Raw genomic sequence first — 72089 nt, 5'->3', positions numbered from 1 at the left:
GGATACTTAGACATAAATAGTGGCCTTTATTGGCCACCAAATCTAGGCTGGGTATATGCAGTGAGGGGAAAAAAGTATTTACTGACAAAGAAATGATAAGTCTAGTGTATTTTAACAGTGAGAGGCAGAATAACAACAACAACAACAACAAGAAATCCAGATAAACGCATGTAAAAAAAGTTATAAATTGAATTGCATGTCAATGAGTGAAATAAGTATTTGACCCCTTTTGACTTAGTACTTGGTGGCAAAACTATTGTTGGCAATCACTCAGGGCAGATGTTTCTTGTAGTTGGCCAGTAGGTTTGCACAGATCTCAGGAGGGATTGTGTCCCACTCCTCATTAAGGTTTTGAGGCTGACGTTTGGCAACTCAAACCTTCAGTTCCCTCCACAGATTTTCTATGGGATTAAGGTCTGGAGGCTGCTTTGGCCACTCCAGCACTCCAGCCACTCCTTTGTTGCCTTGGCTGTGTGTTTTGGGTCATTGTCATGCTGGAATACCCATCCACGACCCATTTTCAATGCATTGGCTGAGGAAAGGAGGTTCTCACCCACAATTTGACGGTACATGGCCCCATCCATTATCCCTGCCTTGAGATCCTTAACAAAATCCTCCCGTGTAGTTCTGGGCTGATTCCTCACCGTTCTCCTGATCATTGAAACTCCATGAGGTGAGATCTTGCAGTCTTGTAGCCCATTCCAGCCTTGTGTAGGTCTACAATCTTGTCGCTGACATCCTTGGACAGCACTTTGGTCTTGGCCATGGTGGAGAGTTTGGAATCTGATTGATTGCTTCTGTGGACAGGTGTCTTTTATACAGGTAACGAGCTGAGACTAGGAGCACTTCCTTTAAGAGACTGCTCCTAATCTCAGCTCGTTACCTGTATAAAAAACACCTGGGAGCCAGAAATCTTGCTGATCTGATTGATCAAATACTTATTTCACTCATTGACATGAAAATCAATTTAGAACTTTCTTGACATGCGTTTTTCTTCCTTTTTGTTTTGTTATTCTGTCTCTTACTGTTAAAATACAACTACCATTAAAATTTTTAGACTGATCATTTCTTTGTCAGTGGACAAATGTTCAAAATCAGCAGGGGATCAAATACTTTTTTCCCTCACTGTATAACTTCTAAACTTGGTCCATGGTCTTCAAACATAGTGTTTGTGGCTCACATTTAAATGTTGAGAATCTACAGCAAAATATTCACATAATAGTTCTGTACCTGATTCTGGAAATGATATATATATTTTTATTTTTATTTAATTAGCATTCCTGTTTTCTTTTAAGTCTTGATATTCCTATTTCATGTATTCAAATCTTCAAATTTGTCCTTAATACTAATGAAAAATACGTACCTAATAATTTTTTTTTGGCGTTACAACTTGGTTACACCAAAATTACTATTTAATCTGGCTTTGTAGAAAGAAGTATTTCTCTGATATATTTCCAACTGGTTCCTCCGCGTCTCTGCAAAAGATCTGCAAATTAGAGCACCAACCATTTTCCCACACTGTAAAGTAGTCCTTATAGGTCAAACATCATGGCTTCCTCACCAGCTGAAGAAAAGGAGGAAAGAGGGAGAACCCAGAGCATACTGAGTAAACTTGACCACTGGGCCTTCAATGATCGGGCTAAGCTTCTCATATAAGTAAAAGACAACACCAAGTACGGGTATGAAAAGACCACAGCCAATTTATTTAAAATCATTGTCCCGAAAAACCTGTAACTGAAATAGGTGCGTTAATACCGACAATGATCCAACACATATTAAAACCTGCTTTAACCAAAACCCCCTGGCTTGCCAAGGTATGAAGGTGCCCATCCATAGACCACGAGATCCTCCATAGATAGAGCTAATTTCTATGTCAATGGCTATGGCAGGGGGATTGAGACTTCTTGACATCAGTAGCTCCACACAGTGTCAAGAAGTGTTGAGCAAAAGACAGACACACTAACTGACAGTCACACAATCTCACTGATTTGAAACACAGTCACTGACAGACACACACATGCAAACTGATACACTTACTGTTAGATACACACATACAGACACACACATACACACTAACTGACAGACACAATGGCACACACTCTCAATGACGAACACACACTCTAATTTGAAACACTGATTTGAAACACACTTACTGACCCAGCAAGGAAACTGTTTTGGAAGGATGGGATATATGGTTTGTAATGTGGGGAGGATCGGAGCTTTAGTGTAAAGGGATGGGATCTGTATTGTAGGGCATGTTAAAGGGACACTATAGTCACCAGAACTACTACAGCTAATTGTATTTGTTCAGGCTTTTTGCTGTAAACACTGTCTTCTCAGAGAAAATGCAGTGTTTACATTACAGCCTGGTGATAACTTCACTGGCCACTCCTCAGATGGCTGTTAGAGATCCTTCCTGGGTCATGGCTGCCTAAAATGCATCCAAACATTCAGTATCTCCTCCCTCATAGAGATTAATTAATTCAATGTATCTCAGAGGAAGTTCACAGGCAGAGGCAGCACCTTCAGACTTGAATACAAATAAGATTGTACTATTTTTAGGGAGGCAAAGGGGGCCAAGGGGGCTAGATGGGGTTTTTAACACTATAGGGTCAGGAATACATGTTTGTGTTCCTGACCCTATAGTGCTTGTGACGGACCCGCTGGCACTCCGACCGAGTACCTCCATCAATCGATGCTCCTAGTGCTTACCGAGGACTCCAAGCACTCCAACCGACACCATCAGCACTGCAGACTTATCAGCACTGCAGACTTTTTTGAGCCAAGGCTTCAAAAAAGGGTCAAGCAGGTCTGTTTAATGAGCACACAAAGCAACAGCACTCATGCAGCAAAACAACTCCTCTTCAGAGGAAAACAAAATGACAGTCATAAGGGTCAGACAGAGTTTGACAATATGACAGTTATTAAAGGTTTAAACTGGTGTTCTAAGAAGGGGGGGGGGTGGGGAGAGAAACAGTCAAACTAAGTCCATAAAATAGGGGTTTTCTTCACACTCTGCATCCGAAGTGCATAGCAAAACTGCAGATCCTTTGTCAGAGCATTTAAAGGGCCAGAACCAGTCTAATAAAATCCACTATGCCCAAATAACGTATTTAAAGGGCAAAATCTTCCAGGGGCCATAGTCGCAGGGAAGGAGGCTGGCAATTAGTCCTCTCCAGGCACAAGTGGTGAAGGGCACTTCGTCACACATCTTCCCTCTGGGCGAGAGACTAACCAGGTACCTGACCTTCTGTCAGTCAGTACCTGAGTTAGTCGAGTGGCCCACCCACAACAAACAGTTAACATAGTAGCCCACCCACAATACACCATTACTGCCCCTGGTTATTCCTGGTGTCCGGCTCTGACCTGTATGTCCTAGGTTGCTGAGGGGAACTAGTGGGCAGAGGCCAGCGGTGCTCTGCCCGGATGCCAGCGCTTCTGCTGGGTTGGCTGGTGGGTATTCAGGTTCTGAACAAGAGGGCAAGGGAGGGCAGAGGCTGAACACGCTCTGCCCGGATGCCAGCTCTTCTTCTGGAAGGGGGTCAGTGTAGGCTAACATCTTCTCCACTAAACCCAGTACCGGGTTAGGGGTTGGCTGTGGAGGGGAGGCGTCGCCTACCTCCTCCTCCTGGTACTCCTGCTGCCGCTGGGGAGCGAGACCGGTTGTCTCCTCTCCCTGAAGCTCACACTGCCATTGGGGAGAGAGCCCGGTTGCCTCCTCTCCCTGGGGTTCCAACTGCAGTTGGGGATCTGGGCCGGCTGCCCAGCATCCTTGTAGGGCCGATGGAGAGACCTCGGTCCCATCTCCACCTGCCATCTGTGGGTCTTCCCAGGACCAGTCTATGAGGTCCCTCAACATTTGAGAATAAGGACCACCTGCATCCGCACCCGGTAATTCCGGCCGCTACTGGGGATCTGGGCCGGCTGCCCAGCATACCCGTGGGCCCGGTGGAGAGACCTCTGTCCCATCTCCACCTGCCTGTTGGGGTTCCTCACAGGACCAGTCTATGAGGACCCCTACTTCGGGTACCTTTTGTGGCTGCTGGGGAAGGAGACCGGTTGTCTCTTCCCTCTGCACGGTGCACTGCCGCTGGGGAGGGATGTTGCTGCTCTCCTCTCCCTGTGACTCTGTCTGCTGCTGGGGAGAGAGACTGGTTGTCCCGAGCCCCAGTCTCCACAATCTGAACTCACATTCCCGTGCTGCTTGGTTCTCCTCATCCAACTCTTCCATGAAACAGACGATCACCTCTTCCGAAGGGTCTGGGCCATACTCGACTAGCCACCTCTTTACCTCCGTGATGTAAGTGTCGCCCTCATAGCAATAAGTCATGTTTGCTTGGCCCCACTCTGGGCCACTAGCGCTCCGATCCACGCCTTGGATTCCGCTGTAGACAGGGGTGCTGCACTGCACGAGTGCTAGCGTTGCCCTCAATTATAGCTCCGTAACGCTACCGGTGTTTCTGAGCTGCTTCTCCTCACACTAGGACGCCATCCCACCGCTGCCACCAACAGTCAAACTACTGTCCATAAAGCAGGGGTTTTATTCACACTCTGCATCTGAAGTGCATAGCAAAACTGCAGATCCTTTGTCAGAGCATTTAAAGGGTCAGAATCAGTCTCATAAAATCCAATATGCCCAAATAACGTATTTAAAGGGCAAAATCTTCCAGGGGTCATAGTCGCAGGGCAGGAGGCTGGCAATTAGTCCTCTCCAGGCACAAGTGGTGAAGGGCACTTCGTCACAGTGCTCCTTTAAACAGTGCTTTAGCGTGGTTGATAAGGGCAGTATTATGTGGGTTATGAGCTTTAGCAGAAGGAGGATAGGGGCAGTATTGTAGGGCATTTGGGCTTTATTGTGATGGGGTCAGGGGTTGTATTGTGGAAAATTGATTCTTTAGTGTGGGGGGAAAGGGTCAGTATTGTGGGGGATTGGGGCTTTAGTGGGGGAGGGGGAGGGGGGGGGGGGCATAGGATTAATATTGTTGTGGTGGGACCTGCCCAGGATTGGCTGTGGGTTTACCAAATGTTTACATGCTAACTATGCATTACATCTTTCAAACTTCTTTGCAGTTTTCTTTTTAGGAACATTGTTCATAAAAGAATAGGTTACTGTAAGATAAACACTTTAAAAGTAAGGTAAGGTGTAACCGATCATGTTTTTTTCAGTAAACAAAATGACCTTTAGATGCTGACTTAATCTATTTTGCCCTAGGAATCTGTTCAGATGAGGCCTTAGATCTCTGGAGCCCCAGGTAAAGCTTTGGGTGTTTATAAATAAATTGCACGCTTTACTTTAGATTCTTGTTTCTTTGTTTTACAGTTAATTTCATGTAGACCAGATATCTATAATACCTTTGTTTTGTTTGATAGCACAATCTTTCTTTCAGAAGTGTGGTGTGAAAACATTTTAATTTGTTTGTATCAATGTGACAGAATTCCAAATAGCAATATAACTCCCAATGAACTGCACTGTGTATGAGTGGATCTACATTCTACAGAGCTATGTGAATGAGTGTATTACAGCACATTAATGATATTTTAATGGTGTTTTGAGCAAATCTTTTCTTTAGTCTCCAACACATCAGGTTGACATTGTAAAGGATCCTATTAACTCTGTAGTACCGATCCTTGCAGCTTCTCCCGAATTCCCAGCAGAATAATAACGAAGTAGTGATTATAGCTCCCAATTCCCCAAACATGAGTCGAGACTTCATGAAGGGGGTAAAACGTTCTGGTTTATTGATGGCCAAACTCAGCCCTTTTATGATGGTCTCCCAGCAAGGGAACTCCCACAGGGGACCTTGTGGAAGACTGTGACAAAATATACAGAACCAATCAGTTTACAGTACAATTATTAAACACACCCATAGTAACAGTGCAACCCCTCCTCTCTGTCCTGGACATAATTAACTTAGGTGGTTGAAGAGAACCTAATTATCTCCAGGTAGAGAAAAACATGTCCTTTTTATATTTTAACAAAACTGTATTAAAATCCATAACTTATATTTCGCCGAACATAGTCTCCATGTTCCACATACCCCCAGATAGCTTGGATCTGAGCGCACAATATACACAAATAGCGCTCAGATCCCACGAACACAGTTCTCAATATCGTAGAGTAAAGTTTTTAGTTCACGGTTGTTCGGGAAATTGAATCCGAAAAGAGTTCCATAACTGCAGCTACCTGGGGTCGGTCTATCTTGTATAGTAGGAAAGTCCCGAACGGTAAAGTGTTCGGGAGTTATTAGCCGTATGAACGGGAACTTGGTACGCGTCAGCGGTGTGCGGCTGAATAAGTGTCCGAAAATAGTTCCAGAGGATCGACGCCCATCTACCGCTGAGCGTTCGACGACTTTAAAATGGCGACCGCCACCTGTTCGGCAAACGAACGCGGACCAGCAAGCCTTTCATCAATTACCTTACGGTTAACCGCAAGGTCTGGGTGATAAATGAGCTGCACACGACCTCAGTGGGAGGTCGGGTGGTTCGGTAGTTTGTTCGGTTCTTTGAAACTGCACGAAATAGCCATACACACAAATAATTAGACGAAATGCTGTTTCTCTGAGTCTGTTCAAACAGGGATTTCGTTACAGACATAAACTATCTATTGCCAGTTTTCTATGTTCCCACCTCAGTCTCACTTTATGTCTTTTACCACTCCCTTTAGATTTTAATAGACTTGTACATGGCAGAAAATGATTTTTGGTAAAATTACTTCTGTTAAATATAAAGCATTTTTTTCAGGACAGTCACATTTCAACCATATGGCAGTTTGACTAAACTAAACTAAGCTGAAATGATATGAGAAAACAAACCAGATGAACTACAAACTTCAACATTGGGCCAATCAATGTATTGCAAAATGTATACTTTATGTTTGACTCACAGATCAAGTGAGAAAATAGGGGGAAAAAGGGGGACCAGTTGAAAAATATATAATCCATCACCTTTACTACATCCCTTTTCTATGAAAAGGCAGTGTTCACAGTAAAATGCCTGCAGGGACATGCTACAGACACCCGAACAACAACATTAAACTGTAGTTGTTCTGGTGACTATAGTGTCCCTTTAAAGCTTAACACTCATTAATACTCTAGGAGTAATTACCATCGTCTAGAGCAGGGGTAGGCAACCTACGGCACTAGTGCCATGCACGGCACTCGAGGTGTCTTTGCACGGCACTGAGTCAAACAGGCTCTGGCCTATCAGGAGTCCCAGTAAAACTTCAGATATCTGCTAATCCGAAAAGGTGGTGAAGGACAATCCTCAATTAATGCATTGCAGCACATAGAGGTAGTGATCTCAGATCACTTCCTCCCAGCACTTGTGAATAGGAATCCACACTGTAGTAGAGCAGCTCGCAGTTGCTGTTGCAGCTCCTGTCCTTGACATGCACCTGGCCGGCTGGGTCCCTACTGGAAGCCACCCACACTGCTCGATATACACAGAAATGCAGAATAACCCTCCCCTAATACAAATAATACGGACAGCCCACACACAAACATGCACACAATCCGCACAAATGAAACACCACTAACAATCCACATACATGCACACAACCCCACATGCAATACCCCAAATAGCCCCATACACTTCCAAACACACACTGTGACATATCCATCCACACACACAATTCCACAAGCAGCCCCCATACACAGCCCACATTCATATGTATCATACACAATACATAAACTACTCATGAACATATACAATATAATAGCTCATATACGCAGGGCCGTCTTTAAGGCGGGGAAACTGGCCAGCTGCACCGTGAGCCCTGCTAGCCTCAACTATTTCTAACCCTCTGGCTGGTAATCCGCACACTAAGGAGGCCCACCGGGTGGCCCATGCACAAAGGACCACCCGGTGGGCTTCTGTCAGCAGGGACCCGGTCGCACGCTGAGGCGCTTTAACAGCACGAGCGGGCCCCTTGCTTTTCGGCAGCAGGCTGGGAGGAAGTGACGGCCGCGCATCACTTCCTCCCACAAAGAGAGGAGCGCGCGGGTAAGAAGAGTAGGCAGATTGGAGGGGGGCTGGTCGAGAGCGCTAGACCCCAACTTTCAACACCTTTAGGCCACCAGCAGGAAAGATAGGAAACTGGAGGGTAGGTTTTAAAGTGTATGTCTGTCAGTCTGTGTGTGTCAGTCTGTGTTTGTCAGTATGTTTGTGTGTCAGTATGTCTTTGTGGGTCAGTATGTCTTTGTGGGTCAGTATATCTGTGTGTGTCAGCATGTTTGTATTTCAGTATGTGTCAATATGTCTTTGTGTACATCGGTATGTGTGTCAGTATGTCTGTGTGTGTGTGTCAGTATGTTTGTATGTCAGCATGTCTGTGTGTGTGTCAGTATATCTGTGTGTGTGCGTCAGTATGTCTGTGTGTGTGTGTGTATATATATGTGCATACATCTCAGCATTCACACACTAACACTACACACAAATACACCCCTGCATTCAAATTTCAACACTACGTACAAACACATGTCTGTGTTACACACCAAAATTATATGTAAATACACCCCTGCATTCAAAAACCAACACTACACAAATACATGCTTGCAATCACGCCAACACCACATACAAACATATTCCATACAAAAACCTGTTTACATTTAAACACACAAAAACTGCTTAGTGCTAAATACAGACCTGCAAACGTGGGTAAATGGTATAGCCCCAGCTGTCAATGCATTCTGGAGTTGCACGACAGATCCCCACCTTTTAATCACCCGTGCAACAGGGAGACCCCCAAAAATTCTTGCACCTCTCTACTTTAGGTCCGACACTGCGTTGAGGTGGAGGACGTGATTGCATGCCTGGGGAGGGGGGACAGGTTCCAGGGGGCCCCAAGCAAATGCTTTGCCCAGGGTCCAGTCACTATTAAAGACGGCGCTGCATATACGCACAAATACAACGATACAAAGCAATTACAGTAAAAATAACACAAGCAGAATACGGCAGCATACACACCTCGATTAAAAAAAAAAAAATAGTACCAGCACGCTACAGGACATCACAATCCTATATCGGCACAGTGCTGCTAAAAGGTTGCCTACCCCTGGTCTAGAGGAATAGATTTCTCTGCCAGAAGTCGCTATTTACTAATTTAATGCCTGCAAGTGTCCTGGAAATATCAGATCACCCCCTGGATTTAATAAGTAAAGGAAGTTTCAAACAGTGGCGGATCCAGAGCCTGATCTCGGGAGGGGCACTTGTAGATTATTTAAAGAAATAATCCAGACACAATAACCACTACAGCTCAGTGTAGTGGTTATGGTGTCTATAGTGCCGGGACCCCCTCCCAGAGTAAGTAGTCAAACCGTTTAAGAACAGTTTGACAACTTACCTGAAGTCTGCTGGGAAATGGGGCTGTAGTAGTGCATTGGAGCAGTAGTGTGTGTGAGTGGTGCAATGTGTAAGGGGTGCAGTGTGTGTGTGAGGGGGACAGTGTGTGAGCGTGTGTGAGAGCGGCAGTGTATGTCAGGGATGCAGTGTATGTGTGGGACAGTATGTGTGTGTAACAGTTGCAGTGTGTGTGTGTGAGTATTGCAGTGTATGTGTGAGTGTGGGCAATGTGTGTATATGGGGCGGCAGTGTGTGTGTATGAGGGGGCAGTATGGGGGGCAGTACAGGTCTATGGGGGTCAGTGTGTGTGTATGAGGGGGCAGTATGGGGGCAGTACAGGTCTATGTGGGTCAGTGTGTGTGTATGGGGGCCAGTGTGTGTGTATGGGGGCAGTATGGGGGGCAGTGTGTGTATGGGGGGCAGTATGGGTGTATGGGGGGCAGTATGGGTGTATGGGGGCAGTGTGGGTGTATGGGGCAGTGTGGGTGTATGGGGGGCAGTGTGGGTGTATGGGGGGCAGTGTGGGTGTATGGGGGCAGTGTGGGTGTATGGGGGCAGTGTGGGTGTATGGGGGCAGTATGGGGGGCAGTGTGTGTGTATGGGGGGCAGTATGGGTGTATGGGGGGCAGTGTGGGTGTATGGGGGCAGTGTGGGTGTATGGGGGGCAGTGTGGGTGTATGGGGGGCAGTATGGGGGGCAGTGTGTGTGTATGGGGGGCAGTATGGGGGGCAGTATGGGTGTATGGGGGCAGTGTGGGTGTATGGGGCAGTGTGGGTGTATGGGGGGCAGTGTGGGTGTATGGGGGCAGTGTGGGTGTATGGGGGCAGTGTGGGTGTATGGGGGCAGTGTGGGTGTATGGGGGCAGTATGGGGGGCAGTGTGTGTGTGTATGGGGGGCAGTATGGGTGTATGGGGGGCAGTGTGGGTGTATGGGGGCAGTGTGGGTGTATGGGGGGCAGTGTGGGTGTATGGGGGGCAGTGTGGGTGTATGGGGGCAGTGTGGGTGTATGGGGGCAGTATGGGGGGCAGTGTGTGTGTATGGGGGTCTGTATGGGGGCAGTGTGTGTGTATGGGGGGCAGTGTGTGTGTATGGGGGCAGTGTGGGTGTATGGGGGGCAGTATGGGTGTATGGGGGCAGTATGGGGGTCAGTGTGTGTGTATGTGGGTCAGTGTGTGTGTATGGGGGGCAGTGTGTGTGTATGGGGGGCAGTGTGGGTGTATGGGGGGCAGTATGTGTGTAATGGGGGGCAGTGTGTGTGTAATGGGGGGCAGTGTGTGTGTGTAATGGGGGGCAGTGTGTGTGATATAAGGGTATGGGGTCTTTTTTTTTTATATTTATTTATTTTTTTATTTAGATAAATATTCTATGTCCCCCCTCCCTTCTTACCTTTACTGGGGGAGGGGGGACATTTCCCTGGTGGTCCGGTGGGCGATTCATTGGTGGTCCCAGTGGGGAGAGTGAACTCTAGCCCACGCTCCCGGGCTAGAGTTCACTCTCGCGAGATTTGGAGCGTTGCCGTGGTAACCGCGGCAACGCTCCAAATCTCGCGAGAGGAGGACCCGGAGGAGCTGCAGCCTGACCTCCGGGTCCTCCCTCTAACTCCCTCCCTCCCCCGCCGGCCGCCAGCACAGTGCCTGCGGACCGGGGAGGGAGATCTGTGATCTCCGGTCCGCACGCACATTTAAGGGCTGGCAGGGGAGGGAGAGGGAGAGGGAGACCGTCGGTATTCTCGGGGGGGGCAATTGCCCCGTTGCCCCCCCCCTGGATCCGCCACTGGTTTCAAAGGGCCCTTCCATTCCTACTGTCAGGGAGGGGGAGGACTGAGTGAACTCTACCTATTTTAAATCCCTTTATTTGAGAAAAACATGATCAAATTGTATTTTTTTTTGTACGTGGGTATTATGCTCAAATCCAGACATTACTTTTACATTCTGTTGCCATTTTTTTTTGTGTGCATATGGGTGGTACAGTCAGGCTTGAGGTACCCCAACGGCAATCCTCTCGCTTAGAATTTCGCAATACAGTTGGAGTAGTATATTAGGCATGCACAATTTTATAATGTGAACACGATATAACAGGATAGGAAGAATGCTAGTCAGGTCTATTTAGTGAATAATCATGATACAGGCTGGGTGCAAACAGTTAATGCTGAGTTATATGGCTAGGAGATGAGCTAGGTTAGGTAGTATAATTAAAATGCTGAGCTACAAACTTGCAAGGTACTGCTAGCTATAGGTATATTATGATTGTGACTTGTAGTTTAGCATGAGTTAAGAGACCTGTGGTACTTAAAGAGCGACAGCAGGAAGATAAGGGCTCCTCAGAGTGCACAGGGCAGCAACATCTAAGTGGTTAAAATATAGGACCTGTTAAAATCAAAATAAGCATTACAGGATTTGGTTCGATAGCTAGACATTTAGTTTAATTTATAGCAGTTAGTTGAGTGTGCCCGCTGTTCCCATGTAAGCAGGGGTGGATTTTCCTATAGGCTAACTAGGCTTCAGCCTTGGGCCTCAAGATCAAGAGGGGCCTACATTCAAAATGTTTGCAAAATTATAATTACACTATGCTAAAAACAGTGAACACTAAAACACTGAACCAAAAATAAGGAGAAATTCTACGCATATGATATGACCAGTGGCGTACTAAGGGGGGGGGGGGGCGGAGGTAAGCCACTTACTAGGGGGGTGCCCGGGGCAGACTGCAATGCCCCTCCTGCAATTGCCGAGACCGGCGGTCTGCAGCTCCGCAATGTGCAGAGCTGCAGACCATGGATCTCGCGTGCACTGCCCAATCAGAGCGTTGCTGCGGGTAACCACGGCAACGCTCTGATTGGGTCTCGCGAGATCCATGGTCTGCAGCTCTGCGGAGCTGCAGACCGGAAATGAGGGCCACCGACCACCAGGGACCCCACCGGACCACCAGGCAGCCCCCACTGGGCCACCAGGGATTTAAGGTAATTTTTTAAGTCACCCCTCCTCTCCTCATCACCCCCCCTCTCCTCATCACCCCCCTCCCTCTAACAATCACCCCCCATCTCCTCATCACCCCCCTCCCTCTCACAATCACTCCCCCTCTCCTCATCTCGACTTTTTTAAAATGTATTATCCGTGCCCCATATTTTTTATAAAGGTTAGTACCAATCACAACATGTTTCATTTAACATATTGCTATATATCACAGTAATGATGTATTTTATTGTCTCTCATGTAATTTACAAACTTAAAAATGGGAGGTGAAATGGCCTCATAAGTGGAATAGCCTAGGGCCTCTTTTCATTTAAATCCGGCCCTGCATGCTAGCAATCTTTTGTACTGCACGAGGTTTTGATGAAGCATCATCAATAGCAAAGCACCATATTCACATCATTGAGTATGCTAAATTGACTTATGTGCTAAATAACATTTCTATGCTAAACAACATTTAACTTTATGTTCCGCTGATTGCTTCAGCAGAGATGCAGGCAAGGAGTAAGGTAACTTTGTCGTGCCAATCAGCGTGGTGTCTCTGCAGACGCTTTCAGCCCACACCACATGGTGGCTTTGGAGGAGAGTCTGTCACTTTGGGGCACAAGGCCGATATGAGGATGGTAAGATACTATCCGGGGGTTGCTTCCCTCCAGCTCTGGAACTTTGGTCCGCTTATGTGGACGGTGTTTCCTGGGCAAGCCCTTGGTGGCCCTCGGTCCAGGCGGGCGTTCTTTGGGGGTGTTCGATTTGGTTGCCCGGAGGGGCTTTCCCCGTGCTTTCTTCCGATTCTGCTTTGTCGGTAGTGTGGATGAGGGGGTGGGGGTCGCCATGTATGCCCTCAGTTTAGCCCAAAATCTGGCAAAAATAGCCTCCAGTGAGGATGTTGAACCTCTTAAGTAGCCGGATTCCCCGGGGGTGCAAGCGTGAGTGTGTCCGCCATCTTGAAGTCAGCAGGGTCGCAGTGTCGACTAGCGTTTCCCGCCATGCTTCAGAGACCACCTTGCAGCAGGTCAGCAGGGACCGGGATTACCCCCACCGGTTCGGAGTGGGGGGGGGCGGTATAAGCCTGAGTGAGTGTCATAGTCCTAGCCCTGTCGTAGTAGGCCTTAGCTTTTCATTTCAGGCTCTGAGTAGTCCGAGTGAGGTGTCTTTCGGTCAGTGGGTTGTGCGTTAGGGGCACAATAAGCTGGGTACAAGCCGTCCGCCGTTTTAGAGCCCGAAGTGCCGGAGCTCGCCTTCCATGCGTCTGGATGGCTTGTCGTCAAACTCCGCCCCCCTCTGTTGCCATTTTTAGTAAGCTGTTCTGCTAGTAATGCTTTCAGAGTACCTACAAATTATAATAAGAAAATAATTTTAATTTATGTATCATTTTAACTTATGTATTTTTCCCACATGTACTGTATGTCAATTTTGTTTTATTTTTGCTGTTATACCACCATTACAGATAATTGCATGATTTTGCTATTACATGACGAAAAGTCATGATTTTATTAAAGACACGGAGGCGAGTATTGCATATCCCTTTCTTTACTGTTGACAAATAGCAGCAAAGGAAACAAACAGAATGAAAAAAGAATGAACATGTGATAACATAGGCCCCTCCCCCCTCAAGTCCCAGTATAACAGGCAGCACTTCCCTTCCATTTCCCTCTTTCTGCAGATGCGACCAAAGAACAATGTCCATAACTAGAGTAGTGTGAGAATAAAGTCCCAAGGTAATAGCATAAAACCGAAGAAGGTAGAACATCAAAAACTGGGAAGTGTGACCGTAGAATCCATAGGACCGATGGAGGACAGCGGGAGGAGACCAATAAACCGGACCATTGCTAGATGTCTTGCCGGATTAAGCTGTGAAGATATAAAGGACAGGAGCCAACAGGTTAAAGTCGATACTTGCAACTAGTTACAAGGTTACACCAGTGAGAACAAAGACCCCCGTATGTACAGTCCCACAAAACAATTAATATTAATATATCCAGTATTATTGAAAACAACAAAGTCTAAGGACGGCCCCACTTACCGTATCAAACCATACTATGCGGCGTGTCGTGGTATGAGTAATTTGGGTGGGGAGATATATACTTACCAGCGTGTAAGAATAACAAAAAAGGGTGGGACAATACTCGCCTCCGTGTCTTTAATAAAATCATGACTTTTCGTCATGTAATAGCAAAATCATGCAATTTTATAACAAGACACGGAGGCTCATATTGCAAGTTTAAAGCTGATCCATTACCACAGCGAATGTGTGTGGGGCCGGCCGAAAGTAGAATTCTCGGAAGGTAGACTCCCTAGACCAATCAGCTGTTCTCATAATGTCTTCTAGGCGGGCGCCCGCCGACATCATAGAAGAGGCTGATGCCCCCCGTACTGAATGGGCGCCAAATACTGTAGTGTCAATGCCCGCTTGGGCCAGCAGCCATTTCACCCAGCGTGACAAGGTAGTGCTGGAAACTGGATGAAAAGGAGGACGGAAAGATAAGAACAACTGATGAGAGGCAGTAGAGCGGTGTGGTTCGGTGCGAGATTCATATTCGCGAAGGCAGGTCACTGGGCATAGCGAAGGAGAGGCAGGGAAACTAGGGTAGGATACCGCTTTGATGGAAGTCTTAGTGCGCCTGCTGATGTTAAAAGTTACCCCGTCCGGGGTGTATGACTTGGCATCGACGTCCAGTGCACTGACATCCGAGACTCTCTTGCATGAGATGAGACAGAGCAGGCAAACCAATTTGGCGGACAGCTGTTTGAGGGAGAGTCCTGCGTTAGCGGGCCAGGATGAGAGGAAAGCCAATACAACGGAAACATCCCAGGTCGTGGAGTAGCGGGGCCTGGGCGGCCTTGAAAATCTAGAACCCTTGACGAGTCGGCACACTAGAGGGTGTTGTCCCGCGGGGCGGCCCTCGAAACCTTGGTGAATCGCCGAGATAGCGGAACGGTAAAGGTTAATAGTCCTGTAAGCCTTACCGGCTTCGAAGAGAGACGTCAGGAACTGCAGGATCGTTGTTACAGGGGCCGAAACGGGATCCTCGTTCCGAGCCATGCACCAGCCAGCCCAAGCTCGCCAAGCTGACCCATATGCCCGTCTAGTGCCGGGAGCCCATGCTGCTGCCAATAAGTGTCTAGTTGCGTCCGAAACTCCTTGGATTTCCCAGGGTCCCCGGAGATTCGCCATGCCAGAAGTGGGAGAGAGCCCTCTAGCCGGAGGGGATGATAGCGTCCCGTCGGGTCTTGCAGCAGGTCGTGGTGTCCCGGCAGGAGTCGAGGATAGTCCAACGTCATCTCGAGCATTTGGGGAAACCAAGACTGCGTTTCCCAGAATGGGGTGACCATGACTAGTTCCGCCCGGTGTTTGCGGGCCTGCAGGAGTGAGCGAGGGATCATGGAAAACGGGGGAAAAGCATAGAGGAGGCCTCCCTTCCAATCTTGTAGGAAGGCATCTACTGCCTCCGCCATTGGGTCCGGCCTCCAGCTGAAGAAGCGTGGGAGTTGGGCATTGAGCCGGGAGGCGAAAAGGTCTATGGTAAATGGTCCCCAGAGATATGATATATTGGAGACCACCTTCCTGGCTAATCTCCAGTCGCTGGTGTCTGAAAGATAACGTGAACCCCAGTCCGCCTGGACGTTGTGCAGACCAGGTAAGTACTCCGCGTAGACCATCAGGTTCCGTTCCAGGCAGAATTCCCAAAAGTCTTTCGCCAATCTGGCCAGGACCGCCGACTGTGTACCACCCAGGTGGTTGACATATCGCACCGCCGAAACATTGTCCATGCGGAGCCGAATACATGATAGGGCACGGTCCTTGGCGAAGCTGCGGATGGCGAAGGAGCCTGCCAGAAGTTCCAGGGCATTGATGTGTAGTCGGGCTTCGGACTCCGACCACCGGCCCCCAGTTGAGATTCCCTCGCAGTGGGCTCCCCAACCGTGTAGACTCGCATCCGAGTCGATCGTGAATTCTGGCATTGAGCCGAAGATGGCTTTGCCATTCCATGCAGACAGGTTGAGAATCCACCATCGCAACTCGTCTTTCGTCTCGTTGTCCAGAGATACCAGGTCTGCGTAGGATGCCCCGGCTCTTAGGTGAGCGATCTTTAGGCGCTGTAGCGCTCGGTAATGGAGTGGGCCTGGGAACACGGCCTGGATTGAAGAGGCCAGCAGGCCTATGAGGCGTGCCAGTTGGCGTAAGGTGAGCTGGGGCCGGATAAGGGCCCTGCGTAACTCTTTGCGGATGGATCGAATCTTGGATATCGGGAGGCTCAGCGTTGCTGCCCCCGAATCCACTTGGAATCCTAGGAATTCCAAGCGGGTGGCGGGGGTCAGGCATGACTTCTCCCAGTTGATTATGAAACCTAAGCGTGACAGGAGGTTTATGGCTAGCCGTAGATGTGTGAGGAGGGTGGAACGCTCCTGAGCCATGAGGAGAATATCGTCTAGGTAGACGATTAGCCGAACTCCTCGACTGCGTAGCCAGGCCATAACAGGCCGTAGAAGCTTTGTGAAACACCACGGGGCTGAGGATAGGCCAAAGGGCAGACAGGTGAACCGCCATGTTTCGTGTCGCCAGTAAAAGCGTAGGAGGTCCCGAGAGGCCTCCGCTATTGGCACTGTCAGGTACGCGTCTTTTAGGTCTAGTTTCGCTAGCCAGTCTCCGTGGAGGAGGAGATCCCTTAGCAGGTGAATACCCTCCATCTTGAAATGGCGGTACCTGACTACGGCATTGAGGGGGCGCAAATTTATGACTGGCCTCAATTGGCCGCCTTTCTTTTCCACTAGGAAGATATTGCTTATTACGCCCGCAGGGTTGGGGGGTGCTAGTTCGATAGCCCCTTTGAACCGGAGGGTTGAAAGTTCTTCGTCGATCCGACCGCGATCCTGGAGGGAAAAGCGGATCGGTCGAGGAGGGGGAATGTGTGTGGGGCGGCAGGTGAGTTCTATATTGAAACCCCGAATAGTGGTCAGTACCCAGGGTTCTGAAGTGATTTGTGACCAGGCTGGGAAAAAATGTTGGAGTCTGCCCCCTATGTAACCCGGAGAAGAAATGTGTGGTATGAGGCAACTCACCGTATGGTCGTCTTGAGCTTGGGTTACCCGAAGGCCTCTGGATCGCCATTGACGTCCGCGGGATGGAAAAAACATGGGGCGGGAGGTCTCCTGGTACTGGTTATAGTGTTGAAAGGAGCCTCTTCCCGTGCCATGGGATTGGGGGTAGCTGCGGCCGGACAGACGGCTCCTGAGTCTGTCGGCCCTGGTAGAGACCCGCCCCTGGAATACTCGCCTCATGGAGGCCTGGGCCTTGTCTAGAGCCGTGAATGCTCCCACAAAACGCCCTAAATCTTTAATGAAGGAATCTCCGAAGAGGAGTCCTTGGGCGTCTTTGCCCGCTTCCGTAAGGGTGAGGTTGGCCAGTTTGGGCTCAATTTTGAATAATATGGCTTTACGCCTTTCTATAGATAGGGAGGTATTTACGCTCCCAGCAATACAAATTGCTCTCTGGACCCAACCTCTAAGGTCTTCAGGGTCGACCATGCGGTTCTCCGCTCTGGCGTCTTCCGCCAAGTCAAATAGTTTGGCCAAAGGTCCGAATATGTCCAGGTGCTTGTCCTGGCAGGACTTCAAAGCGGACTCCAGTCCTTTACGGGGATTCCAGCCCAGTTTAGTGAGGAACTGAGTCATTTGGGGTCAACCTCTGGGGTGTCACACACCTTGTTGGGCACCAGAGGCCTAGGACACTCCGCCCTCAGTTTGTTGCAGGCCGCCTTGCTTAAGGGTTTTCTGACCCAATTTTCTAGGTATGTGGCAACGTGGTCGGCCGGGAGCCACTCCGCCGACCTCGGATGGTGAAGGTCATCCGGGTCGAAGAGTGGGACCCCCGAAGGATCCACGAGGGAGGGCCCCGCAGCCGCGGGGTTCCTGGTCCCTGTCTCGCCTCCGGGCATCTCTGCCTGAGCAGAGGAAAGGAGGTCAAGAGCGCCATCGGCGGAATCCGCATCAGAGTTGGTATCCGACTCGTTCATAGCCTCCTCATTTGACCCGATTTCTGAGTCGGTGTCGCTCTCAATCTGTGCTCTGGCACATTTCCATAGCCGCGCCCGTTCTGCCTGGTGCGGAAAGGCTCTTTTGCGTGGATGGGACACGCTTTCTGGGGCGACCGAAGGTACGCCAGTCATGGTGTTTCTGGAGGCAGAGGAATGTTTGGACTTACGGGCAGCCTTTTTGAAATCCTCTTTAGACACCTCTCCCTGGGGTGTCAAGGTGCCCGAGAGTTGCTCGTCTGAAGGACGGGGCAAGAGGGCTTGTGAAATGGTGTGGGAGAGGGTGGAGGACATAGACCCCATAGCAGCCAAAATGGCGTCTGTTACTGAGTGCTGTAACTGTGGCCCACCGGGGTGGGTATTTCCATCCGCCATAGAAGGCGAGATATCTGAGGTGACAGGGGCCTCAGTTCTGATTAGTGGGGTATCCGACTCCCCAGAGTGAGCGGACCCAGCAGATAGTCTGGGTTTAGGCATGATGTGGAAACTAGCAGGGTAATAGGAAAAATAAAGGACGTATGGGTTAGTCACCCAAACAACTAAGCAAGGAAAAAACGCTCTCACCAGGGCCCAGACCAGTGACACACTAAGAGGTAGGGACAGGATGTCAGAAAATGGCCGCCGGGAATCTCGCGGGATTCGCGGCACCCGCGAGATACGCGGTAAAACTATCAAACAAGAAGGAGTGCGCAGAAAGGCGCTCGAGCAGAAGAAACAGACAGGAGACAAGACTACATAAGCAGGGGAGGTCTGGGCCCTGAGGCTAGTGTACAAAGAGACAAATACTAACCTTAGAAATAAAAAGACTAAATAACCGAATAAATAAGTGGATAAATAAATACAAGTAAATAAGAGAAAATTATCAATGAACAAATCAGTATATTAAGAGAATATGAGGAGAAAATATGGCATGTACTTATCTTTGTGTCAGAGCAGCAAAGAAAGAGGGAAATGGAAGGGAAGTGCTGCCTGTTATACTGGGACCTGAGGGGGGAGGGGCCTATGTTATCACATGTTCATTCTTTTTTCATTCTGTTTGTTTCCTTTGCTGCTATTTGTCAACAGTAAAGAAAGGGATATGCAATATGAGCCTCCGTGTCTTGTTATAAAATTGGAAATTTACCTGATGTGAATATTCAAAACTGTCACACCCCAAATCACTTGTAAAATGTAATCTATGCATTGTGCTATCAGTTTTGCTAGCAAATATATAGATTGGGAGAAATAAACTAATTAAAAACAGGGCTTTCTTCCACTTCTGAGTCAAATCTTTGGCATAGACTCTATGCTGACAATTTGACTGACAAGGGAGAGCAGAAAACACTACCCACAGTCGGAGCTTCTGCTTTACCAAGCATAGCAACCACAGTGCATTAGCTGCGGTTGTCATGGAAACTCCATAGCTCGCCCTAGCTCACTCTGTTCAGACACTGGCATTGTCAGACACAGAATATCTGACAATGCTTGACTTGCTTGACTTGCTTGGCGAAGTGTTCCCATGCAGGTCAAATGACATTGGGAGGAGCTAATGACGGACCGGAGGTGGGTGCTACATGAAGGATAACACCCACAAATAACTAAAGATGGCCGGTGCTAAAATTGAGATGAGGTGAGTACATCTCAAAAATTTGCATTAAATATATAATTTATCTTTCTGATATATAATGTATTTAATGTATATGGGGGTGATGTATTTAATGTATATGGGGGTGATTTAAGATTAGTCATCTTTCCATTAAAAAGTTAACTTTGAGTTTGTCTGGAAAAAAAAAATCTGTACACCAAATTGCTGTTTTATTATATGTTTATGTGCTAACCTCTCTGCTTCAAATAAATGTTATGCTCTTATTTTTTCGAAAACAAAGTGCTTGGAAGTGAGGGGATTTACAATAAAATTACATAAGCCATAGCTAACCCTTAATTATTTGGTTGTGCAAAAAAGTAACTTTTCTCAACTTGCTTAAAAAAATGTATGATCTCCACAAACAAAATCAGATAAAGCCATCCATACTACTGCAAAACACTATACTACAAACACAAAATGATATTAATAAAATTCACTTACGACAAGCTACCTTTGCGTTGAAGAAACTTAAAGCTACATCATATTCTTTAGGTAATAAAGCTACGAAAATATTAGCACAGAAATTAAGAAAAAATCAATCGCAATCAAGAATACCATATTTGATCTCACAATCAGGACAAAAGATTATTCATCCTGAACAGATCTGTGAGGAATTTGCAAGATTTTATAGCACACTATATAACTTGAGAGATCAACAACATATATCACAACCTGCTCTGACCACCATTCGTCAATACTTAAATAAATTAAACCTGCCTACCATACAAGAAAATCAGATAACGCAACTCATAACACCTATTACTACAGAAGAAATAATAAAACATATAGAGGGAATGCCTAAAGGAAAAGCCCCAGGCCCTGATGGATTTACCAACTTGTACTATACCACCTTTAAACATCTCTTGGCCAAAGCTCTTACTCAGTTTTTCAATGAAGCAACTAAAATAGAAAAATTTCCGAGCGAATTTTTATCAGCAAATATTATTACCATCCCTAAACCAGGAAAAACACCAACTATGTGCCAAAACCTTAGGCCCATTTCATTACTAAATATAGATGCTAAGCTGTATGCAAAAATATATGCAGAAAGACTTAAATCCCTTCTTCCTACTCTTATTCATACAGATCAAGTTGGATTTGTGATGGGTAGACAGGGGCCAGACAACACAAGAAAGGTTTTAAATATCTACAACATCTTGAATCTGTCCAAACAAGAAAGCATAATGCTATCTCTAGATGCCGAAAAGGCTTTTGACCGCCTGAATTGGCAGTTCCTATACGAAATTCTAAGTGCCTATAGATTTCCATCTCAAATCCTTTCAGCGGTCAGAGCTTTATATAGCAATCCCATAGCTACAGTGATGAATATGGGCCTATGTTCTAAACCTTTTCATATTACAAACGGGACACGACAGGGATGCCCTTTGTCCCCTCTGCTGTATGTTCTGGCATTGGAACCTCTAGCTACAGCTATTCGTCATAACAAAGATATTCGTGGAGTTCAAATTGGGACAGAGGAATACAAACTCAATATCTTCGCTGACGATATCCTGTTAACACTCACACAACCACACACTACAATACCAAGCCTCAATAAAGAAATACATAAGTATAGTCAGCTCTCTTATTATAAGCTCAATACCATTAAAACCCAAGCAATGTGCTTTAATTTACCTAAACCAACAGAAGAAAAACTTAAATCTGAATTTAGGTTTGATTGGAGAGAAGACCACTTGGTGTACCTTGGAATCAGATTTACTAAAAATAAGAAAGAATTATTTTTCTCAAACTACACAAAACTACTTAAAGATATTGAAAAACAATTGAAATCGTGGGGAAACATGTTCCTCTCTTGGGTAGAAAAAATAGCAGCAATCAAAATGTCTATTATACCAAAAATGTTATATTTATTTAGATCATTACAAATTAACCCCTTAACACCGCAGCCAAATGTACAAGTTGTGAACGAAACAAAACGTAAACAAAACCTGGCATTTGCGCTATATGTCTGTCCAACCGTAATTCACCTCTTTCATATTAAATGCACTCCCCTTATTATATATCATTTTATTCAGGGGAAACAGGGCTTTCATTTAATATCAAATATTTAGCTATGAAACATAATTTAATATGAAAAAAATATAAAAAAAATGGGAGAAAATAAGATTTTTTTGATTTTTTTAGTTCTACATGACATTATAACTGTCAATGTCATAATACTGTTTGCTTTTACTGCAATAAAATACACATATTTGTATTCAGCAAAGTCTTACGTGTAAAACAGTACCCCCTATGTACAGGTTTTATGGTGTTTTGGGAAGTTACAGGGTCAAATATAGCGTGTTACATTTGAAATTGAAATTCGCCAGATTGGTTACGTTGCCTTTGAGACTGTATAGTAGCCCAGGAAATAAATTTACACCCATAATGGCATACCATTTGCAATAGTAGACGACCCAAGGTATTGCAAATAAGGGATGTCCAGTCTTTTTTAGTAGCCAGTTGGTCACAAACACTGGCCAAAGTTAGCGTTAGTATTTCTTTGTGTGTGAAAAATGCAAAAAACGCCAATTTTGGCCAGTGTTTGTGACTAAGTGGCTACTAAAAAAGACTGGACATACCCCATTTGCAATACCTTTGGTTGTTTACTATTGCAAATAGTATGCCATCATAGGGGTAATTTTCATTCTTGGGCTACCATAGGGTCATAAAGGCAACGTAAGCAATCTGGCGAATTTTAATGTGAAAAAAATGAAACACAAGCCTTATATTTGACGCTGTAATTTTTGAAAACACCATAAAACCTGTACATGAGGGGTACTGTTGTACTCGGGAGACTTCGCTGAACACAAATATTTGTGTTTCAAAACAGTAAAAAGTATTGCAGCAATAATATCGTCCGTGTAAGTGCTGTTTGTGTGTGAAAAATGCAAAAAACGTCACTTTTACTGGCGGTATCATGGTTGTAATACATTTTTCTGTTTTGAAACACTAATATTTGTGTTCAGCGAAGTCTCCCGAGTAAAACAGTACCCCCCATGTACAGGTTTTATGGTGTCTTGGAAAGTTATAGGGTTAAATATAGTGCTAGCAAATTAAATTCCCTATACTTTCGGCATGGGTGGTCAGGCAGGTCCCGCTAATTGTAATTAATTAGGATACCTAATTATGTAAAATTATTACATAAATATATGTGTAGAATTAATATACATATATATATATATATATATTTTTTTTTATTTATATATAGGTATATATATAGTGATATATACGTATATATTTATGTATATAGATATATATATTATTTCGTTCTACGTGTATTTTGATATAAATATATATATATATTAATATCACAATACAGTTAGAACGAAATAAAACACATCTATATATTTTTTAATATTTTATTTGTAATTATTTTTTTATTTTATTTTTTTACGTATTTACATATTTTTTTTTAAATATTATTTATAAATATATATATAACAATAATTATATATATATATTTAATCAGTATCAGTCTACATGTAATTTGATATTAATATATATATATAATTATATACATATTAATATTAAAATACACCTAGACGGTGGATGTGTATGTGTGTATATGTGTATATATATATACTTAGATCATATATATATATAATATATATATATGATCTAAGTATATATATATATATATTTTTACATTTTTAACTTTATTTGATTTTATTTTCAGCCAGCAGGGGGACCAACTGTCATTACAGTTTGTCCCCCTGCTGGCAATACAGAAGCCAGCTATACCGGCCATGTGATTGTGAGGTCCTCGCAAGGACCTCACTCTCACATGACCGGAGGAGGAAGATCTGCCGCGGGGGGGCTCCCTGGGAGTCCCCCCAACCGCGATCGCCGGCGTGGGACCGCCGGCGACCGGGTAAGTTACTAAAAACCGGAGGGCGTACTATTACGCCCTGCGGCGTTTAGAGCTGCTTTTAAAAGGACGTAATAGTACGCCCTCCGGTCATAAGGGGTTAAAATACCACAAGTGTAAATATCAACCTTGCAGGCGATATTGGTACGCTTCAGCTGGAGCGGGAAACATTCACGAGTTCCAAAATAATTAATTCTTAGACAAGTAAAAGATGGAGGTATGGGTTTCCCAAACCTGAAATTATACTATCATTCGGCAATTTTATCTAACATAGTGCATTTTCAAGCAACAACACCCCTCAATGGGTAGCTATAGAGAATAGCTACAGTGGAACCTTTGACCTACCTTCTTTAATATGGATGCCTCAGCAAAGACAAAAAATATCCCCGGATATCTTACCCACTACCAAACTTCTACTCAGTATCTGGGATACAAATAGAGGAAAATTATGCTCGGCACACCCATGGTCATTGGCGACTCCTATCAAAATGTTATATGACTGCAACAACACATTTCCTTACGCACAATGGAGCAGAAGAGGAATTACACATATCTTCTATCTATAAAAAACAGAAGCCTTAAAGCTTTTCCCTGATCTTCAGGCGGAATTCAAACTTCCTTCACAGTTTATTTTTTCATACCTTCAAATAAAAGCACTTATGATTAATAATAAGACAAGTACAATCAAACAAACTTTATGCTCCTCTATTACAAAATTCAAACAAATGTGTGCAGCAATATCCCCACCAAAGAAAATATTATCGACTTGTTATGATAACCTTAATAATTTACAAGAAATTACTACATGGAAATTTATGATAGACTGGCAAACGGATATTCAAGAAACAATATCGCATGAAGAATGGAGGAAAATTTTTATAGCACATGAAGGACTCTCTTCATGCGCTGCACATTTTGAAACATCCCGAAAGATACTATACAGATGGTATATGGTACCAACCCGTCTTAGATCAATTTACCCTGAAATAGAAGACATATGCTGGAGGTGCCATTTACATAAAGCTACCATGCTGTACATGTGGTGGTCATGTGAGAAAGTAAATACTCTCTGGAAAGATATAGAATTAGTAGCTCAGGAAGTTACATCTTATAAGATTGAACACACACCGAAGATGATACTTCTTAAAGCCCTTCCAGGAAATATAGACAAAGTCTCACGAAAAATCATATTTCTTCTCTTATCAACAACAACAACACTAATAGCCAGAAATAGGAAATCTTCAAACATGCCATCTTTACAAGAAATAAAAAAAATAATGACCACTACAGTGGACTATGAACTTATCATGTGGAATCAGACAAAAATAGGAAAACTAACCCCTAAAGTAGCTGATAAGTGGCAGACTTATTTTCAATAACCTCCTTATTAATTACTAAATGTGAAAAGTGAAAATATACTGGATCAGAATCAAAATCAAACTAACCAATAATTAACAAAACAAATGTATATCGGCACAGAGATTTTACTTTCCCTTACCCCTACTTCATTCCTCCCCTTTTCCTTGCTTCTCCCCTCTCTTTATCTATTTATTTATTTTCCCCTTTCCCTACTTGGGACCCAAAGGGATTTATGATTTAAATATATTCAATATTAGAACTAGATACTAGCTCAAAAATATAAATATATTGAATATAAGATAAGTTAAACCTTAAGATAAATATCCATAAGACATTATTCTAATTTGAACACTATATAGAGATGATTTACATAATATGTTAAAAAAAAAAAGTGAATGTATATTAATTCAACCCCTTTTATTTCCCTTTTTTTCTGTACCCCTTTTTTTGAATTTAAAAAAAAAAAAAATGAATAAAATTCTAATTGCAAAAAAAAAAGTTAACTTTGAGTTTGTCTGGAAAAAAAAATCTGTACACCAAATTGCTGTTTTATTATATGTTTATGTGCTAACCTCTCTGCTTCAAATAAATGTTATGCTCTTATTTTTTCGAAAACAAAGTGCTTGGAAGTGAGGGGATTTACAATAAAAATACATAAGCCATAGCTAACCCTTAATTATTTGGTTGTGCAAAAAATGAAGAAGTAATATTGCCATTATAAATGAGAATTATATAGCATACTGATAACATTAATAATTGGAGTAACAGTAATTTAATGCAAGGCTATCTTTTACAAAAAAGAGGATAATTTGTTTTCTTGATTATTATGGTTTATGGGTTTACATTGCGTGCATGCTTTTTCTCATTAGTTGTAAAAGTGGTCTTTTCTAATGATCGGAAATATATGTTTCTCAGTTCTCTGTTTGATCTATACGATCTATAACACAAACTGCCGATCTCCGAACTGGTAATGAGCAAGTGAAAAGAAAAAGATCAGCTGTATAGATTGGCCAGTAGGAGAACTTTTTATACAAAGGAAATAAATACCGAGGCGTGCATACTATATTTCAGCTACGGGGAAAGGAAAACCGTTTTGTTTACATTAAAAAAAGAAGTGCATACAAGGGGATACAATTACGCCATTCAATTATATTCAAGGACAATATGAGAACGACCCAGGTGAACTTATTCATCTTGTGGGCTTTATAGAAAATACAAGGTCATCTTTTAAGGTTTGACAAAAGGTGGCTTTGCTTACAATAAAGGAAACAATTCATCATGACAAAGGTAGAGTAGAAGTGTCATTGTGTAGGCGGATACAGGTGATAACTTTAAAAGAATGTTGATATATTTGTGCAAAACGGATATTAATCAGTATCAAAGAGGCGTAAAAACAAATATGATGGGCAGGGTAGAAATGCCTATCTATTTGCTCATAAACAGGTCTGCTAAAGATAGTTGCTTATGTCTACTCCTTTCTGAATTATTTAAAGGGACAACATATATAGAATGTGACCCACATTATTTAAATTCATAATATAATGCTTTAAACATAAAAAGAAAAAGAAATATAAAAATAATTTGTAAAAAATGCTTAAATAATTAAAATTACTTTTGAAGATATTAAAATTGCAGCATTTATATTGGCAGGTGCTACAGCAGGGAAATCTATCTTAGACAAGGAATAGTCTACACTAATCAGGAGCCTCATTCTTGCTTATTTTTATCCCCTAGACCACTGCCTAGCAGGTATTTATGGGATATGTAGTGTTACATAGGCGGAGTAAAACTGTTGAATAAGGTGATGCATACACTATAGCTGTTATATGTTTATACATAGCTCACAGGTTGTCTTCTATATCCTCCTAACCTGTAGACTGGGCATGACCTCTGCTGGGGTTCTGGGTTGAGCGTTACCTAGAGGCAGAGAGAGGATAACTTCAGGTTGTGCATGCATCAAGTTCAGCGCATACAACTTGGATAGTTTTTAGATGGCAAAGGAGAAAGTAAAATCCCTCCGTTAGTATGTACAGCGTCAGTTTCTGCATTTTAGGCTGCTGTGTACTGTGACAGTGTAGGTACTGTGCACCATGCACTGTAATCTATATAAAAATGCATTATCATGCCACTAGCACCTCTGTTAAATGCTGTTCCTGGTAGCATGGAGGTGTAAGTTTGTTGGGTACTTCTACATGTGCTGTTAAACCACACATTCAGGGCTGTCTTTAATGCGTGGCAAATTGGGCAGCTGCCCCCGGCCCAGTTACTTCTGGGGGACCCAAGCCAGTGGCCCTGTGGCTCCTGCTGCCCTCATCTCTATTTATCCTCCATGAGCCCGCCGGTGCAGCTGGGGGGTCCACACACTAAGGAGGCCCACTGGTTGGCTCATGCACTTAGGGGCACCCAGTGGGCATGTATCAACAGGAGCCTAGTTGGGCACAATTAACAGGGCAACTGAGCCCCCTTGCTTTTCGGCAGTGCTGGGAAGAAGTGAAAGCTGCGACCTTGGATATTATGGGTCAGCAAAACAGGACCATTTTTGGCACCACACTGAAAACCCAACTAGCATAGCCCTCAAAGAAATAAAATGAAAAGGGGGTCTGGGTGAGGTAGGAGGGAGTTATGTACTCACTTTGCCTATTTTTTTTTTTTACATTGAGAAGTTTGGGTGATATTCACAGTGTACTGGGTTCTGGCTTTTTTGCTCAATTCATGCACATGGCTCCGTTAGAGCAAACTCCTAATATACATCCAGCACATTCTGTAGATTTGTTGGGACACATGTAGCCTGAGGTGATATAGTGGGTGTAAATCGTTTCAAAGAAGTAAACTGTGCTCCAGCATGTTATAACATAGCAACAGATTGTAAACGTTATGATCAACAAAACATATAACTTCAGTGTTCTAATACTAATTTGTAGATGATTGCAAGTAGTTATGCATGTAATACCTTGTCTGAAATATAAATGATTGAGTCTCAGTTGAGGAAAGATATGTGAACATTTTAAAGAGACTCAGTAAACAGGATATCCCCCCTTCAATTGTTTAAAGGAACACTATAGCATTGGGACTACAAGCTTATATTTCTAACACTATAGTGCCCTTGTCTCTGGTTAGATTCAGCCCCCAACCTTCTTTCCTGTTAAAAATATGTTTAAAGAAAAAAAAAAGCTTTTTACACTCCTTGTTCCAGCGCTGTTCATCTATCCCCCCATGCAACGTCATCAAATTGGCATGGCTTCCTCATCGCTGGTTCAATTCAATGCTCCTCGTAGAGGATGCCTATGTGTATCGAGCACCACCAGCTTCCCGCTCTCTGTCTGAAGTCCTGAAGGTGATGAGTGGCACCCAGGAGACCCCAGGTAAGAAGTCAAACTGTTCTAAAATGGGAGCACCAGGGCACTCCTGGTACCATAACCACTACAGCACCATTTATTATCGATGCCTTTCTAAGATAAACCACTATTGTGACAACATTCCATTTCTTATTTAAACATTTTAAATAAATAGTACATCCATAATTATATTTTTATTGTCATCCATGCATTATTAATATATTCACAGTTTGGTTAAAATATTCTAGTTTCAAACAGACACATTTAGCTCATAGAATATTTTCTTTGTTCAATGTGATATCAATACAAAAAAGACTAAAAATGAATCACAAACATTTCCCAATACATTTACTAATAATCTGTAATCTAGTCCCTTGTTTTAGACACATCACATGAATAAATAGTTAGGCATACTTCGAATTCTGTAAATTGTAGCCTTTATCCTATTAATCTTCAAACTGTGAAATATAGAAAACTAGTTTGTCTTGATTTTCTCTTAATGCTACGATAACTACTTAATGGTTGTCATATGACATGGTTATGTAACAAAAATAAACATGTAAAATGAAAAATTAGAAACAAAATTCAAAACCAAAAATAAATAAAACATGACCTTTAATATGGCATTTAATATGCCTAGACTGGGAGGGCATTTTACTTCCTTCTAGACGTTTGGAGGTTCAAATAGTCCATTAGCCTCAGGTAGCAGAAGGCGATAGAATTTGGAATCTCACAGTGACCGAAGTGAAATAAAATATCCACCCATCGCGGGTTGATGTAAAATTTGTACCTGTGTGTAGTTAGGTTGTATGATTTGACTTCTACTAATAATTTATTAGCTATATTGTTTTAATACTTATGCTCAAGTTGTCCTCTCAATATCTGCTCTAACATGTTTTTCACCTGCTTACCCTAGAGCTAGGATTTGTTCAATGTCGTATAATATAGTAGACACCTAGATCACCTAAGAATGCTGTTTTTTTAAATAAATTTCACTTAACCTTTTGCTTATTTGTATGTTTTGTCTTTCTGTATGTTGGGGATTTTTAAATAAAAATAAAGTTACTACTGTTATATAGTATATATAAAAAAAAATATATATATTAATTGTTCAGTTATTATTTAAATATAGTCCTCAAACTTGTTGGTAATTGTTGGTAATCATCTCTAACCCTCTTGTATTTAGGATTACCTAATTATATTCTAATTCGGACAAACTCACTAATCACCCATTGTCCCGACTTTAATGTGTAAACTTCTAGGTAGAATTATTCACTAAATGATATTATCGTTATTTGTTGGTAGTGTGATTAATATTGTTCTTTTTTCATTATCTAACATCATCCTCCATCCGTGTCACCTCGGCCTGAAATTTCTTCATTAGTTCACTCTTCTTTCCTCTATTACAAGAATTCCATCTTGATCCAGAAATATTTCACGGACAGAAAAGGACTATTTTTTGTCTTTTTCAAATCCATTTTTCCTGTATTTGGCACACATGGAATAAAAATTGCCACGTCTTGAAATGCTAGATTTTTTTAAACTAAAAATGGATGGAATAAAGTAACTTCCGGAATTAGTGTTTCACCTCGTTCCAGTCTTTTACACAATATTCAGCCGTAAGCTTTAATGGAATTTGCACATCTGGTCTTTTTTTCCTTTTTGAGTTTCTTTTTCTTATACAGAAAAACAAAAAGGTCCCTGTTGCGCAGCCAAAAACAAAGACTATCACAATAACAAGAACAGCTGGAGATGTCAGAGCCCAAGAGAATAATGGCATAGTCTCATATTGTGGGCATGGGATAATTTTAATTACTGGATTTAACTTGAATGTTGATGGCTTGGCCATGATTAATGACTCCAGGTAACTCTCATTGCTGATGCTATAATTAAGTAGAATATTAACTCTTACAATTGTGAAAAGTGATTTCGGATACCCCTGGTCACTTGCTTTCACCAAAAGTTGATAAAGTCCACATGGTGTTATGTTTGCTGTTTCTTTTAACGTGATGTTACCTGTAAAAGTATCAATCTTAAAAAGATTAAAATTAGGGTCACTTTCACCATATTCACTATATGTTATGACTCCATTCATGCCGGCATCATAGTCAACTGCATGAACGTTAGTAATGCAGGACCCTTTCAAAATATCCGGAGTGACTAAAACATATGAAAAGTTTGATTTTGGAGATAATATCAATGGTGCATTATCATTCACGTCCATTATGTGTACATAGATTTTTGCCCTGGAAGAGAGAGGTGGGTTGCCATTGTCCTTAGCTTCAATCCACACTTCATAAAGCATTTTTGTCTCATAGTCAAAGGAATCCTGGGATCTTAAAATTCTATCCTGGCCTACAGAAAATAGGCTGTTAAAATTCATCAAGGACAAGGAAAATTCACTGTTCGACCCCAAATCCACATCGGTCACATTTATAATTCCAACCTCCCCATGTTTGGCAAGATTTTCAGGAATAAAAAAAGTAAACTCATTACTGCAGAATCTTGGAGCATTGTCATTTTTGTCCAAAATATGAATTATAATTGTGCAGGAATTATTCTTTGATGGAGTACCCTGGTCTATTGCTGTAACCAGAAAAGTATAAGATTTTTCTCTTTCTCGGTCAAAAGACACATATGTGGTGAGACTCCCACTTGAGCTGTTAATAGCAAATATATAGGTGGCTTCTTCTTCCAAAATATAATTGATATTTCCATTGGGGCCACTGTCTGCATCAGAAGCCGAAACCTTAAATAATATTTCTCCTGGCCTATTGTTTTCCTCAATATATATATCTATAATATCCAGTGGGAACTGTGGCACATTGTCATTGACATCTTCAATGGTAATACTGAGAACTTCTTCATATACCCTAGATTCCTCAAATGTAGAATTGCCAATGATGTGAATGTCATACTTTTGTTCTAACTCAAAATCTAGTTGTTTGAATGCTAAAAGCAAATATGTGTCTGGAGAATTTTCAGAAGGCTTAAGAAGGAAAGGTGAGGTCCCGGATATGTACAACGGTCTGCAGATGCTATGGTCAGGATCTGTCATTTCTAAAATGGCAATAATTGTATTCGGTGGTGTATCCTCTCTTATAGATAGTACCCTGTTTTCTTGGGTACCAATAAAACGAAACTCCATTTTAGGTTCCCTTCTTCTAACTTCTTCAATAGTTACTGTAACCAAAGCCACTGCTGGTGCACAGCCCGGTCCAACAGCTAACACCGTAAGTTTGTGAATAAGATTTGTTTCTTTGTTTACAGGAGAAGATAACGTGATAATCCCACTTGTGCCCTCCAAACTAAAAAGATTTTTGGAAGATTCTTGGACCCTGTTGCCATACACATAATTAATTGCACTATTTTCACCAGTGTCTGGATCAAAAGCCAGAATCTGTGTCACTGTGCTGTTAACCGTCACGTTTCTAGGAATTCTTATGGAAATGTTATTTGTAAGAATAATGGGGCAATTGTCATTGATGTCCTTTACGTGCACTATAAGGGCTGCACTGCCGGATAACGTAGGCGAGCCACTATCATAAGCAACTAGTGACATTTTGTATGTACTTTGTGATTCACGATCCAAAGGCTTAGAAACAGCTAGTGAAATTAATTCGTCATGTTGGTATAAAGTAAAAACGTCATTGGTGGAGTTTAAGCGATAGATCAGATCGCTGTTTTTGCCAGTGTCTGCGTCAATGGCCGTATGGTCGATGGGAAATAAAGTCCACATTTCTGTATCTTCAGAAATGTAGAGTGTGATTATATTTTCTGTAAAATAGGGAGCATTATCATTAATATCCCCAATATTGACATTCACCTTTGTGATCTCTGCATGATCTTCAGATGAAACGAACACATCCATTGTGATCACACAATGATCTAAAACCTCGAATGGGCATATGGCTTCTCTGTCCAATCTCTTCTTAGTTGTATATAAATTTCCAGTTTGTGGTTCTAAATGAAAATACTCGGAATTATCCAACAGCAGAAACTGTACTGGACCAGGAAAGAAGAGCTCTTCTATTAAACTCCCAATGAAGATTTCTTCTGATTGTTCCTCCAGGATGTGAAATGTAATTTCTGTTGTCGCTCCGGTGATCGTGTCTTTCATATTGTGAATAATTAGGAGCAGAAAAAGGTGTGTCTGTAAAATAAAACACAAAATACATTACAACTTAATAATTTTGATACTTTATAATGTTGCATAAATATATATATACATTGTATTAAATGTGGAACCTGTTATAGCTGAAAGAAGATAGCTAGAACTAGAGGTGATCCTTTAAAGGAACATTGTCGTCACCAGAACAACTACAGCCTATTGTAGTTGTTCTGGTGAGTATAGTCAGTCCCTGCAGGCTTTATCATGTAAACACTGCCTAGCTTCAACAGAAGTGGCCACTAGAGGTGCTTCCTGGATCAGTGTTGCACAGTGTGCAGCACTGACGTTCAGCGTCTCCACGCTCTGCATTATTATTATTTCTTATTTGAAAGGGATTTGGTTATCTTAATTGTATAATTGTCATTATATGTTTTTTAAGTGGGGTATTCCCAATATGGAGTCTTATAGTGTCCCAAGATGGTTGCAGCATGAATCATTGACGGGTAAGTGACACACTTGGCACAAAAAAACTTATTTAATTGATCATACACATAATGTACTTATTTTGTGCACTTTACTACGTGCACACATTTAGGTGCTGCATTGCAAAGCAACAGAAATGGTGGAATTAGGATTTCACAGATTAGAGACAGGATTGAGTTAAAAAAAGGGAAATGCAGAGAGAGAGAGCATCCTCAGACTGAGTTGACATTGATGTGTGAAAATGTTCAATTCTGTTTAATTTTTTTATTACATGAACATTTTGTGTGCTGACGATGTCATCTAACTTGCATAAATGGTTAACTTATGCTCCAACATCCATTTACTCTTACCTCACCCTGTACAACACAAGAAAATACAGTAGTGTATCCTGTGATCTCAGCCAAGCAATAACGTTAAAACTTGCATTTAATGAACATAGCTAATGGGGAAGTATTAACTTGAATTTTAGGATATTGGTGCAGATTGGGCACCCAACATATTCACATAAGTGTCAATCCATTCATAAATGGTTTGACAGCTTACTGCGGAACTGCACCAGAGGACTCTGGGAACCATAACCATTGCAGAGCACTGTAGTAGTTATATTGCTTAAATTTCTCCTCTAAGTATTGGCAAACTGAATTTTGCACCAATTCTACCAAAATGGATACTTGACTCATTCAGGAATTTATTCACCCAGTAATTCAGACACCCATAAGACAGGGGATGGAGTCTCCAGATTGACTGATTATATACTCTGATCTTCATACACAATTTTGTTTTTATTCATTTCTAAAAGTCCAAGGCAATCTATTTTTTTTATATCAGCAGATAGTTTGTAGTACAGTAGTGTTTAATCTGGTGATGTATGAAGATATTGTCCTTGTTCCAACTTCGTTTACAAATTACAATCTATAAGAAAATACCAAGTGCACAATACACATTATAAACATTTGCTACTTCCGCCCACGTTTATTTAAAGAGCAAATCTTTACACAAACATTATGGCTCTTCGTCACTGAGATTCCACATTCACTAGTGAACTCTATACATTGTATGTTGGGTTCTTTGTACACTCTGAAAGATTATTTTTCTCATCAATGTGCACATATAGGCATACTTCTTGGCAGTACTAGAATTAATATGTAAAAATGCAGTAATTTCACATGCACTAAAAAACATATTACATATGTTATTCTACCTGGTGATATATTCATTAAGTATTTCTGGTTTTATGAAATTTAGTTTTTTTTTTTAAGTTTTTTACTCGAGTATAAGCCGACCCGAATATAAGCCGAGGCCCCTAATTTTACCCCCCAAAACTGGGAAAACTTATTGACTTGAGTATAAGACTAGGGGGGGGGGGGGAGGGGGGGGGGGGGGGTAAATGCAGCTACTGGTAAATTTCTAAATAAAATTAGATCCTAAAAAAATTATATTAATTGAATATTTATTTACAGTGTGTGTATATAATGAATGCTGTGTGTGTGTATGAATGCAGTGTGTGTATGAATGCAGTGTGTGTGTATGAATGTAGTGTGTGTATGAGTGCAGTGTGTGTGTATGAGTGCAGTGTGTGTATGAGTGCAGTGTGTGTATGAATGCAGTGTGTGTGTGTAGGAATGCAGTGTGTGTATGAGTGCAGTGTGTGTGTATGAATGCAGTGTGTGTGTGTATGAATGCAGTGTGTGTGTATGAGTGCAGTGTGTGTGTGTGTGTTGCAGAGCCTTGGTGGGGGGTGGGCATTTTTATTATTATTTTTTTTTTTAATATTTTAATAATTGTTTTTGTTTTATTAATATTTTTTTATTATTATGTTTTATTTTATTATTATTTTATTATTTTATTTTATTATTATTATATGTATTTTTTTTTCCGTCCCCCCTCCCTGCTTGATACATGGCAGGGAGAGGGGCTCTCACTCCCTGGTGGTCCAGTGGCATTGGCAGTTCAGTGGAGGGGGCTGGCAGGAAGCACTTACCTCTCCTGCAGCTCCTGTCAGCTCCCTCCTCCTCCGCGCCGGTCCGGTCTGCTCCCCTGTCAGCTCACAGTGTAAGTCTCGCGAGAGCCGCACTATGACCCCGCGACTCTCGTGAGACTTACACCGGGAGCTGACAGAGGTGCTGAACAGACCGGCGCGGAAGAGAAGGGAGCTGACAGGAGCTGCAGGAGAGGTAAGTAAACGCTCTCTGCCGAGTATAAGTCGAGTTGGGGCTTTTCAGCACAAAAAATGTGCTGAAAAACTCGTCTTATACTCGAGTATATACGGTAATAATTATGCTAAAAGGAAGCAGGCAAATCTTTTTTTTAGGTGGACAAAATGAAGCCCAACAATGTAAAAGTGAACATATGTTTAATTTATTACGTAACATAATAAATGCCCTATGATTGTTTCGTAAGACACCTGAATTGAATGGAATGTCTGGTAATATTTAACATCCTCTACTGTCCAATAGGACTAAAAGGGAATGCATTTATCGATATTGCCAGACTAGTTGTTCTAATGAACAGTTAGTTTAAGCTTCCTATTGTAGTGTTTCTCCTGTCTGTACAGAGAGAATCATTTCCTCTTCATGGGCTAGTACCCATGAAGTGTAGTGTGTAAAGCAGCCTATTCACAAGGTTGATGCAGACAATCAATGTGTAACACAGATGGGCACATATACACAAGCGCCCTACCTTCATCCATTTTTGTATTCTCTATAGAAGGATGTATTAGGAGGAAAAAGTATAGAAACCTCCATTGTCTGCAATAATGTGTTAAGTTAGTGAATGAAACAAAACTCTGCTAATGAAGCAGTCTTATTGAACTTAACCACTTAAGGACACATGACATGTGTGACATGTCATGATTCCCTTTTATTCCGAACGTTTGGTCCTTAAGGGGTTAATTTACTCTGAAGCTGAAAAGGGTGTAAGTAGCTTACTTAAAGGGAAACTCCAGTGCCAGGAAAACAAGCCGTTTTCCTGGCACTGCAGGTCCCCTGTCCCTCCCACCTCCCAATCCCCAGTTGCTGAAGGGGTGAAAACCTCTTCAGTCACTTACCAGAGGCAGCGACATGTCCCACGTCACTGTTTCTTCCTCCGCCACCGCTCCTTCTCTGCATTACCACCGGCCGGGGAGACCTAATGCGCATACGCGGCAATGCCGTGCATGCGCATTAGAGCTCCCCATAGGAAAGCATTGAAAATGCTTTTCAATGCTTTCCTATGGGGAATTGAGCAACGCTGGAGGTCCTCACACAGCGTGATGACGTCCAGCGACGCTCTAGCACAGGTTTTCTGTGCTATAAAGCAGGAAGTGCCCTCTAGTGGCTGTCTACTAGACAGCCACTAGAGGTGGATTTAACCCTGCAAGGTAATTATTGCAGTTTATAAAAAAACTGCAATAATTACACTTGCAGGGTTAAGAGTAGTGGGAGTTGGCACCCAGACCACTCCAATGGGCAGAAGTGGTCTGGGTGCCTGGAGTGTCCATTTAAAAGGACACTCGCAGAATGAAAACCACTCAAGCTTAAAAGGACACTATAGTTACCAGAACAACTACAGCTCAATGTATTGCTTCTGGGACATACAGCCTGTCCCTGCAGGTGAGCAGTGTAAGTGACGCCTTTTCAGAGACAACCACTAGAGCAGGTGTGCCCACAAGGTAGATCCACAGATGTTTTAAAACTACAGCTTCCATGATGCTTTGCAAACCATCATGGGAGTTGTAGTTTTACTTTTTGGGCACACCCTCACTAGTGGGACTTCATAGTTGAAATACTGCAATCTTTGCAGGATCTATATCCAGCATCTCCATGCTCCACATGGAGGCAATGAACGCTCCTCATAGAGATGCATTGGTTCAATGCCTCTCTATGAGGAGATGCTAATAGGTGCAGTGTGGCAATTTGCCCCCTATTCACACTAGCCTACCAATGCTTCCCTGGGCGGAAGTATTGGACTGGCTGAAATCAACAAGATTTATGATCTCGGCCAAGGAGTTGAGACTGGCAGCATGGAGACCATTAATTTTAAAACCCTTGTAGGTTGCCCACTAATCTAAATGGTGAGGAGAACACTAATACAGGCTTGAATTCCTAACGCTATAGTGTTCCTTTATTGTGACGGCTATGATGTTAGGAGGCTATGTAAAAACATCTCCACTTTTTATCAAGCCATTCTCAAGTCATTTGCCAAAAACCAGGAGGTTCCCAGGATTATAGAACCACACCTCTACTGGAGACTCTATGATAAGGACATTCACTTCCTTGTTATCAGTCCAACATGTATGTACAGTTTAAGCACTAATCATTAGCAAACCATTAGCACCTTTTGTCCCAATAACATGCATACATGAACTATCTTAGAGAAAGGGTTACACATGGCTATTATTGCTTCAAACATATAGTCCACCCCTCCTCCCAGATGCCAATTCAAATCTTACTGTCCTATTTTATAGTCTAAGGAGGTGATAGCAAACGTTTGCGCTCTTGCTAATATGCAAAGCATTGTGGGAAATGTAGTCCACAGAAGCTGGAGAGCCAAATGTTTGCCATCAAAAGTTCGTTTGAATATGACCTAATCAAACATTAGGAAATCAGTTCAACGGGTTCGCTCTGAACTACGCAACAGAAAAGTCAACATCCAACTCGTAGCAGCTTTATTTAGCACATTATATGCAGCATCAATATAAAAGGTGCAATAGGCGAAGCAGAGTAGGTGTATTGTCATTGATAAAAGCAACTTAACATTCAAACATCTTACTATAATAGTTCAAAGATAGTCATAGGACAAATGTATTTTGTATTAACAATTGACTACTGGATCACCGCTGAACACAACAGAGAGCCCATAGAGAATGTTTTCATTGCATGACAATGACTATCACTACTGCAATCTAGCACTTGGCTTTATGTTTATTCTCAAGATATATAACAAAGCAAGACATTTGGTCAGGTTAGTCCTTAGAGTTGGACTTTCGACCATTAGCCGGCTGTCGTTATCATTGTCTTGATTTACCACAGTTACCACGTATAGTGTTAACAGTAGGTTTTGTGACTATATGCAATAGGCATGAATTTAGCAGCAATGTCGGACAGGTGCCACAAGACCCCATCGCCTTGTTAAGAGTTGTTAAGGCAGTTGAAAAGTTGGTGAATATGGTAAATCTGCTGATTGAAGACGATGATTGATATGGTCCAATCTACTGTTATGAATTTCAAAGTGAACACTGATCTACCTCCTAAATAGCAAAAGCAGATTTTTCTTGAATCATGCACACTGCCCAATTGTCCTGGAGTAAATTCATTACTGCATTGCATATTTTCTTCTTAAATATATTGAGTTAAAACGTTCAACTTCAAAGTGGTAAGCAGTATGCATGCCCCAAGTTCAGCCTCCCCATGCACAGCCGTTAAAGATTTTCATGTTAATTATGATGCATCGCGTTGCAGGGTTATTAGGGGATGGAGAGTTGCAGTAGTTCATGATTTATTAATTTGGAAAGCGTTTTATCGTTTAACAATACATTTAGAATTCTCTTATTTCTAAGTTTGCCTTTGAAACAGTGATTTTGGCTATTTTGACCTAATTCAGACACTGCAGGGCAAGAATATTTGAAATCGGTTAAACAAATATTAAAATAAGCAAGCAGCTCAAGTAGACTGAAACTGACCACCATGCAACTTGTTATACACTGTGTATGTATTGTTCAAATCCAGTTGATTTTTGAGAAATCACACATCTCAGCAAGAAGCAAATTAGTATACATTTAACATCTGAATCGTATCTAGCATAACATGTGAATATCTACATCATGGGTCCTCAAACTCCAGCCCCTCAGATGTAGCTGAACTACAACTCCCATGATTCTTTGAATTACATAGATAGCCAGAGAATCATGGGAGTTGTAGTTCAGCAACATCTGAGGGGCCGGAGTTTGAGGACCCATGATCTAGATTATAGCAAGGTTAAATGTTAACATCTATGTTAAAGTATGCATATTGTTAAGCTTATATAAATCACTTCTAAAACGCACATGTCCAAATTGTTAAGAAAAATGATGCAGTAAAATTATTCATCATGCAACTGATCAAAAATTAGATATAAAATTTAATGTACAATATCCTGTGTTTTTCACATGTTACATAAATACTGATTAAGAAAGACTGGGAGAGATTTTCTAAGCTGTGAAAAGTGTAATAAACTTTGCTTTTTATGTTATTGTACCCAAATTTAAACTTTAGCTGAATATGATTTGTATTAAAAGAAAATTCAAATTCTACATCAATTTAGCATTAATTACAGTGCAGACTTGTAACACATTAGCTACACAACCATCCTTTAATTAAGTGAATGTTTGTTTTTCCCCTCCAATTAGACTAGAGATATTATTCCTCATCTTGAAAATGAGAAGTCACTGAATAATAGCTCAATTTCTCCAAAGTGAAGTCTCTACAACTTTTCACCTCGTAGTACATTTTCTATATCACCATGCACACATAAATAGATGTAGGTAGCGGTAGGGATTATGTATAAACACTTGATTTCTAAATTCTGAGCAGTCAGCAGGAGCATTCCATTGGTTACTATGGCAATTGCTCCACTTTTAAAAAGTATCTTTGGACATGATATTAATACATAAACCCTGAGAGTTCTATGCAAGAAAAAAAAACAAAGTATGAAGGAAAAAAACATATATATCGCGTGAAGTGCACAATGCACTCACATCCTTTTAGTCCTGCCACAGAACACACAATCGGCAATGCTAAAGAATGCAATATACCTGTAAGGCTCCCATTCTTTGATAGATAAATAAAATAGTCCACGTATCACGAAGGAAGAGGTCTGTCAGATTGCTTGCCTGTGGTAATACTGCAAAACTTCCTCAGTGCTCTGTGTACATTTGGGTGGGGCCATTCCTCGCCTGTTTTCATTGTACTCAGAACCACAACCTTTTGTAGCCTGAAGTAAAAAGTTCTAGTGATATCTGCCAATGTGATTGTGTTACACTACATTGTTTTCAACGTTATTCATTCGTCTTGCAAACTCAATACTCTATAAAATAAAACACAATCTTAAATGGTGATTCAAAATATAGACTGACCATGGGAGAACGGATAGCATGCTCTGAGGTAAAACAAACTCTTTTGTGTAGACTTTTAATTACACATTACGGAACGGAATGTTAGCTACCTATTCAGATGTAATTTCACGCGTCTTAACAAATAAAAAGAGAGCTGAATATTGCACAAAATGCACACCTAGGGCAAGATTCAATTACAGGAGTTAAATTAAATTTGATAATTGAGTACCAATTTCCCTGTAGAAAATGTGTAACTAAAGAGCGGCAATAATATGTCTCTCAGGTAACAGAACCCAGGTCCTAATTCAGAGCCGGCTAACTTTGGCACCGGAAGGTACATGATGTAAAATCTGGCAGAGTAACATGGGAAATATTGGTGATATGTATCTACTGCGAAGATCTATAATGTTTATGTCAAAAGTGCAAAATGGGATTCAATGATCAATGAATACTCCAAGTACTCCATTGGAGGATGCCAGGGATCTTCTGATCCCATGACCACTACAATGTGCTCTAGCGGTTATGCTGGTTAGAGGTTCCTTTAAGATCACAATTCACATTTTTTAAAGGGATGCCAGGAACATATTAACTTTTTTCAATGAGCTGTGCTCTTTGAGAAGCATTGGACAGTTGAGATTGCACATGCACACCTTTGCGACTCAAGAATAGGGACTTCTCAATGAGAAGCATTTAATTGGTGTATTCTACGACATAGACTGAGAGTCTGTGCTGATGGTAGAAGTAAGGGGTAGCTCCTTGGTGTGATCTCAGTGGTAGAAGTAGTCTCCGTGGTAGTTGGATATTAGGTATGGAGCTTGAGTACCTCTACTATGTAGCGCCTGGGCGGCAGGGCCGCCATCAGAGGGTGACAACCATAACGGTTGTCACGGGTACTTAGGGCCACCCGATGAGCCCCCTCCTTCAGGGGCCCGGTCAGCGCTATGGCCGGTATAGCGCGACCGGGCCCCTTTAAAAAAAAAAAAAAAAAAACAGCCGCAAGTGCTGTTGGGAGGAAGTGGTCACTTCCTCCCAGCTCACTCCGCGCGGGAAGAGCGCGCGCCTGTGAAGTGGGAGCCACGCCGACTCCCATCATCCGCAGCCACCCTCCTGCAAAGAAAAGGTAAGAGACAGGAGGGTGGCTGGAAAATGAGCTGTGTGTGTGCATGTATGTATGTCTGTCTGTGTATGTATGTCTGTATGCATGTATGTGTATGTCTGTCTGTATGTCTGTCTGTCTGTATGTCTGTCTGTATGTCTGTCTTTATGCATGTATGTCTATGTATGTATGTATGTATGTATGTCTGTATGCGTCTATGTCTGTCTGTGTATGTATGTTTGTCTGTATGTCTATGTCTGTCTGTCTGGATGCATGCATGTCTGTATGTATGTCTGTGTGTACACTGCGTGCAGAATTATTAGGCAAATGAGTATTTTGACCACATAATCCTCTTTATGCATGTTGTCTTACTCCAAGCTGTATAGGCTCGAAAGCCTACTACCAATTAAGCATATTAGGTGATGTGCATCTCTGTAATGAGAAGGGGTGTGGTCTAATGACATCAACACCCTATATCAGGTGTGCATAATTATTAGGCAACCTCCTTTCCTTTGGCAAAATGGGTCAAAAGAAGGACTTGACAGGCTCAGAAAAGTTAAAAATAGTGAGATATCTTGCAGAGGGATGCAGCACTCTTAAAATTGCAAAGCTTCTGAAGCGTGATCATCGAACAATCAAGCGTTTCATTCAAAATAGTCAACAGGGTCGCAAGAAGCGTGTGGAGAAACCAAGGCGCAAAATAACTGCCCATGAACTGAGAAAAGTCAAGCGTGCAGCTGCCAAGATGCCACTTGCCACCAGTTTGGCCATATTTCAGAGCTGCAACATCACTGGAGTGCCCGAAAGCACAAGGTGTGCAATACTCAGAGACATGGCCAAGGTAAGAAAGGCTGAAAGACGACCACCACTGAACAAGACACACAAGCTGAAACGTCAAGACTGGGCCAAGAAATATCTCAAGACTGATTTTTCTAAGGTTTTATGGACTGATGAAATGAGAGTGAGTCTTGATGGGCCAGCTGGATGGATTGGTAAAGAGCAGAGAGCTCCAGTCCGACTCAGACGCCAGCAAGGTGGAGGTGGAGTACTGGTTTGGGCTGGTATCATCAAAGATGAGCTTGTGGGGCCTTTTCGGGTTGAGGATGGAGTCAAGCTCAACTCCCAGTTTCTGGAAGACACCTTCTTCAAGCAGTGGTACAGGAAGAAGTCTGCATCCTTCAAGAAAAACATGATTTTCATGCAGGACAATGCTCCATCACACGCGTCCCAGTACTCCACAGCGTGGCTGGCAAGAAAGGGTATAAAAGAAGAAAATCTAATGACATGGCCTCCTTGTTCACCTGATCTGAACCCCATTGAGAACCTGTGGTCCATCATCAAATGTGAGATTTACAAGGAGGGAAAACAGTACACCTCTCTGAACAGTGTCTGGGAGGCTGTGGTTGCTGCTGCACGCAATGTTGATGGTGGACAGATCAAAACACTGACAGAATCCATGGATGGCAGGCTTTTGAGTATCCTTGCAAAGAAAGGAGGCTATATTGGTCACTGATTTGTTTTTGTTTTGTTTTTGAATGTCAGAAATGTATATTTGTGAATGTTGAGATGTTATATTGGTTTCACTGGTAAAAATAAATAATTGAAATGGGTATATATTTGTTTTTTGTTAAGTTGCCTAATAATTATGCACAGTAATAGTCACCTGCACACACAGATATCCCCCTAAAATAGCAATAACTAAAAACAAACTAAAAACTACTTCCAAAAATATTCAGCTTTGATATTAATGAGTTTTTTGGGTTCATCGAGAACATGGTTGTTGTTCAATAATAAAATTAATCCTCAAAAATACAACTTGCCTAATAATTCTGCACTCCCTGTATGTCTGTCTGTATGCATGTATGTGTATGTCTGTCTGTGTATGTATGTCTGTCTGTATGTCTATGTCTGTCTGTCTGCATGCATGTATGTCTGTCCGTATGTCTATGTATGTATGTCTGTCCGTATGTCTATGTATGTATGTCTGTCTGTATGTCTATGTCTGTCTGTCTGTATGCATGTATGTGTATGTCTGTCTGTGTATGTATGTATGTATGTATGTCTGTGTGTCTGTCCGTATGTCTATGTATGTATGTCTGTCTGTATGTCTATGTCTGTCTGTCTGTATGCATGTATGTGTATGTCTGTCTGTGTATGTATGTATGTATGTATGTCTGTGTGTCTGTATGCATGTATGTGTATGTATGTCTGTCTGTGTATGTATGTCTGTCTGTCTGTATGTCTATGTATGTCTGTATGCATGCATGTATGTCTGTCCGTATGTCTATGTATGTATGTCTGTCTATATGTATATGTCTGTATGTATGTATGTATGTATGTCTGGATGCATGCATGTCTGTGTGTATGTTTGTATGTATGTCTGTGTGTATGTCTATGTCTGTCTGACTGCATGCATGTATGTCTATGTATGTATGTCTGTCTATGTATGTTTGTGTATGTCTGGATGCATACATGTCTGTCTGTATGTATGTCAATGTATGTATATATGTATGTCATTATATATGTATATATGTATGTCTGTATGTCAGTATGAATGTATGTCTGCATATCATTATGAACGTAGGTCTGTGTGTATGTGTGTATGGATGTCTGTATGCATGTATGCCTGTCAGTATGTCTGTATATATGCATGTATGTCAGTCTGTATGTCTGTATGCCATTATGAATGTATGTCTGTGTATGTCTGTATGCCATTATGAATGTATGTGTGTATGGATGTCAGTGTCTGTATGTCTGTAAGTATGAATGTGTGTGTGTGTGTGTATGTATGTATGTCGGTGTCTGTATGTATGTATGTATGTATGTATGTATGTGTCTTTATGTCGTCATGCATGTGTGTCTGTATGTATGTTAGTATGTGTCTGTCTGTCACTATGTATGCCTGTGTGTATGTCTCAGTATGTGTGTCAGTATGTATGCCTGTATGCGTGGATGTCTGTTTCAGTATGTGTGTCTGTTAGTATGTATCTGTGTCCTTCTGTATCAGTGTGTGTGTTTGTGTCTGTGTGTGGGCGGTATTTGGAGGCGGGCCCCAGAGGGCCCAGACCCTGAGCTGAGTTAGGGGCCCCAAAATTTCTGGTGGCGGCCCTGCTGGGCGGCATAATCCCCACCTAAGTATGGCTGGTCTCCTCTTCAGTAAGGCTAAGATATGCAGGTTAACTCAAGATGATATATGTCCCAGCTGAAGACTTTATGAACTTGCAATCAAATGACGTGATGGTTTTATGGAGATAAAACCATAACAATATAGTGTACAGTTCTATAAACCATAAAATAATAAAACAAGATAAAATGGGTACTTACAAAGGGTGAGAAAAAATATGGTTTAGCTCAATCCACAGCACTTAGGTGGTATGCTCCACACCAAGGAGAAATGTACCTGGGCTCCAGCAGAAAAGATTGGGGTACGTCCAGAAGATGTTTAAAAAAAACCAAAAAACTTTATTTGACAAAATAAGTGTATATAAAATAAATCTAGGTAATAATAATAATAAAAAAAAACACCGAGGAGAGAGGAGGGTTTGCAAAAAGCTTTTGTGTGCAGGTTTTTTTTTCTATAGCCATAAATAAAACATGCAGAAAAAAATACATGCATGTTTTCTTTTGTAATACATCTACAAAATTGTTATAAAAAGTCAACATGTTCAATTGAGTGTTCCTTTAATGTGAAATAAAGCAACCTGCTGAATTAGCAATGTGATTATTTTTGTGAAGTTATAAAATATACCAACCACTACATTATTTGGTGAATGAAGTCAAAATCGGAGTTAAGATTTTCTGAAGCCTTTTACAATTATAGAATGGGGATAATTAATAATAAAATAGTAGCAATAAGAAAAGAATAATACTTTGTTGTATACGTCTAGTTGTATTTGATTATTGCATAGCTGACTTGGCAAGATTTATTTATTTTTTTTAATGGTATATTTTGCGAAGCGGTATGAAGCACTTTCGTGACCTTTCTAAAGAATTCACACTTTACACACAAATAAAGACAACTTAAACAGGTTTTCTGCCCCTTGGCCATCCTCTCTGTTTGAGGGGAGGATTTAATTACTGCCAGAGTACAAATTCATTCTTTCAGCTGTCTGAGTGTTAGAAAAGAGATGAGGCAGATCATAGATAGGGTTAGGTTCAGATTTCATATGTGACAGGAAATATTTTGACGTACATATATATATATATATATATACACGGATATATATGTATGACTTATGACCTTACATATGCCGTATGCTATGGGTGACACTTTTTTTTTTTGAGCAGAAAATACTTTTTATACACAATGTTTATATTTATTGCCAATTATTTAACTTGTAAAAAATAAAAAGGTGGTACGATTTGTTAAAGGAACACTATAGGCACCTAAACAACTTTAGCTTAATGAAGCAGTTTTAGTGTATAGATCATGGGTCGTCAACCTGGTCCCTACCGCCCACTAGTGGGCGTTTCGGGATTCCAGGTGGGCGGTAGGGATTTTCAAATTTTTTTATGGATTGGGTGAGCGGGCGGGCGGGTGTGAGCCGGCGGTACCCCTGCGATCGGGTACCGCCATCACCACTTGCGGCCCCGGCCCGGGCGGCAATCCGCCGGGGCCGCATATAGAGGGGTCCATCGGGTGGCCCATGCTGTCAGGGCCACCCGATGGATGTGGATTGTGAGGGGGCCCGGTCAGCGCTGGGCGCTTTAACAGCGCGACCGGCCCCCTGTGATGACATCATCTCTGCTGGGAGGAAGTGATTCCCCGGTCACTCCTCCCAGCATACTGAGAGCCCGCGCGGGAGGAAGGAAGAGGAGGGAGTCAGAGTGGGAACTCTGACTCCCATCCACCTGAGCCACCACTGGACCCCAGGGAAATTCACCCTCCTGCACCTTAAAGGTAGGAAACAGGAGGGTGACTTAAATATAATGTGTGTTTGTTTGTGTATGTGTCTTTGTATGTATGTCTTGTGTGTGTCTGTATGTGTGTCTTGTTTTTGTATGTATGTCTTGTGTGTGTGTCTTGTTTTTGTATGTATGTCTTGTGTGTGTATGTGTCTTTGTATGTGTCTTGTGTGTGTCTGTATATATGTGTCTTGTTTTTGTATGTATGTCTTGTGTGTGTGTCTTGTTTTTGTATGTATGTCTTGTGTGTGTGTCTTGTTTTTGTATGTATGTCTTGTGTGTGTGTCTGTGTATGTGTCGTGTGTCTGTCTGTATATATGTGTGTATGTATGTGTGTCTTGTATCTGTCTGTATGTGTGTGTGCCTGTCTGTATGTGTGTGTGCCTGTCTGTATGTATGTGTGCCTGTATGTATGTATGTATGTATGTATGTATGTATGTATGCCAGCAGGGCCGCCATCAGAAATTTTGGGGCCCCTAACACAGCTCAAGGTCTGGGCCCCCCTTCAAGCCCGCCTCCAAATCCTGTCCACAGGAATACACACACACACACTAACAGATACAAATACTGAAACAGACATACACACATGCATACACACTGGCATACACACAGTGCATACGCATACACTGACATACACATACACTGGCATATACACATACACTGGCATACATACACACACACATACACTGGCATACATACACACACACATACACTGGCATACACATACACACACTGGCATACACACACACTGGCATACACATACACTTGCATACACACACACTGGCATACACACACACTGGCATACACACATACACCTCATTTTCAGCCACCCTCCTCTCCCCTTACCGTCGCAGGAGGGAGGCTGGGGATGATGCGAGTCGGCTGCCTCTCCTCGCGGCCTTTCTCTCCTCCTTCCCGCGCGGAGTAAACTGGGAGGAAGTGACCGGACGTCACTTCCTCCCAGCAGCACTTGCTTCCGGCTGCATTTTTTTTTTTTTAAAGGGGCCCGGTCGCGCTGACCGGGCCCCTGAAGATAATAGGGCCCATTTGGTGGCCCTAAATGCTTGGGCCACCTGATGGGCCCCATAAGCGTGTGGGCCCCGGTGCAGATGCACCGGCGGCAGTTCCGCTGATACACGTGGGGCCCCCAGGGCTGCCAGGCCCGTGACAATTGTCACGGTTGTCATGCCCTGATGGCGGCCCTGTGTGCCAATCTGTTATACTGGGATACCTAGCTCAGCCTTCCTTCTGGGCATTGCTATAAGGAAGGTTAAAAAAGGGGGGGAAAAAGGTGGGGAGGGGAATTGAGGAGGGATAAGAGGGGAGATGACGCACAGATGAGAAATCCTATTATGCGGAAACAGAGAAGTCGTCTGAATATCACCGAAAGAGGAGACCTTTGTTTGTTCCTTACGAAAATCGAACCAGATATCAAATATTTAGTCTTGCAGCATCAACCTCAAGGATCTCATTAATCACTAGTAAAGGTAATTTCAATTTACTTTATTGTTTTCTCATTAAACTTTATAAAGTTAAAAACATTATAAACATGCATTAATTGGAAATAAAAAGATAAATGAACGTACACGCTCCTTTCGAAAAACATTCCGCACTTGCGCGAAAACTGGTGGGCGGTAAGGAAAATTTTTCAACCAAAAAGATGCATTAGTGGGCGGTAGTTAGAAAAAGGTTGACTACCACTGGTATAGATCATGCTTTTCAGGTTTCACTGCTTAATTTGCTGCCATTTAGGAGTTAAATCACGTTGTTTCTGTTTATGCAGCCCTTGTCACACCTACCCTGACTCTTTTAAATCCATCAAGCAATCTTTAAGCATATCACCACTGGGCGTCCTATGCGTTTCGTCCTAAGATGGGACTTCCTCAGGGACTTGGTGCATCAATGACAGCAAGAACATGTATAACAAACATTCCCCCCCCCAAGTTCTTATATATCCCCTCCAAGCGTTCAAAACTGAAAATCGATGATCGCTATCCACTTCCGGGTATGTGGAACGCACGTTTGGAACGCAAAAGACGTGCGTGATGACGACATCCCGTCTAAGCAGAAAGTGCCGCCCGAACAGTGAAGCAACACCGGCCGGGAATAATTGAATAATGAACGCTTGGAGGGGATATATAAGAACTTGGGGGGGGGGGGGGGGGGGGGCGGGATGTTTGTTATACATGTTCTTGCTGTCATTGATGCACTGTCAGGGTACCTGAGGTCTCTACCTTTGAGAAGGGTAGAGACTTAGTTGTTTATCCGTCTAGACGGGACATTTCTCCCGTTCCTCGCGCTCCATCCAGTCATTCTAACGCTGGCCGCAAGGGATCCGCTTCCTCTTCTAACATGACGCTCGATACGTGACGTCTTGACGCTATCCCGAGCGACCTGTCACTCTATTTGCTTTATCTTATCAGCACTCATCGGAGGCGTGTCTACTCTCCGGACTCAGGGTATTTAAGCTTGCTTCTCTCTTCAGCTCATTGCCCTGTCGTGGTTCTAGCTTGTCTAGTCACTCAGTGCTCTTGTATTCTAGTATTCTCTTTGGTTCTGACCCGGCTTGTTGTACTATTCTGCTTATCTCTGTTATCCCTCTGACCCGGCTTGTCTCTCGCTTACCTGTCTTCTCGTTCCCTCGACCTCGGCTTGTCTCTGACCATTCTCTGTTATTCTCTGTACGTTAGTCCGGCCATTCTAAGGCCCGGTATACGTACCTTTCTACTGTTTGTACTCTGCGTGTTGGATCCCTGTCCCGATCCTGACATTACGACAGGGCCAATGGATCCTGCAGGTACAAACAGTCAGCTTGGTTCTTCCGACCCCAGGTTTGATGCCATGGAACACAGGATGGATCAGATGGCCCTAGCACTACAGGCGCTATTGTCTTGTGCTAGTAACCCACCAGAGGAGACACGTACTCCTTCGATCTCTCCTGTAAGTTCAGGTCTAGAAGTAGCTACTGTAGGTGCTTCTTCTCGTATTACTCCACCAGTACGTTATGGCGGTTCTCCTGAGAAGTGTCGTGGCTTTTTGAACCAGATCAGTATCCATTTCGAATTACAACCCCGCTCCTATCCTACAGATAGAGCGAAGGTTGGATTTATTGTTACGTTACTTATTGAGAAGGCTCTGAGATGGGCTAATCCTTTGTGGGAGAATGATAACCCGTTAGTCTATAACTATAATGCCTTTGTAGCTGCCTTTAAAAGAACTTTTGACCCCCCTGGTAGGAAGGTCAATGCAGCTAGATTACTGTTGCGCCTTAGACAGGAGAACCGAACACTTGTGGATTATGCACTAGAGTTCAGATCCTTGGCGGCAGAAGTTAAGTGGAACGAACAGGCTTATATAGATGTATTTTTAAATGGGTTATCAGATGTAATCCTTGACGAGGTCGCTACTAGAGAGCTCCCTGAGAATTTGGAGGATTTAATTTCCTTTATCTCTCGCATTGATGAACGCTTAAGAGAGAGGCAGAACACTCGAGATAGGCCTCGTAGACCCTCCTTTAAACTAGCTCCTGCATTTCAAAATTCTGAGATCGAAACCTCACGTTTTCCAGAGCCTATGCAGATAGGTAATACTCACCTCACAGAGGAGGAGAGACAGTACAGGAGAAGGGAGGGTTTATGTATGTACTGTGGAGTCAGAGGTCATTTACGCCTAAATTGTCCCAATCGTTCGGGAAACGCTCGCACCTAAGTTTCTCTAGAGGACAGGCCTTGGGTGTATCTATTTTGTCCTCTGTTCACAATTATAAAGATCACAGGCTTCTGTTACCCGTTTCTTTGACTTGGGAGAAGGGAGTAGTAAAAACCATGGCTTTGATCGATTCTGGAGCCGCTGAGAGCTTTATCGACCAAGTTTTTGTTAACAAGCATACTATCCCATCCCAGTTAAGGGAGACACCCCTGGCCGTTGAGGCCATAGATGGTAGACCTTTACTTGAGCCTGTTATTTTCCGTGAGACCATACCTCTTAATTTAACTGTTGGTATCTTGCATGAGGAAGACCTACCCCTGTTGATCATTTCCTCTCCTTCTATTCCCATAGTCCTGGGTTACTCCTGGTTAAAGAGACATAACCCTATCATTAATTGGGAGTTAGGGGAGATAGTTTCATGGGTCAGGAGTGTCAAGAGAAATGTTTGCGGAGGGTCTCGCCTCTTTGCCTAGCTAACACGTCGGCTAACTCCTCTAATCCTACAGAGACACAAATACCGCCTCAGTACCTGGATTTAAAGGCAGTATTTGATAAAAAGAGAGCCGATACCTTACCTCCACACAGATCCTTTGATTGCAAGATTAACCTACTCCCTGGTACTATGCCTCCCAGGGGTCATGTATACCCGTTATCTACTAAAGAGAATTCAGTTCTAGAGGAGTATATTCACGAGAATTTAGACAAGGGATTCATTAGGAGATCCTCCTCTCCTGCCGGGGCTGGATTTTTTTTTGTTAAAAAGAAGGATGGTACACTGAGGCCTTGTATTGATTATCGAGGTTTGAACAAGATAACCATTAGGAATGCTTATCCCATTCCTTTGATTACCGAACTCTTTGATCGTTTGAAGGGTTCTAACATTTTCACCAAGTTAGATCTCAGAGGGGCTTATAACTTGGTGAGAGTCCAGCAGGGACACGAGTGGATGACGGCGTTCAATACTCGATACGGCCACTATGAATATACAGTAATGCCTTTTGGGTTATGTAATGCACCGGCTGTATTCCAGGATCTGATAAATGAGGTTCTTAGGGAATTTCAGCATGAGTGTGTTATTGTATACCTAGATGATATACTCATACATTCTAGAGAGATTGAGACTCACCACGAACAAGTCAGAAGGGTTTTGCACAAACTTCTTCAACATGGGCTGTACTGCAAATTGGAGAAATGTAGTTTCGATCAATCCCAAGTAAACTTCCTCGGTTATGTGATCTCTGGGGAGGGATTTAAGATGGACCCGGATAAACTCCAGTCCATTCTAGATTGGCCTCTACCCAAGGGTCTTAAGGCCGTTCAGAGATTTATTGGGTTCTCCAATTATTATAGGCGCTTTATTAAGGGATATTCTTCTATTATTGCGCCCATCACCAATATGACCAAACAGGGGGCTGATACTAAGAATTGGTCTACGGAAGCTCTCCTTGCTTTCAAAACTCTCAAGGAGCTTTTTGCTTCCGCCCCAATTTTAGTTCACCCTAATACCACTTTTCCTTTCCTACTGGAGGTAGACGCCTCGGAGACTGGCATAGGTGCTATCCTATCCCAAAGGCTAGGTGTGGATAAACCGTTACATCCATGTGGATTTTTTTCTAAAAAATTGTCTGGTACTGAGAGCAGATATGACATTGGTGACAGAGAACTACTAGCTGTTATCAAGGCTTTAAAAGAATGGAGACATTTATTGGAAGGGACATTACATCCTGTTACTATTTTAACGGATCACAAGAACTTGTCCTATATTGGAGAGGCCAAGCGATTGTCTTCCAGGCAAGCTCGTTGGTCGTTATTCCTCACCCATTTCAATTATGTTCTTACTTATAGGCCTGGTTCGAAGAATTCTAAAGCCGATGCTCTATCTCGCCAATATGAACCTTTGGCTTCTTCTGAACCGGTTCTGTCCTCTATTGTACCCCAATGCAATATTATTGCTAACACAAGTCTCAAAATCCATTCTCCGTTGCTTGCCCAGATCTTGAACTTACAACATCTGGCACCTGGACAGACTCCTGAGGGAAGAAAATTTGTCCCTCCTGAACTCCAACTGGAACTCTTACAGTGTTTCCACGAAAGCAAGGTGGCTGGACATCCTGGCATTCGCAAGACTTATTCCCTGATCTCCAAGGATTTCTGGTGGCCTTCCTTGCGAAAGGATATTAAGGAGTTCGTCGGAGCCTGTGAGACTTGTACCAGGACTAAACGGCCTCAAGCATCCCCTTGTGGTTTGTTGCTTCCCTTGGACATTCCTGAGAAACCATGGTCCTGTTTGGCCATGGACTTTATTGTGGATTTACCTGCTTCCAAGAGACAGACTGTTATTCTCACGGTGGTTGATAGATTCACTAAGATGGCTCATTTTGTGCCGTTGCCTAAACTCCCCACGTCTCCTGAATTGGCGGAGATTTTTGCGAGAGAGGTTTTTCGCTTACATGGGATCCCTTCTGAAATCGTTTCTGATAGAGGCTCTCAATTTGTCTCACGATTCTGGAGATCCTTCTGTTCTCAATTAGGTATCAAATTGAACTTTTCCTCTGCATATCACCCTCAGTCTAACGGAGCCGCTGAGCGTACTAATCAAAAGATTGAACAATATCTGCGCTGCTTTGTTTCCGAACACCAGGATGATTGGGTCGGTTTGATTCCTTGGGCAGAGTTCGCACACAATAATCTCGTTTGTGATTCTACTTGTTCTAGCCCCTTCTTCATGAACTATGGCTTTCATCCTTCCATTTTTCCTTCGGTCTCTTCTTCCCAAGGAGTACCGTCGGTTGATGATCATGTCGCCAATCTGAGGAAGTTGTGGGATCAGACTCGTCAAATTCTTCTGCATAATTCTATGTTGTTCAAAAAACACGCTGATAAACACAGAAGGGCGGCTCCAGTTTTTGTTCCTGGGGATAGAGTATGGCTGAGTACTAAGAACATTCGTTTAAAAGTCCCCTCTATGAAATTTGCGCCCCGGTACATAGGTCTTTACAGGGTTTTGTCTCGTATCAACCCAGTTGCGTATCGCCTAGCCCTGCCATCGGCCTTACATATTCCCAACTCCTTTCATGTGTCTTTGCTGAAACCACTGATTTGCAACAGATTCTCCTCTAAGGTTTCCTCACCTCGTGCTGTTCAGGTGGACGGTCAGGAGGAGTACGAGGTCAACTCCATTATCAATTCCCGATTCTCCCGGGGAGGATTACAGTATCTGGTTAACTGGAAGGGATATGGTCCTGAAGAGAGGAGCTGGGTACCTCAGGAGGACGTTCATGCCCCTCGTCTCCGCAGGGCGTTTCACTCCCGTTTTCCTTCTCGTCCCGGTTCCTTCCGCCCGGTGGGCGTATCTGAGAGGGGGGGTACTGTCAGGGTACCTGAGGTCTCTACCTTTGAGAAGGGTAGAGACTTAGTTGTTTATCCGTCTAGACGGGACATTTCTCCCGTTCCTCGCGCTCCATCCAGTCATTCTAACGCTGGCCGCAAGGGATCCGCTTCCTCTTCTAACATGACGCTCGATACGTGACGTCTTGACGCTATCCCGAGCGACCTGTCACTCTATTTGCTTTATCTTATCAGCACTCATCGGAGGCGTGTCTACTCTCCGGACTCAGGGTATTTAAGCTTGCTTCTCTCTTCAGCTCATTGCCCTGTCGTGGTTCTAGCTTGTCTAGTCACTCAGTGCTCTTGTATTCTAGTATTCTCTTTGGTTCTGACCCGGCTTGTTGTACTATTCTGCTTATCTCTGTTATCCCTCTGACCCGGCTTGTCTCTCGCTTACCTGTCTTCTCGTTCCCTCGACCTCGGCTTGTCTCTGACCATTCTCTGTTATTCTCTGTACGTTAGTCCGGCCATTCTAAGGCCCGGTATACGTACCTTTCTACTGTTTGTACTCTGCGTGTTGGATCCCTGTCCCGATCCTGACATGCACCAAGTCCCTGAGGAAGTCCCATCTTAGGACAAAACGAGTAGGACGCCCAGTGGTGATATGTTATTGTTTTTAACTGATATCAGATAATCCCCCACTCTATTTTGTATGTATACTGAAGACAAGAGGAAGTCTTTGGGGACCTTTTCTGGATACTTCACCTAACACAGGGAAGCTCCATTTTTTGCTTATTAATTATCACTATTTTCACTGGAGTTGTGTTCACATATTTTGTTTGTAAGCAATCTTTAACACAGCATTCCTCCCATTGTTATCTTATATGGGCGTTCCACCATACCAGCTATATAAACCGCTAGTCAAAGTGATAATTTTATATTATAATTATTTATGTAGATACTCTAATCCGTTGACCTGTCATAAAAGCTATAGGACAGAATATGTTCCCTGTATCTTAATCTATGGCATGCATTTAATTAAACAACACTGTAGGTACTATAATAACTTCATCCTATTGAAGTTGTTATAGTGCCTTCAGTCCAACTCCCCCTTTCTACTCTGCAAAACCCTTTATTTCAATAAGTAGGTGGCTTGGAAGCACAACTTTAAGCAACGCATCCAAGCCCTCTAGGTATGAGAGCTTGGTCTGTTATTTCCCAGGTCTCATACCGTAACATACCGTGATGACACCCGCGCATGCTCAGTGCCGTCACAATCTGCCATAGAGAATCATTGTATTGTTGGATTCTGTATGGCAGAATCATAGGAGCATCGCGGTGAGCGCCGCACATACGCCTACGGGCCCCAGTCCTCTTCACTATGAAGAGCATTGGATTGTACCGTCATCCTGGAAGCATGCCTTTAGGGTTACGTAACTCATTTTATTTAATTATTTATTTACACACACACGGGGTGGCCTGGATTAAGTAGCCACAACATTACTGTAGCAGACCTATATTCCTAAGGCTACAGTGTTCGTTTAATATTCCCATCTAAATTGTTGTTACAAATTGTTCTTTAAAAATACCTGACATGTGCACAGTCGTTATTCGGCATGTGTACAATTTATCCCCACCCCAATAACCACAGACACCATATTTCTGTTGGAAATATAAAAAGTCCACAGCTCTATTTATTATAATAAACAAGATAACAAATTGGGGTCATTGCCACATAGTGTTATTTTACTAACATCCCCCACCGTACATAATTATCCCTGGCAATGACCCCGTACCAATAACAATATATAACATCATAAATAACAAATAATACATAACACATGGCCTACCAAAGAGGCCCCATATCCATAAGTTTTTAACTGTAGGGGTGTACCGAGACACCCCTACACCACCAGGTTCGGAGCCACCGAAGAGCTCGAACCTCCAGACCACTTAACACTCCAGTCTAATCCAGCCTAACTTTAGCCTAACCACTTGATACTCCTCCAACATCCCAATTACCCAAGCCCTATCCCGCCGCTGTGACCAAACGGGAACCCCTAAACCACAGGGAGGGTGGGAGGGACAATTAACAGGTAAGTGAAGGTTCGCAAACAAAAAGGTTATCTTCCACTCCGACAACAGACTTGACACCTTAATGTCTCGAGCGCCCCCACCACACATGAATAGGGCCCTAGCGATCCTGTCCTGGAAACCCAAATTCAATAAATCGCACCCTACCTCTGACAGGTGCACCCCATCCCTCCGATAGTATCCCGGTAACATACCTTCTAACTCCCTATGTCGTACCGGTACCCCGCCTCCGGATGAAAACTGCCATAGCTTTATTAACTTTTCCCCGGCAATGTGCCACTGCAGCTGGATCCCTGGCGGGCCTCCAGTTAAACCGTGGCACCATCTCAGACCACACTACCACCACGCCAGGGACCAGCTCCCGCAGCCTGTCTACATCCCGCTTCAATCTCCTGACCAGTTCCCAAATTATTACCCCCACCGTGAATTAACATTATGTCCGGGGAGGCCCCCCTGAACAGTCTCCGGAAAATCTCTCTCCGCTGATGCTCTGCCAGCTAAAACCCCGAAAACCAAACCACCGTAATTCCACCATCTCCAGAAGAAAACCCGGCTGTGCGCCTTGTTTCCGAACGGCGGCCCTCTTCTGTGCCCAGTAAACATACGAGTGACCCACCAGTCATGCGACAAAACCTGGAAAGAAACAAAATCAGTAATCCAGCAGAGCACCCGTGTCCCACAGCCAAACCTGCTCCCCTTCACACCAACCTATCCGGCCTCACGTATGAATGGAACCGAATGGACTCCCACCTTCCAATCCATTTTATCCGATCATCTCCCAGCCCCAAGCGCGCCGCCTCCGTTGCCGCCCCTATGCGGAACGAGTGCGTCCCAAATTGCATGGGTTGTAGGCCCAATTTTGCTAGACCCATGCGAAAGACCCGCAAAAATTGAAAGCGCGACAGTGCCCGTCCGTCCTCGTGTATCAGGAAACAACCCTTGCCCCCTGGGCAAATCTGCAGAAACTTTCTCCCACACAACACTGGACAAACTTCTGACCCCGGTAGTGCGAACAAAACGATCTCCTTACCATTCCCGAAAACGTCCGTCTTCGAGCGCCGTAATAGAATCACAACCTTGTCCTGCTCTACCACCACGTCCTCCAACCTGAGCCCATCTGTCCCCGACTTGTTGGCACTGACCAGTTCACTGATGCGAAAGGCCCCGAAGAAAGCCCATACGAAGGCCACGGAAAACAATATTACCTCGAATGACGATACGCACGTATCGTTCAAAACTCCCACCAGCCCCTGAAGGACAACGAATGACACTGGCCTCCTCGTATCCATCGACTTCTTCCCTTTCCGGAAGACCCGCAGGGTTTGTTTTATCAGAAAATGTTTAGTAAGATCTTCCTATCCATTAAATTTAAAGAGAAATGCCAGAGCTGACATATAACGATCGACCTTAGATGGGGACGATCCTCCCGCCACCAATCGACATAGTAGCCATAACAGTGTATCCAACCTGCGGAGTTCCCCACTCCTGTCTGTCCCACCATCTCCTCCCATTCGCTCCAAACCTTGGTATACGCAGCCCAGGTGCCCGGTGCTAGCCCAAGCACGATGTCCCGAGCCGCCACATCTCCTCTGGATACGCCTGTCCCGACGCCTGTGCCTCCGGTGCTGCTTCCCGAAATCGCTCCCACTGCGAACGAGACAGCGCGTCAGCAACAACATTCAACAGAGCCGGCACATGCCGAGCCCTGAAAACAATATTCCAAGACATACAGAGGAGAACTAGATGCCTCAATAACCGCAACACAGGGAGTGACGCCGCCAAAAGACTATTGATCACCTGGACCACCGCCATATTGTCGGAGTGAAAGATAACCTTTTTGTTCGCGAGCTCCCTGCCCCACAGTGACAACGCGACTACCACGGGATAAAACTCTAAAAATGCCAGATTCCTAATCAGGGGGCTCTCCTTCCACACCTCTGGCCATACCTCTGTACACCATTTCCCCCCTAAATATGCCCCAAAGCCGACGCTCCCCGAGGTGTCCGTAAACAGCCCGGCGTCACCCGACACCGCCGCCGTATCCCTGAAAAACACCCGCCCATTAAACTCCTTCAAGAAACGGTCCCAAATGTCCAAGTCCTCTCTCATGTCCACCGGCACCCTGATGTAGCAACCGAACTCCACAGGTAGCTCTGGCCAACAGTCTACAAAAAACCCTCCCCATTGGAATCACCTTACACGCGAAGTTAAGACTTCCCAACAGTGACTGCAGACCCCGTATGGTCACCTTCCTAGAACCCCTGACTTCGACCACCCGCTGGCGGAGCGCCCTCAACTTCTCCGCTGGCAGCCGACATTCCCCCTTAACCGAGTCGATTTCCAACCCCAGGAAACTCAGGCACTCGGTCGGGCCCACCGTCTTATCCTCGGCCAAAGGGATCCTGAACTTTTGTGCAACCCCTTGCAGAACCCATAGAAACCGGGCGCATCTGTCGGATCCCGCCGGACCCACAAACAAGAAGTCGTCCAGGTAATGGACCACTGTACCCCCGCCCGTTTCCCAGCGTACCACCCACTCTAAAAACGTGCTGAACTTCTCGAAATACGAACAAGAGATGGAACATAAATCCACGAAAAACTTCCCTTCGAAAAAAACACCCTAGTAAGTGGTGGCACTCCGGATGAATGGGAAGCAGCCGGAATGCTGCTTCCACATCCACCTTCGCCATTAACTCCCCGCGCCCTGCTCTCCGTACCAACTCGACCGCGTGATCGAATGATGCATACGAGACGGAGCACAGGGCCGCGTCAATGTCATCATTTACCGAAGCCCCTTTGGGGTAAGATAAATGATGGATCAAACGGAACTTGCCCACTTCCTTCTTGGGGACCACCCCCAGCCTGGACACCCTCAATTCCGGCAGCGGCGGGGACAAATAAGGCCCCGCCATCCTACCCAGCTGTACCTCCTTCTGCAATTTTTCCCGCGCTACCTCCGGGTGTTCCCTAACAGATTTGAGGTTTGCACAAACCTTTCCTAAGTCCTTACCCTGAAACGGTATAATAAACCCCTCCGTAAAACCCCTCCATAAAAACTCTGCATCTTTTTGGTTAACGTACCGCTTTAGCCACGGTAGCATCTCGCCTACCTTCACCGGGGTTGCCCCCAGCGGTAGCGGAAGGGGCCGTTGCCCCACCGACACCCACTCAGGGTGCCTATTTTCCTCTCTTGAAACACCCGCTGGCTCCATGGGCACCTCCACAACTGGAGCATTCATGCTTAAACCTGCACGACGTTCCCCACTTGCATTGGCCCTCATTGAAAAGCCAGCAGAAGCCCTTATTTTGCCCGGCCGATGCTGATCCCCCAGGTACCGCACCGGCCGTCCCCTGAAAGGGTGTAGCCTTCTGCGCCATCATAAGCCTCATCCAGAGAGGTAAGTCCATTTGGTCCCACCTCATGCTGGGATTCGCAGCTAACCATTGGCGGAATTGCTCGTCGTATCTCCACCATGCAACTCCCCCGTACGTCCGGTACGCGTCCCCTATCCCATCAAGATAGCAGAGTTGCGAGCAGTGATCAGGGAACTTTTCCCCGGTAATGCTGGCCAGGATACAAAAAGCCCGTAGCCAATTCCCGAATGTCTTGGGAATTTTTCGATACCTACGTTTTTTCTCCTCCTCTTCCTTCTTCGCATCCTTTTTGTCCTCCTCCTTTAAGTCCAGAAACTCCTCTAGCGGGAGGAGGGAAAAAACCTCAACAAACTCCCCTTTCCAAATCTTCTCTTTGCCTTCAGTTTTCAAGTGACAACCTAAGGGGGCCCGCAAAAGACACATGCACGTTTTGTCACGCTGCGTCAGGAATCTCGCCACCCGCATCAGCTCTTTCCCCTGGCCCCTTTTCCGACTCCCATACCGGTAACCCAAGGTCGCCGCCATGCGCCGCTGCTTCTGCCCTAACCGGTGACCCACGTCCCTTCTCACAGGCCCACACTCGCGCGAACTGCGGTGAGGAGACCTCCCCCCTCGCCCATGAGTCTAAAAAGGATTTTAAACAACTCAACAGTGTTCCTGAGTGTGGTGCATTGGTTGACTCACTGCCTGAACCCCCGGCCGCGGAGGGCCACGGGGTCGTCCTTCTTCCATCCGCCAAGCCTGGCTCCGGAGCATCCAGTAGGTGCCGACTCCTTTCAGCCTGGGCCCGCCTCGGGACCGTAGGTGTAGCGCTCCGCGACCTGTAAGGAGAAGTACACCTGGGCAGTCTGTCCGTATGTATACCCGCCCTTCCTCCCTACACTCCTGGCCATTGTCCCTCTCCTTGTCCCACCTTGCCGCCTGGCCCTCCAGGCCGTATGCGCTGCGCCTCTGTCCTTGCAAGCTCCTGTCTGATGACCCTGTCCCTGGAAAGTGACCTCCCTCCTCCTCCTGTCCCTGGAAAGTGACCTCCACCTACTACGCCTGCTCGTTGACCGGCTCCTCTCTCTGACACTCCGCCCCTCAGCTGGTCTCCTTGCCCTGTCACGCCTGGCGCTGTCGCCGCGCGGATCCCTGCTGAGGTGCCTTCCAGGGTCATGGCTATAGTCCCGCTGCCCCTGGGAGCTGCCCCTGTGGCCCTCCCGCCCCCTCCTAACCCCTCTTTCATCCATGACTAGGGCTGACCCCTGTGACAGTTCCCTGTGCGGCCATAACACCGGCATCAGACTCACCGGGCCGCATCCTGGTGCTGCTCCCTCCTTCTCCTCCACTCTGATTCCCGGGCTCCGTCCTAGCCGCCTTGCCAGCCGCCTTCCGGTGGGGCGTGCTCCGTGGTGCAGGCCGCGGCCTGGCTGCTGCCCGCGCCCGACCGGCACCGCGTCCGACAGACGGTGCCGGCCACGCTCCTTCCGCCTCACTTCGGCCGCGTCCACCTCCAGGGCCCCTCCATCGACCGCCACTGGGCTCCTCCGTCTTCTGACTTCGGGCCCCATGCCCGGGCTCAGCCGCTGGGGCGGTCTCGCCCTCCTCACAGGACGCTGATCTGCTGCCACAGGGGATGTGGGGGGAGCACCTGGAGCCCCCAGTTGCTCATGAAGCCAGGCCATCCCTCTGGTCCTTACAGCTGCCCTCACACCCTCCAGGATTTCCTCCAGTGAAGCCATGGACCTGAAAGAAAAGAAGAAAAAAACAGCACAGACCTGCCAACAACAATTAACAGGTAAGTGAAGGTTCTGTTAAAATGGCCACTTTTCTACAATGGCTGCTTAATATACCCCTTATTCATCCACCCCCTTTACAAATTAAATCCACCCCTTTTTCTTAATAACTCCCCTGCCTACTCCCTGGCTCTGTCAAGGCCCACTCCCCTGACTACGCTGTTCCATGGGCTTCAGTCTGATGGCTCATTGAGCAAGACGCAAGGTCAATGTCAGGGGCTAAGTCAAAACAAAGTCCCCTTAGAGTTACATTATAACATTACCATAATATGTTATCATCTTATGTATGAACGCTACACATTACTTTTCACTTGTTGCTTGTTCCATGGCAGAGTTTTTCAAGCTCTTTAATCCTTTATAGGAAGATTACATGTCAGGATTGTCATGGCATACTAGAATCAGCCTAATTCCTTGGCACAAAGGGGTTAGCATCCTTTGTCGGATAGGGATTGTGGGAAGCTGTAATTCTATTCTGTATTTTGTGATTTAGAAAAAGAAGGCACAATGCAGTTTGATACTAGTGACCTGATTAGATTATGTTATAAAACTCACCATAAGCTAATCTGTGTTAAAAGAGAAATATTTTACCCTGAAATCCAAGACTCCAGAGGATGCAAGTTTATTACGATTAGACATGGTGTTCTTTTCTCTTACATTCCAGAATCGCCCTATTTGTTCCATTACCAAACATAAAAACTACCATCATGGTTTTTACTGATTTTCTCTTTTTCGATGCTGCTTGCATTTATGGGAAATGATGTCAGAGATGATATCGCTGCAAAAATGGACATGTGCTCTGATGTCACTACACAAATATGTGACAAGGAAATATTCCCTGTGATGTCATTGTGTATGCATGTGTGAAAAACTTCAGAAAGACAAATCAAAGGGAAATTCTCTAATCAACGAATTATATTGAATTGGAATTTGTAAAATTTAGGCCAAAAAAGCCAAGAGAGATGGAGAATTTTTAAATTTCTTCTATTTTGGTCTGAATTGATTTCAGGATTGGCTGAAGAACCACGCAAGAATCGTTGGTTAAAGGGTAACTTTCAGTGGGACACAATTGCTGGTTTATTGCATATTCAGACGGGAGATAGAAAAAGGTAAGCTGAAACTAAGAAAGGATGTAGTGCTTTATTCGTTTACTGCTGACACAATTGCTATTTTATCATGTAAGAAGTTTATGTCCCATGGGAGAAAAAAAAGCAAGTTCAAAGTAAGAGGAGTGACACTTTTTTCCTGCTTACCTGATTTATTTGGTGTCTTTTAAGCATTTTAACAACATTTAACTTTAGTGTTCCTTTGAGATGAGTCTTCTTTGTGAGGGGCTGTCAATTTATATATTTAATGTTGCACATTGTATTCATTGTAATGTTATTTAACATTGCTTACTTACGTTGGGGACTTAGTCTACAAGGAAAACTTTTTGCCAGTTTGACTTTCTGTAATTTGCACCTACGTACTAAAGATTTACTAAAGTGAATGGATGCTCAATGTTAGCGAATTCTTGCAAGTAAGAGACATGCACGCAGTGGCGTACACACAATCCATAGGGCCCCGGTGCAAAACTGTTCCATGGGGCCCCCCCATCGCCACATCCTCCCATCGCCATCCCCCCCACCGCCACCCCCCATCGCCACCCCCCACCCCAACGCCACCCCATACGCCCTACCGCCACCCCATACAGACACACACAGAGATACACATAGAGATACACACATACGTACAGACACATACATACATAGACAGACGTAAGACACACACACACGTACAGATGCATACATACACACAGACACACATATATAGACACATACATACAGAGACACACATACATACACACACAGACACACACATATAAATACAGACACATACATAGATACACACATACATACAGACACACATGCACACAGATACATACAGACACATACATAGACACACACAGACAGACACACATGCATACAGACACATATACACACATACATACAGACACATACATAGAGACACACATACAGACACATAGACAGACATACATACAGAGACACACATGCATACAGACACACACACAGACACATACACACACAGATAAATACAGACACATACATAGACACACACATACATACAGACACAGATACACACAGCCACATACATAGACACACACAGACAGACACAGACACACACAGCCACATACATAGACACACACAGACAGACACAGACACACATACATAGATACATACAGAGACACACACACATACATACAAACACATACACACAGATACATACAGACACATAAACACAGATACATACAGACACATACATAGACACACACAGATACATACAGACACTTACACACAGAGATAAATACAGACACATACATAGACACACACATACATACAGACACATACATAGACACACACATACATACAGACACAGATACACACAGACACATACATAGACACACACAGACACATATACATAGACACATACAGAGACACATACACATACATACAGACACATACATACAGATACATACAGACACATACATAGACACACACATACATACAGACACACATGCACACAGATACATACAGACACATACATAGACACACACAGACAGACACACATGCATACAGACACATATATTAGTCTTAGTTAGGGGGGCTAATAAGAAGCTCCTACCAGGAGTTTCCTGTGCTTCTGGAGCTGCATTGAGGCAGGGTGTGGTACCCAACACACCCCAAGTAAGAAGTAAAACAATTCTAAAATTATTTGATTACTTACATTGGAGAAACACTAGGGCACTCCTGGAACCATAACCACTACTGCTTCAGTCATGGAAGGATTCCTTTAATACACACATCCCCATTAAGTAGAATTGTTATAAACATATAGCAAATAGTAGCTACTTTAATGCGATGGATTAAAAAAACACTGAACTATGTATCAAATGTGTTCCTTTTAAATTAATTTCCCAGCTGTGAAAACCGCAAGAAAATCTGAGTTCAGGTGCATAAATGTATGTTCTTTATGTAACTATTTTTACAGTCACAACACTTGCTTGAGAACAATGTGAGCAATTAATAAACGCTAAATGTTTCTTGCTGCGGGACTTGTAAAGCATTCTAGAGAACGTCTGTAATTAATATAATTCTATACTCTAAGCTGCAGTAATGAGTTGATAGCTGAGTGGCAACATATAGGCCACGTCTGTGTCACCTAACCACGGTTCCTTTAGCAATCCTCTCTGGGTAGACGCAGATCTCCAAGTGCACCTGGACATTATAGATAAAGGGGATATTAATATAATGCTCAGTTTTCTGGTATGTAAAGGGTTACTGTACATACATGTGTTACAGCAATTCCAAAATCGCTTTTCAAAAGATAATCACATTCTCAGGGTAGTAAAATGAATGAATAGCTTGTATGTGAATTGCTATTAGCAGCTGCCACAAACCCCTTTTTATTTGTATAAGACTCAAAGTGAAATGCCTAAAGACAAACAGGGCTTCTTACAAAGGGATTCCGTGTTTTCAGTCTCATTTCTCTTTGATCTAACTAGTTCCCCCATTGGATTTTTCTTCTCCGCCCTATTCCAAGACCAATATGAAAGCTACTAAATCTATATTATCCTTATTAACAAATACTGGATATAGCACTTTTTATCCTTTACCCACGTTTATAACCACTGTAAAAATCATTAAAGTATTTAACTACTTAGATATGTTTTTACTAGGAAGAATACATTAAAGGAACACTATAGTCACCTAAATTACTTTAGCTAAATAAAGCAGTTTTAGTGTATAGATCATTCCCCTGCAATTTCACTGCTCAATTCACTGTCATTTAGGAGTTAAAGAGAATCTCCAGTGCCAGGAAAACAATCCGTTTTCCTGACACTGGAGGGTCCCTCTCCCTCCCATCCACCAATCCCTGGTTACTGAAGGGGTGAAAACCCCTTCAGTCACTTACCTGAGGCAGCGGCGATGTCTCTCGCAGCTGTCTCCTCCTCCGCGCCGCTCCTCCTCTGTATTGCGTCGGCCTGTGGGCGAGACTGATCCCGCCCACCGGCCGAGGAGACCTAATGCGCATGCGCCGCAGTGCCAAGCATGCGCATTAGCGCTCCCCATAGGAAAGCATTGAAAAATAATTTCAATGCTTTCCTATGGGGAAATGAGCGATGCTGGAGGTCCTCACACAGCGTGAGGACGTCCAGCAACGCTCTAGCACAGGTTTCCTGTGCTATGAAGGAGGAAGTGACCTCTAGTGGCTGTCTAGTAGACAGCCACTAGAGGTGGAGTTAACCCTGCAAGGTAATTATTGCCGTTTATAAATAACTGCAATAATTACACTTGCAGGGTTAGGAGTAGTGGGAGTTGGCACCCAGACCACTCCAATGGGCAGAAGTGGTCTGAGTGTCCCTTTAACCCCTTCAGGACGGAGTCAATAGTGCACGTTCTGATCAAAACAAAACGTAAACAAAAACTGGAATTTGCGCTATATGTCTGTTCAACCGTAGTTCCCCTCTTTCAAATTATATGCACCCACACTTATTATATATAATTTTGTTCAGGAGAAACAGGGCTTTAATCTATCATTCACTATTCATATATGGAACATAATTTATTATAAACAAAATTGAAAAAAATGTGAGAAAATAAGATTTTTTTTTAAATTTGCATTTCCGTCTGACATTTTAACTGTGAATGTCATAATACTGTCATAAAAAATGCACATATTTGTAATCAGCGATGTGTCACGAGTACAACAGTACCCCCCATTAACAGGTTTTATGTTGTTTTGGAAAGTTACAGGGTCAAATATAGAACATTCCATTTTCAAATTGAAATTTTCCAGATTAGTAATGTTACCTTTGAGACGGTGTGGTAGCCCAGGAATGAGAATTACTCCCATAATGGCATAGCATTTGAAAAAGTAGACAAGCCAAGGTATTGAAAGTGGGGTATGTTTAGTCTTTTTTAGTAGCCACTTAGTCACAAACACTGGCCAAAGTTAGCGTTCATATTTGTTTTTGTGTGAAAAAAGCAAAAAACGAATATGTGGCCAGTGTTTGTGACTAAGTGGCTACTAAGAAAGACTGGACATACCCCACTTGCAATACCTCGGGTTGTCTACTTTTGCAAATGGTATGCCATCATGGGGGTAATTCTCATTCCTGGGCTACCATACGCTCTCAAAGGCAACATAACCAATCTGGCAAATTTCAATGTGAAAAAAATGAAATGCAAGCCTTATATGTGACTCTCTAACTTTCCAAAACACCATAAAACCTGTACATGGGGGGTACTGTTATTCTCGGGAGACTTCACTAAACACAAATATTAGTGTTTTAAAACAGTAAAACATATTACAACAATAATATAGACCATAAAAGTGCCGTTCGCTTGTAAAAAATGCGAAAAAAGTCACTTTTACTTAAAATATCATCGTTGTAATACAATTTACCAGTTTAAAACACTAATATTTGAGTTCAGCGAAGTCTCCCGAGTAAAACAGTACCCCCTATGTACAGGTTTTATGTTGTCTTGGAGAGTTACAGGGTCAAATATAGTGCTTGTGAATTAAATTCTCTGCACTTTCTCCTTGTGTTGTCAGGCATGTCAATCAAATTTTAATTAATCAAATCACATAATTACGTTAAAAGATTATTTAAATATACACGTAGAATTTTAATATATATGCATTTAAAGGTATTTAAATTCTACGTGTATACTAATGTAATTTTTTATGTAATTATATGTATTTATATATATATATATATATTTGCGGTTATTTGTATTTTATATATAGATAGATATATATAGAATGTCATTCTAAGTGTATTTTGTTACCGATATATATATATATTAATAACAAAATACAGTTAGAATGAAATTACATATGCATATATAATTTATATTAAATTTTGTTTCAATATTTTATTTATTTATTTTATTATTTAATTTATTTATTATTTTAATTATACGTATTTATATATAATATATATATGTACATCTATTATATATAATATATATACATATTATATATATGTAACGTCATTCTAAGTGTATTTTAATATTAATATATATACTTATATTAATATTAAAATATACTTTGTATGACGTTACATATATATAATATGTATATATATATTATATATATAATATATATACATATTATATATATATAAAAATATATTTAATTTATTTTTAAACATGTTTAATTTATTTTTTTTACTCTTCCTACCAGCAGGGGGACTGTCTGATATTTCAAACAGTCCCCCTGCTGGCAGATCCATAGCCAGCTATAGGGGGCCATGTGATCGCTCTTTGAGAGCGATCATATGGCCCCCGGGGGCCTCATTTGCCGGAAGGGGGGTGCCTGGGCTGTCAGGCAGCCCCCCAGAAGAGGATCGCGGCGGAGGTAAGTAATTGCTATCTCCTGGGGCTGCAAGCCGTTACGGCGTACCATGCCGTCGCAACGGCTTTAAAGCCCATTTAATGCGTGACGGCATGGTACGTCGTAACGGCGGGAAGGGGTTAAATCACTTTGTTTCTGTTTATGCAGCCCTAGCCACACCTCCCCTGGCTATGATTGACAGAGCCTGCATGAAAAAAAACCTGCAGGGTCTAGCAAGCTATTAACATAGCAGGGGATAAGAAAATCTTAATTAAACAGAACTTGCAATAAAGAAAGCCTAAATATGGCTCTCTTTACAGGAAGTGTTTATGGAAGGCTGTGCAAGTCACATGCAGGGAGGTGTGACTAGGGTTCATAAACAAAGGGATTTAACTCCTAAATGGCAGAGGATTGAGCAGTGAGGCTGCAGGGGCATGTTCTATACACCAAAACTGCTTCATTAAGCTAAAGTTGTTCAGGTGACTATAGTGTCCCTTTGAGATTTTTCTCATGTTTAAGTATGTCAGGGGATGTACAAACAACACAATACGGCAGCAAGGATACACGATAAAACATACAGAAGACAAGTTTTACAGATTTGTAGGGCCGCCATCAGGGAATTAAAGCTCATAATTTTGGTCAGGGGCTTGGTTGAGCATCGGGGCACACTTAGTCCATTACCAACCAGTCCATTGCCTTTCCCAGTTGCACAGGCCTCGGTTTTGGTCAAAAACAGCTTAATATGTTGGGACAGTAAGGTGGTATTTCCTTAACCCAGCCCCAAGGGGGAGAAAAGCTCACTACCTGCACTAGTTTGTTTCCACTAGCCCAGACCCCAGGAAAACCACCTTTCTGAAAAATGTATGGTAAAAGAAGAGTTGATAAAAGTGAAAAAAATCATAGAATGTTATATTAATGTATTGTTGGTATGGTTTCATAATTTACAGAAGTAATTGAGGGGTTTTAGTCATGTAATTATAGTATGTGTGATATTCTTGACTTTTTTTTCATGACGTCACAAGTGATATATTTGATGATGTCAGGATATCATGCGGATGTAATTGATTACATCACTTAAAATTTTATATTTGTTGCTATCAGCTAAACATGTGGGTGCAAAATTGTAACTGCAAATATTTGTCTTGCTTTTCTGACTTTTGACTGTTTGAGTGACAAGTTAATTGTTGACTTAATAGACCATTTTTCCACCGAGGATATATTACATATTGCTGACACATATTGCAGAGAATTGTGAGTGTGTTTAAGGAGATTATAACAAATAAAACAAAATTGTCAAATTTTAATATCCAAGCAAACGTATTCCATTTCTACGTATGTAGGCTTGCATAGCAGTTGAAGGAACAAAGTCCCGAGACTGATAATAAAGAGTAGCAGTCGTCACATCTTAATTTTTCACGGTTAAACTGAAACGAACAAAGCATGGATTTAAAAGTCCAGAAATTCCATAACATCGTCCCAGGCTGATAAAAGACACAAGCATAAATAATTAAAAAGTGATATTATTTCTACAAAACAATCCACTGGCAGGAATGTTTGCAGAATAATATAACATAATACAACATCCAAATATTTATTGCACGCTATTTGATTGAATTATTAATAACCCCTACAATATTATTAGCCAGAGACGGCTTATCTCTACTGTTCAACCAGCTATTAAAGTGGAAATCTTACTTTCATAAAACTCTCACCCCATGATGTGTCTGGTGTGCTTGACCACTAATAGAGAAATTTGGTAGGAATGCGTGTGCGCTCTCCTTTTTCTACACCCGTACCCGCACATGTGCTCTGCATGTAGTGCTGCAGGCTTTATCAAATCTACATGCTTTGTCTGATGTGCTTGGCAAAACCAAGTGGATTAAATTAGAAATTAATCTATTTTAATTAGCACCACCCATAATTAACTTTTAGTTAGCTCTTTGGTGCTAAAATGTGGGAAGTAACAGTGCCTATTTAAAGTAAATTTTGGCAAACGTTACTTTGTGACTGACAAATGAAATCATAGTGAAAAGTGTTGATATGCCAAGGCAAACAAGAGAAAACAGCACATAATTCTTAAATGTTTTACGTGCTTTCTATGGAAGTGTAAGGAATAGGAGTTACCCTAACATGCAAACCAAAAGGTAACAGTAAAGGTACACGTACCGGTCCTTAGAGTGGCCAAGTTAGTGCCTGAGACAGATATATGAAATGTCTGCAAGCGGACAGAGAAATAAATGAGAAACAAGCAGAGGCCAGGATTACAGAAATAAACGGAATTGATACCCTGGCCAAGATCAGGATAACAGAGAGCATGAATAGTCAAACAAGCCAAGGTCAGATAACAGGAAATCCAATACACTGTATAAACACATTCTCAGGTAACAAGAACCACGACTGGGCAAGGAAACAAGGACAACCAGGAAGTATATATACCCTATACTGGGTAGTGATTGGTCACAGAGGACCATGATGTTACAAGTATGTACGCATCATCAAAAAGCTACACATGGGCTGATACTAAAAGGAGACTAACAGGAGGGGTCCACATTATATATGATGTCATAATAAGGCACCAGGAGGTAAAGGATGAATGTGTGTGCATCAGATCTCAGAAAATACATATTTCTGTGATCACACGGTGCCGCGAGTGACAGGTATCATGACAGGAAGGTGGCAGGGCACTTCAGACACCATAAACACCGCAGCACTGCATATTCTTGGGGGGAGGGGAGAGGGCGGTGAAGGAGAAGGTGGAGGTATGGTGGGGAAGCGGTTCATCTACTTATTTTTTTTTTCCAGTAAATTTTGTAACTACCAAAGAAAAATGAAACAATTAGGTGACCTAATTAAATTAAGTTATGAAACTCATCACAAGCTAATCTGCATCAAAACACAGATTTGAGAACATATCTGAAGCATATCAGACTGGTCCCACCCATACGGGCAGTCCAGATCCGAAATGCCAGCAAGTTCTCTCTGCACGAGAGATACAGCAAGATACGATCGTTTCAGCCTTGTTAGGCATCATCAGTGAGGCATAGCTGATATCTCTCTAGGCACCGTGAGCAAGGGGTCCACGTCTGGATTACCCTTTAAACTTATGGAGAGTAAAAAACGGGTCGCAAGAGTATTCTGAGAACGGACAGCAGCTGAAATAGCCTGTCCTTCGGTGGGTCCCCGCTCAGAACTCAAGCTGGTTTTAGCTCATCTTGTGCCATTACAGAGAGAACATATCTGAAGCATATCAGTCAGACATATCAGACTGGTCCCACCCATACGGGCAGTCCAGATCCGAAATGCCAGCAAGTTCTCTCTGCATGAGAGATACAGCAACCCCAGACGATCGTTTCAGCCTTGTTAGGCATCATCAGTGAAGCATAGCTGATATCTCTCTAGGCACCGTGGGCAAGTGGTCCACGTCTGGATTACACTTTAAACTTATGGAGAGTAAAAAACGGGTAGCAAGAGTATTCTGAGAACGGACAGCAGCTGAAATAGCCTATCCTTCGGTGGGTCCCCGCTCAGAACTCAAGCTGGTTTTAGCTCATCTTGTGCCATTACAGAGAGAACATATCTGAAGCATATCAGACTGGTCCCACCCATACGGGCAGTCCAGATCCGAAATGCCAGCAAGTTCTCTCTGCACGAGAGATACAGCAACCCCAGATGATCGTTTCAGCCTTGTTAGGCATCATCAGTGAGGCATAGCTGATATCTCTCTAGGCACCGTGAGCAAGGGGTCCACGTCTGGATTACCCTTTAAACTTATGGAGAGTAAAAAACGGGTCGCAAGAGTATTCTGAGAACGGACAGCAACTGAAATAGCCTGTCCTTCGGTGGTTCCCCGCTCAAAACTCAAGCTGGTTTTAGCTCATCTTGTGCCATTACAGAGAGAACATATCTGAAGCATATCAGACTGGTCCCACCCATACGGGCAGTCCAGATCCGAAATGCCAGCAAGTTCTCTCTGCACGAGAGATACAGCAAGATACGATCGTTTCAGCCTTGTTAGGCATCATCAGTGAGGCATAGCTGATATCTCTCTAGGCACCGTGAGCAAGGGGTCCACGTCTGGATTACCCTTTAAACTTATGGAGAGTAAAAAACGGGTCGCAAGAGTATTCTGAGAACGGACAGCAGCTGAAATAGCCTGTCCTTCGGTGGGTCCCCGCTCAGAACTCAAGCTGGTTTTAGCTCATCTTGTGCCATTACAGAGAGAACATATCTGAAGCATATCAGACTGGTCCCACCCATACGGGCAGTCCAGATCCGAAATGCCAGCAAGTTCTCTCTGCATGAGAGATACAGCAACCCCAGACGATCGTTTCAGCCTTGTTAGGCATCATCAGTGAAGCATAGCTGATATCTCTCTAGGCACCGTGAGCAAGGGGTCCACGTCTGGATTACCCTTTAAACTTATGGAGAGTAAAAAACGGGTCGCAAGAGTATTCTGAGAACGGACAGCAGCTGAAATAGCCTGTCCTTCGGTGGGTCCCCGCTCAGAACTCAAGCTGGTTTTAGCTCATCTTGTGCCATTACAGAGAGAACATATCTGAAGCATATCAGACTGGTCCCACCCATACGGGCAGTCCAGATCCGAAATGCCAGCAAGTTCTCTCTGCACGAGAGATACAGCAAGATACGATCGTTTCAGCCTTGTTAGGCATCATCAGTGAGGCATAGCTGATATCTCTCTAGGCACCGTGAGCAAGGGGTCCACGTCTGGATTACCCTTTAACCCCTTAAGGACCAGACTTCTGGAATAAAAGGGAATCATGACATGTCACACATGTCATGTGTCCTTAAGGGGTTAAACTTATGGAGAGTAAAAAACGGGTCGCAAGAGTATTCTGAGAACGGACAGCAGCTGAAATAGCCTGTCCTTCGGTGGGTCCCCGCTCAGAACTCAAGCTGGTTTTAGCTCATCTTGTGCCATTACAGAGAGAACGTATCTGAAGCATATCAGACTGGTCCCACCCATACGGGCAGTCCAGATCCGAAATGCCAGCAAGTTCTCTCTGCACGAGAGATACAGCAATCCCAGACGATCGTTTCAGCCTTGTTAGGCATTATCAGTGAGGCATAGCTGATATCTCTCTAGGCACCGTGAGCAAGGGTTCCACGTCTGGATTACCCTTTAAACTTATGGAGAGTAAAAAGCGTGGTCAGAGTATTCTGAGAACGGACAGCAGCTGAAATAGCCTGTCCTTCGGTG

General features: G+C 43.3%; 1 protein-coding gene across 1 annotated transcript; it reads right to left on the bottom strand.

Moving 5' to 3' along the window:
* Window positions 1-29624: 29624 nt before the first annotated feature.
* On the bottom strand, window positions 29625-39959 carry LOC134572746 (protocadherin-20-like). The gene is made up of 2 exons (XM_063431903.1): window positions 39893-39959; window positions 29625-32682 (listed from the first exon to the last, which is right to left on the bottom strand). Exons 1-2 carry the CDS (start codon window positions 39905-39907, stop codon window positions 30106-30108), a joined length of 2592 nt encoding a protein of 863 aa, XP_063287973.1. The 5' UTR covers window positions 39908-39959; the 3' UTR covers window positions 29625-30105.
* Between the last annotated feature and the right edge of the window lie 32130 nt (window positions 39960-72089).

The sequence above is a fragment of the Pelobates fuscus genome, chromosome 9 (assembly GCF_036172605.1).
Source record: "Pelobates fuscus isolate aPelFus1 chromosome 9, aPelFus1.pri, whole genome shotgun sequence".
Lineage (NCBI taxonomy): Eukaryota > Metazoa > Chordata > Amphibia > Anura > Pelobatidae > Pelobates > Pelobates fuscus.
The sequence above is the reverse complement of the archived record's forward strand: the minus strand, read 5'-3'. Positions and strand labels throughout refer to the sequence as shown.